Consider the following 72,089-nt stretch of genomic DNA (forward strand, 5'->3'; position numbering starts at 1 on the left):
TTGCGATGGGAGCAGCCTGCGCTCCCACCTGTGCCAACCTTGTTCTAGCCAAATGAGAAGAGAAATATGTTTTGGGATCCCAATATACAGTGCGCTGGATGTTTTATAGGAGATTTTTAGATGATATAGTAATTTTATGGATTGAGACTATGCACAAGTTGGAAGAATTCATGTATTACATAAACAACACTTCTAATTTTTTAAGATTGACCCACAAATACTCCAGAGAGAAACTTGAATACCTTGACGTAGAAATATATAAGAGCCAGGGCAGATTTGAGTCAAGGGTCTATAGAAAGTCTACATTCTGTAATTCTTTTCTACACTATAATAGTGCCCACCCACCCCATTATAAAAGGAATATAGTGAAAGGCCAGTATGTATGAGGAAGCAGAATGACCTCCTCAGAAATGGATTTTCAGCATGAAAGTGAAATATGAGAACATTTTTTTTCTGAATAGGGGGTATCCCACTGAGTTGATAAGAGGGGTAAAGGCAGAAATAAATGAGGGCAGAAAAGGAAAATTTAAGCCCATACTAGGAGAGAATACTAATGAAGTTGATACATACACCGTTACCTCTGAGCAAACCTTTGGAAAAGCATTAGTATTGGAATTTAATGCCTTCTGCGGTTTAGCTAGAAAGGTTGTAAAAACTGAATGGGAAGGGTTTGTTAATTTTACTGACCTGGAAGGAGTGTCTAGGGAACCCATCAAAATTATATATAAAAATTCGCTTAACTTTAAGATTATTTTAGAAAATGACTGGAAAAGGAAGGAAGGGAATAGGAGAAGAAGAGGGACCTATAAATGTGGTCGCTGCTCTCAATGTGGAAATATAGCAAATACTGATCAGGTATTTACAGAAAGTAGGGACAGATTGATTGAGGGCAAATACTACTTTAATTGTGAATCATCTGGAATAGTGTACCTGGCTACCTGTGTGGAATGTAGATACTTCTATACAGGAAAAACTGAGCGTAAGTTAAGGAGAAGGATCTATGAGCATAAATATGATATACAAAACAAAAAAGAAACAAATGCTGTATACAAGCACACCAAGGTATGTGATAGAGTGAATTTCTTATTTTTTGTGGTGGAGCAAATAAAAAAGGAAGCAAGGGGTGACTTGTGGGAAGAAAAAATTGAATACAAGGAATTGTGGTGGCAAATCACTTTAGATGCTGGGACACCCCCTGGTTTAAATGATAATGTTTCCATTGCCCCACTACTTAAAAATCAGATCTGCTAAATTATGAATAGCAAATTTATGTGCATTCCCACTAAATGTCACTAGAGAGAGCATTTGACAACGAAATACTAATAAGTTCATAACATTTTAAATGCAAGCTTTAAACTTTTATATGTCTTTTAAAATTGTATTGTGTGAAGTTGAATAGTTAGTTGTATTTATTCATGTTTTATTGATATGCAGATTTATTAACATTTGGAATGCAAATGTTCAAGTCTTTTAAGTGTGTTTTTAACATTTTATTTTACAAATGACAAGACATGGGTTTTAATATTTTTTAATCACATTTATTTATTTAGTGATGCTGATTGGATAGTTTAAATATTAATTGATATAAATATGTGTAGTTTGGTATGAGGCTGCATCTGATGAAGTCTGATTTAACTAAATGAAAATGCTGAGTTGGTGAAGGACGTTTATGTGCATTTATGTGCTTTGAGTTTACACCTTAGAAGCTACCTGTGTGAATTAAACTTGGATTTTTGCATCAAAGAACAATTGACTGCTGTATTTTCCTGTCAAGGGTACTTGTTTGGTGTTTTTACAGTTTTGACTATTGTATTTTTGAAAAAAAAAATTATATCTCCTTGCTCATTTCCTGCATTTCTGTAACTAGAATAGTCTGGATTTCAGATTTGCTGATTTCAGGACTGTATAAAGGTTTCTGTGTTGCCCAGACCTTACTGAGATAGAAGGAAGCTTCTCTGTTTATCAGTGGGAGTGGTAAGCTCTGAGCAGCCTATCTGTCACTAGACGAGTGGGTTCAGCTCAGGAATTGTATTTTTATTGACCATTTTGGGCTATTTCTATCCCATTCATCTTTCTGTTTAAAAAAAGTGTTTGCATGATGCTAAGCTAAGGTAAACCATTGCCGGTGTCTTAAAGTGTGCTTTTCAAATTTTCCCTTAGACCTTGTTAACCTTTATCTCTGAGCACTCAAATTAGACCTTTAAATCCAGCACTTGCTCAGAACATCTTGTAGCATTTATTGCAAGCTTACTCACTGCTACTAGGACTAAACTTCCATAAAGGAAACAAAAAGCTTAAGTAGCTGATCACTTTTCCAGGCATGTCCAAAGGTCAGTTTCCGATGCTTTTTCCCGTTAACCTAGTGAATCTGGGCATCCTGAGGCAATGCAGCAATTGCCTCATGTACACAGACAACCCTCTCCTCCTACCTCCAAACACATCCACTTGTGAGAAATGCAAGTACAAAGTCAAATGTGAGACTTTGCTTTCTCAATCCAAGACTGCATTAGCCAGTCAAGAGGAGAAAGTTAACACACACGTCAGATCACAGACAACACATAGCCCCCCTGTTCGCACACCACCACTATCACATAGTAAGACAAAACACATGACCACTTTTGCGGAGGCTCTCCTAAAAAATCTGCCTAAACAACCGAGACCTCCAAGGCACAAATGCAAGCAACCATCTCATCTAAGCATAACCCACAAGACACATACCTCTCACAAACAGTGTGCCACTCAAGCTAAGCCCCTAAGGCAGAACAGTGTACCAAACACATTAGTTATAGGTGGCTCAATTGTAAGGCTCACTGACATCCCACTCTCTAGGCTAAATAAGGAGAAAGTCACGGTCAGCTGCCTGTCGGGTGCCAGGATTCACCACATAATGCATGCACCTGGGTCTCTCTACAGCAAGTACAAATATGACTCCGTCATTGTACATGTTGGTGTGAATGACCTAAGATGTACCTCCCTGGACTACATGAAAATAAACATGGAGGAGGTCTCTTTTTTTGTAGCCTAGGCAGGTATGACCCCAGTCTTGAGTACTATCCTACCGTCACCAAGAATGATACCACAGTGCAAGCAAAAAATGATTGACTTCAACAATTGGCTAAGTTTCTGGTGTCGTTCAAAGGGGATCCAGTATCTGTCTGCTTGGGATGACATGATAGATGGACCTCGATTCTTTGCCAAAGACAGCTTGCATCTGTCACCCCTGGGGTTCCAGATACTGGCCAAGGCCCTTGCCACCCCTATAGTGCCTTTTTAGGCAATGCCCTGAAGACAAATTTACCACCATAACATCTGCTAGCAAATGTATCCTAAGGGTTATGCTACTCAATGCTAGAAGTCTAAACCTCAAAATGCACTCACTCAATTCAATCCTCAAACTGGAGAACATCAACATCTGTGCAGTAACAGAGACCTGGTTCAAGGCTCCTGAGAGCACACCTGCGCTACCAGGTTACGCTGCATATCACACCTTTTGGCCCCCAAATCTGAACCAAAGCCCTATGGGATGTGAAGACCGAACCCCCAAAGGCGGAGGTGTATCCATCTTTTTAAAAGGTACACACACCTCCAGACTTGTTGCCCAGCATAATGCATCATAAAGAGTTCAGGTACAGTTATCACTGGACAAAACTGCAGTCCATGTTGTAGCCTGCTACTGATCCCCCATAATGTCCCAGGACTCCTACTCTGCTTTCTTGGGCACTCTGGAAAACATAAAGGTCCAGCCTAATACCCTTATACTGAGAGACTTTAACTACCCCTCCATTAGTTGGAACAACTACTTCTGCTCCAACTCTTTTGCCCAACGTTTCCTGGAATTCATCAGCTCCAATGCCTTGGACCAACTCATCCTCACCCCCACTAGGGGAAATAACATTCTTGACCCAGTCATTACAAACATGGGGGACTGTTGCTCTACTCCTATGATAAACCCCTCCCTGGTTACATCCAACCACAAGTTAATCACCAATGATATACAAATCCTGCCCCCACCCCTGGAAAAGGAAACCACAGTGAAAAACTTCTCCAAAGCTAATTTTGAGCTTCTAAGGACAGAAGTGGCAAGCTTCATGTCATCCATAGAAATGGGGAATGGGAGTATGGCTGCTGAATCATACACCAAGGCACTGTATGAGCACTTACACAATTGCATAGATAGGGCCATACCAAACAGAACTAAGATGCTCTCCTCTTAAAAAAAAGGAAGCCAATTTGGTGGACCGCTGCCATTAACAAACTCTACAGCAGAAGAAAAAAACTGTTGCAGAAAAGGGCAAAGTCCGATGACTGGAAAAATTCCCTTAGAAATCTCAGTAAAAAACTGAGATCCCTCATCAAATCCACAAAAGCCAGTTTTGAAATCAAAATTGCTACAGATACTAAGGACAACCACAAGGCTTTCTTTAGTTCTGTCAAGAATCTGCATAATAATATGCAGCTTTGCTCAGAGCTACAGCACAACGGCACCATTTATACTGAACCAACTGATATTGCCAATATCTTGGCAGACAGGTTTAGTACAAACTTTACTCCCCCCTCACCCCCCAAAGGGCCCATCCACATACCTGAGGAATACCAAATCCCTATTATCACGACTGCATAAGTGGAAACCGCACTGACCAAAGCTAAGAAGGGACGAGATAATATACCAGGTTGTGTCCTACACAATTTACAAAAAGAGCTGGCACCACAGCTGAGTGCCCTGTTCAACTACAGCCTCAGTTCTGGCTTTGTTCCCACTGAATGGTGCACTGCTACAGTCATCCCACTCCATAAAGGGGGTGCGACTACTGACCCTGGGAACTACCGTCCCATCAGCTTGATGAGCCTGGTCTGTAAGGCTATGGAATTTATTGTCACAGATCTTATAAATAAGGATATAGAGAACCTTCAAACTCTGGACCCCATGCAGTTTGGGTTTGTGAAAGTCAGATCATGTCTGCACAATCTTTTAGAATTCTTTGAAGCTGTCACCAGAGCAGTGGATGAAGGCAAGGCTGTTCACACAGCTTACCTCAATCTAGCCAAAGCCTTTGACACCATCCCATACTCTGGAATCATTGATAGGCTCACAAATCTGGACATTAACCCTTACATCACTAGATGGGTTGCCAACTGGCTCACTGCTAGAACCCACACAGTGAAAGTAGCTGACTCCAAATCTGACTACCGAGCAGTTACAAGTGGAAACCCACAAGGATCGGTTCTGGGTCCTCACCTGTTTGGTATCTACTTCTCTGAAGTTCAAGCCAACACCAAGGGACTCTGGTTAACCAAATTCATGGATGACTGCAAACTGGGAGCTATTATTGATTCTCAAGTTGATGTGGACATCCTACAAAAAGGCCTAATGGAGACCAATGACTAGTGCCAAAACCATGGCCTTAGGCTCAATGCCAAAAAATGCATCGTCACTCCCTTCGGGTAAAACACGGCCCCCACAAACTACCATATTCAAGGGAACCCACTTAGCTCTGAAGGTGTTATAAGGGATCTAAGGACACAGGTAGATAGTAACCTCTCCTTCGACAACCATGTCACCACTGTAGTTAAGAAGTCCTTCTACGTGGCACATCTCATCACAAAAGGTTTCTCATCCGGGAAAAAAGAAGTCATTATTGCTCTCTACTTGTCCCTTTTCAGACCCATTATAGAGTACAATGCCCATTTGGCATGTATCTCACTAGACACCTCCAACAACTGGAGAGGCCACAGAAGTTCCTCACTAAGAGGATCCTAGGACTCAAACATGTGCCTTATGCAGATAGACTTAAAAAATTTAAACTTTACTCCATCTCATATCACCTACTTAGAGGTGATCTCTGCTTGACATACAGAGCCATGTCTGACCCAGTTTTGCTAGACATGCTTCATCTGAAAAAATCCCAATCCCTCCATGCTACTCACTCCAAAGATCTCAACTTTATCACAACATTAAACAGAATCTGCTGGAGAGATAAGTTCCTAACCCAGAGACTTTCAATACTCTGGAATAAACTCCCCATTCATGTCAAGCAGAGTACCTCACTGGCCGTCTTCAAGAGAAATCTTGATGAGTGGATGGGAAATAGGAAATTCACCCCGGAGATCACTTCAATTGCATTGCTAGATAGGGGCACAGGGAACTAACATCTGGTAAGCCAGATGATTGGGAACACTATTGGGCTAGGCTTGCATTGGCTCCAGGGCATTACCCTAGTACCTATCTATGAACCTATGGTTGTTTAATTTAGTAAGTTACTTGAAGAAAGTTATTGCAGCTATGGATAGCAACCATGGAGTTCCTACAGTCTACTGGGATCTAGCCAAGACCTTTGACTCTATTCACCATGCAGTTATTCCAAGTAAGATTAAATGTCTAATCACAGACCCTTATGTTGTAAGGCAGACAGTAGATGCCACCCCAGAAATCAAAAAGATAGTTGGTGGCATTCCTTAGGGCTCAGTACTGGGATCCTTTCTGTTCAGTAACTTGTTGTTGGATCTCCAAACCACTAACCAAGGCATATTATAAATTAAATTTACTAATGATTGTAAGCTGATGTTGCCATTCACCCAGCAACTGATAACAGCAAGGGCTAAACCATACAAATCAAAGGTGTATTAGGAAATGAGCTTAAGTTAAATGCAGAGGAGTGTAGCATTGACACCTTGGATAAACAAAACATAATAGCAGCGTACATTATAGCTGGCATCCTACTCTAGAATGATATGGTCATCAGAAATCACAACACTACTCCCTATCTTTTGACCATGCAGCAAGGTAGTCAAAAAGTCCATCTGTCTATCCCACTTAGTAATATACAGTATCTCATTCAAGTCAAAAGAAGCTACCTTTTTACTGTACTCTACCATGATCAGATCAATTGCAGAATATAATACTCCTTTTTGTATGTATCTGTTCAAACACATCACATGGTTACAAAGACCCTAGAAGTTCCTAACTAAAAAAGATGACCAGACTAGAGACTCTCATTTACCAAGACAGGCTTGGAACTCTATGCATATATTATTTGTTTGTATAGACTTCTGTGATTTCTGTCTACCATTGTGTGTTATTGATGACTTAACCCTCCTTGATCTCATACACCTCCACAAAACCAATGGTTCCACAAACAGTTAAACTAAAGATTTGAATATCCATCAACATAGAATTAAAACCTGTTGGAGGGACAGATTTATTACTCAATGCTTCCTTCATCTCTGGAATATCTTACACTTATCTTGGGTGCACTCTGCTCCCCTACCCTACCCCAATTTCCACCCACCACCACTATTCTTATATTTATTTTAAACAAGCCAGTCCTGATCTCAATCATCCAACCACAATCCCACTATCTCCCCACTCCACTTACTCACAAATCTACAGCACCCACTAAAATTCAATCTATTAATTATAATACTCTTCAGGTGCTCAGCTTAAACCCCATTGCAAAACTCCCCTTTCTACTTATAACTTTATAAAACACTCCTTCCTCCCATAATTCTACCCTAACTCATTCCAAACTATAAAACATGTCACACATTCCCCCTTCTCAACTGCTCTACAACACCTTACACGGAACAAGCTATGAACTCTACACTGCATAATTATCCTAACTCTTACTTTTGCAGCTTAGTTAACCCCCTACTGTGGTAATCTCAGAATTTTACCACAATCCTATTCTCCACCATTTTCCAACCCTCTCTATCAAAACCCACACTACTTTTCATATCCCAGCTATCTTTAATTGCTCATACATTGATATAGCCACATTGAAATTACTTCCTCAACTTTATTACACACATATATCCATTTAATATTACAAAATTATATCTAAATACATAAAAGTTGTTTTTCTCACAACATCCCAACTTATCATTAGTGGGGACATACAGCCTAACCCTGGCACTGAAAACAACCCTTTTACACCCACCACCCAACTACAAAATATACTAAAGCTCCCCAGGAAAGTAACTGACCTGTTTATAATAAACCAAAATATAATAAGTATCCTGAATAAAAATACAAGTACATGCCATCCTTTCACTATACTGTCCTGACATAGTTCTTATTACCAAGACCTGCCTTAAACCAGAAATCAGCAACAACGAAATAACTCCCCCAGGGTACAACATATATAGGCAAGATAGAAAATCCAAAAAAAAAGGTGGAGGCCTTGCTTTACTATTCAAAAATAACCTTACACTAGAAATCATTGATTACAACCCTCCAACCTTCAATAATGCAGAGATACTGTTCACCAGAATAAAATTAAACCAAAGAAAAACATAAATTTAATCAGAGCCGATATTCCCCCGGTAACAATATCAACACACTAGACTCCATCCTGCAATGGACTGCAAAAACTCCCCTCCAGGAGATTATCATAATGGGTAACTTCAACACTGATTGGTCCTCTTGTAATGCTCTGTACCCCACTGACCATATTAACCTCCATGGCTTCACCCAAGTTATACAAACTACAACTTGGGTAGATAAAGTATCAAAAAAGGAGTCCATCCTTAACTAGATCCTTACCAACCAATCTGTACTGTCACATCACTCTGGTAGCCTACCTGACTCTCGTAGTGACCATCTCTCAAAATTCATTCTCTGGCACCATGCAAATCCAATAAATGCTTCCTCTTTCCATCAAATTTAATATACAAAAGAAAATTTCAGCCCTCAAGACTTTGTGTCTACCTGCAAACTCTGTAATTGGAATCCACTAAAATTCCTCCCCTTAGACAGTGCAGTAGAATATTTCAACACCACTTTTCTAAACATCTTAAATTATATGCCCCCCCACTAGAACAGTAATAATAAAGTCCAACTATTCCCCTTGGCTCACCAAAGAAACAAAATCAATTCTAAAAGAAAGAGATAAAGCTTGAAAAATGTGGGCCCATAATAAAACTGCAACAAATCAACAGAAATATCTTGAACTAAGAAATAAATCTAAAAAGCAAATCAGACTTGACAAAAAAATCACTATACTGATACACAAGCTAAACACAGAAAGAACCCACAAAAATTCTGGTTGGCTATTAATAGAATTTGATAACCAGGTCAAACTAGCACACCCCCCATCCACCAGTTACTCAACTGACAATATTGCCATCCAATGTAACAAATATTTCACTGAATCCATAACCACCCTAACTAACAATAACTGCCCAACACTACCACTAAATCTCTCTTCCTTAGCTCATAAAAGCAACAGCTTTTCCCTACAACCAACCCCAACAAGTACTATGTATAAATATCTTAAAAACTTAAACCCACAACCCTTGCAGCAGACAAACTGTCTACTGATTAACTTAAAATTTCAGCAGAAACCATATTATACCCAGTCTCATTACTAACCAATCATTCCATCTCAAAACAACATATCCCTGCTCTCTGGAAAATATCACACATAACACCATTACACAAAGGTGGCAACTCAACCAAAGTATCAAATTACCAGCACATTGCTATACTATCACCTTTATCAAAAATTCTTAAAAAGTGCATTCATACTCAAATGCTAAACCATCTCTTGTCTGACAAACTTCTAGTAAATACCCAGCATGGATTTTGCCCTAATCACAGCACTACCATGGCCCTTCTCACTGTCACTAACACTATTAATCAACACCAGAATGAAGGCAACCTGGCATCTTCTATCTTTAAAGACCACTCTAAAGCTTTCAACACTGTTTCTCATAACAAACTTTTAACTGTACTATCAGAACTCAATCTAAGGTACTCCACTCTTGCTTGGTTCCAGGACTACTTATTCAACTGCAGGCAAGCTGTAAAATGGCAAAATAACCTATCTCCTCCTCCTCTACATGTTACATTAGTATTCCTCCAGGGGTCTATCCTTAGTTCTTTTCTCTTCAGTTTATTCACAAATAGACTTCATACTGGCACCCTTCATGCTATATTAGTCTAATATGCAGTTGACTCAACCTTAAACTGTTCAACCCCAACCCTCTAAGAACTTCAAAAAATAACACAAGAATCATCTACCATAGTCGAAACATGGCTATCAGATGCACAACTTAAACCAAACAAAACTAAGCTGATGCTATTTCATCCCACAAAAGCCACCCTTCATTCAAAACAATTTCAAGCAAAAAACTGTTATTATATCAGTCCCACAAACCAAGTGTCAATGTGTTATAATAGATCAAAACATGAAGTTTGACCTTCATATTGCCCAAACAATTTTAAAAAGGTCATAAAAACTCAAAACTCTATACAGATGCAAAAAATACCTATCCTATAATACTAAATTATTGTCAGAACCCACCCTGTCTCCACACTTCTGCACATCCCCCATACTCACCAATCTCAACAAATCTGACTTAGTCAAAATAAATACCTGCTACAACAAAATAGCAAAATTTGCAACTGATTCAACCTTTAGGTCTCACCAATATCAGGCCCTTAAACAACTATCTTGGTGAGAACTATCCAACCTGCTCATCCTTAACTAACTTACTATGGCCCATCAAATATTCTACCAATCTGACAAAACAGCTCTACAAAGCCTAATAAATCCACACTCATGTAAATGCATGCTATGATCCAGTAATAAATCACTGATGGATGTTACCAGAAGCAAAAATAGCTCAGGTGGCTCCCTAGCGTTTATGTCATGTTATCGAAAGATGAAAATAGCGAACGCTATTTCATCAGCCCCAGAACATCTAAACATGAAAATATCAAACATTCAGAACAACAAATTTTTTCCCATGGAAAAAATTTGCTGCTCCGAAACAAAACACATACACACAACACAAGCACATCAAACAAACAGCAACCACACACACACTTAAATTCCTACATCTAACACTACACTAAACTAAACATACACTACTATCTACCCACTTACCTTAACCCAAACCCTAACCCTAAGGTCCGTCACTATCGCACACTCACCTAATCCGCGCCCTAACTCACTTAAACCGCCCCTGACCCTAAAGTCTGTCACTATCGCACACATGCCTAACATGCGCCCTAACCCTAACTCACTTAACCCACCCCTAGCCCTAACGTACAAACAATCGCACACTTACCTGAACCCAACCCGTAACTTTTAACCATAGCACAATGAATACTGAAGCCACAGAAACGGCCAACCAAATTCTTTCCCGAGGAAAGAAATAGAAGTTATGTTCTTACCATAACGTTCCATGTTAGTTGTCTTCTTCTCGCCTTCTTCTTGCTGGATGGGTTCGGAGCCGACCTCGGCTCCGACTCGGCCACTCTAAAGCTCGAGAGTTGGTTCCACCGGCTCGAGGCTCCCCTTATATCCCACAATGCTAGGCGATAGTTACCTCAGATCTCGTTTGTAAGCTAACCCCAGCTTATAACAGAAACAGTATAAGTGTAAAAAACAGAATCCACCTCTAACAACAGGAAGAAGAAGGGTGACCTACATTCTGAAACAAGAAATATGCATAATAGCATATAGCTAAGAAAGAGGTGGTAGAAAGAGAGGTCACAATCACAACTCCTCTAGGTCTGTCCAGGCCAGGGGGAAGGAGGGTGGACGAAGAAGAAGGCGAAGAAGACAACTAACATGGAACGTTATGGTAAGAACATAACTTCTATATGTTAAGTTGTCTATCTCGCCTTCATTCTTGCTGGATGGGACCGTGTCCCTAGCACCTTGTCCCGGGTGGCCTAACGGAACAGACTCCTGAGAACAGTGGAACCAAAATTAGCTCTATGCCTAGAAGCTAAATCCAACTTATAATGGGAAATAAAAGTGTGAGGAGTAGCCCAAGTAGCCGCTGCACAAATGGTGTCAATAGGCAGTCTGTCTTGGAAGGCTAGAGAAGTAGCCAAAGCTCTGGTGGAATGGGCTTTAGGCTTATTAGGCAGTTTTTGGTGTCTAATCTCATAAACAAGGGTAATCAGAGATGTTAGCCATCTGGATAAAGATACCTTTGAAACTGGAAGTCCCTTTCTGCTTTCCGCATAGGAGACAAACAGCTGATCAGATTTTCTGAATTGTTTCGTCCTGTCCAAGTAGTACCTTAATTGACGATGAACATCCAGACAGTGTAATTTTTGTTCAGACCTATTTGAATACTCCGGAAAAAGACAGGAGGTCAATGCATTGGTTTAGATTTGATGTTGAAACCACCTTAGGCAAAAGGACGGGTTAGTTCGTAAGGAAACTCTGTCCTTATGGAACACAAGGTAAGGAGAACGACAACTGAGTGCTTGAAGTTCTGAAATTCTTCTAGCTGATGTGATAGCCACCAGAAAGAGAGTTTTCCATGATAATAACTTTAAGGAACATGAAGCTGCAGGTTTGAAAGGGGAAAGAATCAAAGAAGCAAGAACTAAATTTAGGTCCCAAGGAGAAGGAGGATTTCTTACAGGAGGTCTGAGAAGAAAAACTCCTTTCAAAAAGGCTTTGCAGAGTTTGTGGGACATTAGGGCGGATTCAGAAATACCCACATGGAAATTAGAAATAGCTGCCAATTGAACCTTAAGAGTAGATGGAGATGAACCTGCATGGAAGAGTTCAGCAAGAAAATCAAGGACTAGTTGGATGGAAGCGGTGAAAGGATCTATGTCCTTTCCTTGTGCCCAATATGAGAAGCGTTTCCACTTACTCAAATAAATCTTTCGAGTGGAAGATTTATGGGAAGCTATCAAAATATCTCTAACAGAGTGAGATAATTGAGGAAGCCTGGCTACGGTTGGAAGTGGAGGAACCAAGCAGTGAGGTTCAGAGAGGGAGGGAGCAATGAAACTGACCCGACTGATGGATCAAAAGATCTGGAACTAGGTCCAGATTCCACGGTCGCTCAAAAGAAATCGATGTAGAAAGGGGAACCACACTTGTCGAGGCCAGTAAGGAGCAATGAGGATCAATGAGGCCTTCTGAGCGATAGCTTTCTGTATTACTTGAGAGATCAGTGGGAAAGGAGGAAATGCATACAGAAGTCCCGGGGCCAAAGTTGGACTAGCGTCCCTGCTGGGTTGGCCTGGTAAAGGGAATAGAGTGAAGTATTCTCTGCACTTGCTGTTTTGGGGAGTAGCAAAAAGATTGCAGCAAGGCTGACCCCACTTGAGAAATATCTCTCTCACTACAGAGTCTTTCAGAGACCACTCGTGAGGCATGAGAATAGCTCTGCTCAACTTGTCCGCAATGTGATTGGACTTCCCGGGGATGTGCGTTGCTATCAGAAAACGCTGAGAAGAAATCGCCCATTGCCACAGTCTGAGTGCTTCTCGACACAGGGGTATGATCTGGTTCCGCCTTGTTTGTTGATGTACCACACTACAGACATATTGTCTGTCTGGATTGCAATTGTTCCCAAGGGAAGAGAGTCTTGAAGGGCTTGCAACGCTAACAGCACTGCTCTCATCTCCAGAACATTTATGTGCAAGTGGCATTCGTTTGGTTGCCATGTGCCCTGGACTGTCCTGCCCTGATAATGCCCCCACCCGATCAGGGAGGCATCCGTTGTCAGAGTAGCAACCGGAGGAGGTGGAACAAATGGTCTCCCCAACAGGAGCTGGGGGGAAGACATCCACCACATGAGATGCTTTTTGCACGCTTGCGTGATCATAATGGTGTGAGACATTGGAAGTTCCTGGTATGACCATTGAGAAAAGAGCATCCACTGAAGGATCCGCATGTGGTATCTGGCCAATGGGAGGAGAGGTATGGCTGCCATGATTCCCAACACCTTTAGAACTAACCTGGCTTTGGCTCTGTTGTTGTTGAGAAGAAGTGACACCAATTTTTGAATGTCTGATATCCTTTGGTTCGTTAGTGTTGCAGACATGTTTACAGTATCTAAATTTAGCCTTTGTAGGTAATAGTACGACAAGGCGACAAAACAGACTTTTCGCAATTTATTGAGATACCCAGTTTTGACAGACGCGAAAAGTGTAATCTCTGGCCATCAGAAGGAGATGCTTGGTGGGAGCTGTGAGGAGCCAGTCGTCCAAATATGAAAACACCTGGAATCCTTGTCGTCTCAGGTGAGAAGCTACCACTGCCATGCATTTGGTAAACACCGGGGGCAGTGGTGAGACCAGAGGGCAGGGCCCTGAATTGAAAATGACTGGTTCCCAGCCTGAAGCGGAGGAATCTTCTGGAGCGTCTGTTCATTTTATGTGATAGTACGTCCTGAAGGTCTATAGAGCACATCCAGTTTCCTTTTCCCAATAGGGGAAGAATGGATTGCAGCGTGACCATCCGAAATCTTGTTTTCTTGACCGATCTGTTCAAGATACTGAGATCCAAAATTGGTCTCCAGTCCCCTGTTTTCTTTGGAACTAAAAAGAACCTTGAGTAGATTCCGGATCCTTGTTGGTCTGCTGGCACTGGCTGAATAGCTCTTTTGCAAGCAGTTTTGAAATTTCCAAAGCTGCTATATCCCTTTGAGCGGTGGAACATCTGGAAGGGATTTTTGACTGATTTGGAAAGCGAAGAAAGGGGATGGAATAACCTTCGAAATGATGGACTGTACCCATTTGTCTTGTGTCAAGGATAGCCAGGCTTCTGGGTACAGTGACAATCTTCCCCCGACTGCCTCCGAAGATGGGCAGTCGGGCAACACCTCAGGGATGCTGAAAGGGCTTGTCAGGAAAGGCTTCCCGATTGCCCTGGTTCTGCGGACCCCCCCTGCCCCTAGGGCGACGTCTACCATTGTTATTCCCACCTCTGCCTCTGGTAGGAAAACGACTCTGTGCGTCAGGCGAAGTCCCTTGAGATTGTTTATGGAACCACATCTTTCCACCCTTCTGGCCTTTGGGGTAAGGCCTAGAAGGAGTCGAAAAACGGACTCCGACGGCAGAAAGGGTCTTGCCATCAGTCTCGCACCTAGTCAGGGTTTCTTTCACTTGAGGACCAAAAGAGATGATCCATCAAAGGGAGTTCGGGAAAGACGTCTTGAAAGGTTCCGGAAAGTTGCATAGCCGCATCCAGGCGTGCCTACGTAAGGCTACCCCTGTTCCTGCGGCTCTGCTCGCTCCATCGGCCGCATAAGAGAGCGCATGGAGGAGTTGGAAATGGAATTAAGGATAGCCAGCTGCGTGTTCATTTTTCTTGGAACCCCGCAGCTGTAGGGTCCTTCAACATCTCACTCGCTCGCTTCTTGACCAAGTCCCTTTGAAGACGAGTGAAATGGCACAGGTAATTCAGCGACGCATGGTAAAAGTCGCTGAGGAGAACATCCGCTTCCGTACCTATCCATGGACCTAGATTCCTTGTTAGGTGGATGGACAGGCACTGAAGGATCAGCCAGTTCCTTCTTTGTGGCGGCAGCTACCACCATAGCATCTACAGAAACTCCTTTTGATAAAAATTGCTTGTCTGATGGAGCTGTGATGAATTTGGAGGGTCTCCTGGGAGTGGGGTCCACTGAATCAGGAGCCGTCCATGCCTTTTAGCAACCACCTGCATGAGGGGGTCAAGGGGGGACACCCAGGAGGTGGAAGGACGAGAGCCAAACGCCTCAAGATACACAGATTCGTCCTCCGAAGGGTTGAGGGCTGGCCAATTTCCCCTCTGTTTAAGGATCTCCAGAATGTCTGCAAATGAGACATCTTCAGAAGGGGAACGGGGAACCCTCAGAATCATCCAGATCTGTCTCCAGCGTGATAGACTCAGGTGGGTCAATGTGTTTCCTCTTGCTCTTCCTCTTCCGAGGGGGCTCTTCTGCCAAATCAGGAGAGGCCTCGGAAGAGGATGAAATCCCCAAAGGGAGCTCCTGAGGAGTTGGCTCTCTGCGGTCCGGGATGAGGGAGTGAGTCGACTTACCCTGAGGCAGCATAGAGGGAGGGGCTGACGGAGCCGACTGTGGAGTAGAGCCAGGCTCTAACACACTCCGCATGACCTCGAAAGCACCCCCGTCAGGCAGAGCCAGAGGTCCCCGCTCCGAGGAGCTAAGGACCCCCCTCGGCACCGACAGTGATGGCTCTGAGGCCGATGTCGGAGCCGAACTCACCAGCGCCGAAGCACCGAGAGGGAGAGGGGGCTCGGACAAGGGTCCGATGCCACTCACCCCCCCGGAGCCGACGAGGGAAGTCCGGCGCCGAGATTCCTCCATGGAAGAAAACGGAGCCGACGACGGAGCCGAAGACAATTGTCTCGGCTCCGAGGTGACCACAGTCTCGGTTCCGACACGACCCGGCTCCGAACTCAAGAGAGTCGAAGGAGGAAGGAGTTGATGGACCGGGACAGGCACCGACTGATGAGTCGGGCTCTGAAGCATCTGGGCTAGTGCCTCAGACTTGAGTAGTCGACTCACCACCCTCTGAAGGTCATGATCGGACAGCCTCGATGACCTAGAGGAATGAGACCTTTGGCTCCGTTCAGACAGCAGGGGAGATCCTGGAGCCGAATGAACGGAGCCAGGAGAAGGTGACCTAGACCTCTTTCTGGTTGTCGGCTCCGAAGATCTTGTCGGAGCCGACACGGGTACCTCGATAACCTCGGCTCCGGCCGAGCGGAAGCCACAGAAACTGTGGACTGAGTCTTATCGACTCCAGCCGGAGCCGATAAAGGCAAAGGTTGAACAACCTGAGGTCTCGGCTCAGAAGCCGGAGCCGAAGACCTCGATGCCTTGGAGGGCTTCCCTGTTGAAACAGACAGGGAATCCTCAGGCTTCAACAAGCCTCTCAAAATAAGCTTGTTTTTTCTTTCCTGCAGGACCCTGGGGCTGAAGCCATGGCAGACAGCACAGGAGTCCTGCAGGTGCAAAGGCCCCAGACAATAGACACAAGAAGTGTGAGCGTCTGTCAGAGACATCTTCTGACAGCACGCATCACACTTCTTGAATCCGGAGACCTTTGCTTCTTTAGACATAGCCTAACTGGTGAACACAAACACACACTCAAACACACCAGTTATACCCTGTCAGAATAACAAACTTTAGTAAAAATACTAAAACATAAAGTACAATAAACAGTAGTACTCTACACAAACACTCCCTAGGGAAGGGAAGGCCTAAGGCCCAAGGGAAGAACTAAAAGTTCTTTTAACAAGAAACGGAAAAATTAGGTTCGGGGATAAAGTTCAATGAACTACTCTAATTTAAGAATAATTAAACTAAAAAAAGGGGTAAAAAGAGTAACTTTTTATAGAAAAAGCTAAAACTCACCAGGAACCGGTAGAATAACCAACCTCGAAGCTGTAGCGGCAAACGAGATCTGAGGTAACTATCGCCTAGCATTGTGGGATATAAGGGGAGCCTCGAGCCGGTGGAACCAACTCTCGAGCTTTAGAGTGGCCGAGTCGGAGCCGAGGTCGGCTCCGAACCCATCCAGCAAGAATGAAGGCGAGATAGACAACTTAACATTTTGCTGTTCTGCAGCTTCGCTGTTCTTAGCATCACTGAATAGTGTTCGATATCAGAACATTTGAAGTTTTAATATTTCGATGTTCTGATATAGACCCGGCTACCTATACTCCAACTGCATTGCTAAAATCTGGAACGCCATACCCTTGAACATAAGAAATACAGCCAACTTCAAATATCTTATCAAATCCCATTTAGCTACTTCATGGATGTGCACCTGTTCCAACCCAGTCTAAACTACTCACATGATATTTACAGACATTTTGCAACATGTGTCTTAATAAAAGCATATCTAGGATGTTATTCACATAAGGCTAACACTATCACTGATGTTTAATCACACTGTCTTTTTCTGTAGTCTATACTCTTATCTTATTTTAATATACCCATAATTAAATAATGTAACTGCATATGACACCAACCCTACATAGTATTAAGTAAACCTTTTCCCATTTTCACTTACCTGGTTTAAAAACTAAGAGAAGCTACTTAAGATTAATATATACAGGTCTGACTTAGTTTTTTTTTACTTCTATTTTCTATTCTTTCTTATCTCAATGTTTTCTTCTTCTTTCTTATCTCAAAGTGTCTTCGCCATCACCTATCTAATTGAATTATCTTGACCTACTGTATAATGTGCTATATAGTACTATATACAACTACCAATAAAAAACAACCACTTAGAATTGTATATAACAATTTTGAATGTATTAAGACAAATGTTCTGTTGTATGTCTGCCATTAACTTAATTCTTTCTATATTGTAATCTTGTTCTGCTAATGTTGGAGCTTTTCTAGTAGACTCCAAAGAACTTTTCCTCAGGTGGATAGCAAATGTTGGAGGTGTGACAGACAACAAAGAGGTAGCTGGGAACATATTTTTTGGGAGTATGGAGAGATGGCAGGCTTTAGGGATTCCCTGCGGATTGCTCTGTCTGAGATGCTGGGTGGGCAAATTGGACTGACTGGGGAGATGATTTTTTGAGTTATGCTTCAGAATCAGAATTATCTAGACATGGTAAAGCCTTGCTGTGTCTAATTATTGTGACTGCCAGAAAAGCAATTACTAGAAAATGGAAATCAAAGTCTAGACCAATCTTACTAAAAGTGGTGAATATAATAACAGAGATAAAACAACTGGAATTGGGATCTTCAGAACAGGGAAGGAGCAAACTACAAAGGAAAAAAATGGGAATTATGGGAACAATATATGCAGAGCAGGAATGTGGTTTAAGAGGCAGGATTTGAATGAGCCATGTAATGCTTAACTGACAATGACTGACTGGTTTATAAGTGGTGTATGTTTGCAACTACAGTTGTTTCAATGGTGTCTGTGATGTAAACTGTTTGCAACTAAAGTGATATCATTTTGTATGTTTTTCATTTAGATAAATGTAAGATTGCCTTTGTCATATGTGAAAATTTAATAAATATATATAGAGAAAAAAATGTTGGAGCCTTTCTCCTTGGTCCTCTGCTGACAATGAGCAGTCTGTCCAGTTGAACTTTCCTGGTAAACAAATGTAAAATAAAATAAAATAAAATAAAAAGGGGATTTCTTTAAATAAGTAAATAACATATTAGGACAAGTAAATATAGATTTGGCTACAGACCGAGATGGAATAGGGTATGAGATCTGTAAAATTTTAAGGGATTGGCAAAAACATTTAAATATTTTGAATAAATGGTTAAATGGAGGTTTTATGTATAAAGAATGAAGTAGTAGAATACTTAAATTCACATGGAAGATAGAAGAGAATTAAAAAAACTGGAGACCAATAGTATTAAATAATAATGATTATGTGATCTTTATGCAAAGAATACAAAAGAGATTTGAAACTAAAATGGAAAATATTATGGAAGCTAGGATATATATATATATATATATATATATATATATATATATATATATATATATACATATATATGGGTCTACGTCATAAGATTGACAGACCATTTGATCGACATTCATTTGGTCGACAACCAGTATTCAAGGCACTTAACAGGGATTTGCCCCCTCCCCAATGTTGTGTGACCCTGGAGCTGATATATATATATATATATATATATATGTATATATATATATATATATATATATATATATATATATATATATATATGGGTTCCTATGAATTCACTGACAGTCAGAACATCGACACTCACCTCATCGACACCAAAGCATCGACTGTTCATAACATCGACATTTCAGGTAAGCGATCTTCCCCCTCACAGGACCCATGGTAGCACTTGTTTCTCTGTTGCAACGCGTAAGGTTTACATGACTGTTTACAATTTGCGTTGTCATTAACTTCGTAATAGAGAAACAAGTGCTACCATGGATCCTGTAAGGGGGAAGATCGCTTGCCTGAAATGTCGATGTTATGAACAGTCGATGCTTTGGTGTCGATGAGGTGAGTGTTGATGTTCTGACTGTCGATGAATTCATAGGAACCCATATATATATATATATATATATATATATATATATATATATATATATATATATAGTTAGGGGAGGTATGGGGGTGAAGCCCCCCACCTATTTCCATTTAAAACATGAAAATACAACACAAACTACACACACCTCCTAACTATATAACTATATATATATATATATATATATATATATATATATATATATATATATATATATAGGTTCATAGGTTCATAGGTTCATACTAGGCTATCTGCCCGAGGGCATTTACAAGCCTAGCCCATAGTTTTGTGGCTTACGCCACCCCTTTAGTATGGGGAACTATACCCATTATTTTGCTGTGCCTCTGTCGAGCAGTGACACTGAGGTAATCCCTGGGGTATATCTGCGATCTCCCATCCATTGGTCAAGATTTCTCTTGAACAAGGCCAGCGAGGTGCTCTGCCTCACATATACCGGGATTTTATTTCACAGCATAGGGAGTCTTTGGGTGATGAATCTATCCCTCCAGCACGCCCTATTAATAGCCATGTCGAGGTTTAAGTCTCCCGCCCTTGTGGCTCTGACGGATCTAGATTTTTTGAGGTGAAGCATATTCATCAAATCTGGGTTTGACATGGCCTTGTATGTTAGGCAAAGGTCACCTCTGAGCAAGCGGTAAGCGACTGAATAGAGCTGGAGTTCTTTCAGTCGGGCAGTATAAGACAGATGTTTGAGACCCTTTATCCTTTTGGTGAGGAACTTTTGTGGCCTCTCCAGCTGCTGCAAGTGTCGGGTCAGATACATTCGAATGGGGCATTGTACTCAATCATTGGTCTGATGAGTGATGAGTATAGGGAGACTATGACCTCCTTGATCTAGATGAGAATCCCTTCATGATAAGGTGGGCAATGTAGAAGGTCTTCCTAACTACTTTAGCTACATGGGTGTCGAATGACAGACTACTATCAACCTGGGTCCCCAGGTCCCTGATAACTTGTTCTGTGCTCAGTGGATTGCCACCTATTTGGTAGCTAGGGGTAACCTTGTTTTTCCCGAAGGGTATGACTATGCATTTTTGGCATTTAACTTTAGGCCATGGCTCTGGCACCAGTTATCCGTTTCTGTGAGACCCTTCTGAAGGATATCTGTGTCAGATGTGTTTTCTACTATGGCCCAGTTTGCAGTCATCTGCAAACTTTGTCAGCCATAACCCTCCTGTGTTTGCTTGTACTTCGGAAAAGTAGATGCCAAACAAGAGTGGGCCCAGGACTGAGCCCTGTGGTACACCACTTGTGACAGGCTTTGAGTCTGACATGGCGCCAGCAACTCTGACCCTGTGGGTTCTGTCACTCAGCCAGTTTGCAACCCATCTTGTGATGTATGGGTTAACATTTAAGCTGATGAGTTTTTCAATGATACCCGAGTGGGGTATTGTATCGAAGGCCTTCGCCAGATCGAGGTAGGCTGTATGGACTGCCTTTCCCTCATATATATATATGGATCACCTTTAAAACCTCAAAATCGCATTCCGCCGACACACTAATAACCGACACCAAAGGACCGACAACAAAAAACGCAGACAACGCGAAACACCGAAAACCATTACAGCAACACACTACACGTAAACAACACAGTACACTACATAACATATGCACTATCCCTAACCCAAACCCTAACCCTAAGGTCCGACACTACCGCACACTTACCCTACCTGCACCCTAACCCTAACTCACTTACCCACCCGTAACCCCATGATCCGACACTACCGCACACTCACCCTACCTGCACCCTAACCCTAACTCACTTAACCCACCCCCAAACCCACAGTCCCTCACTATCGCACACTTACCTGTCCGCTCCCTAACACTAAATCCCTCACTCGATCGCACACTTACCGAGTCCGTCGGGTTCTCACCTTGTCGGTCATCTGCATTGTCGGTGTTTTCGTCCCGTCGGATTCCGTGTCGGCGGAACACGTTGTCGGGCATCTAAAGGTGACCCATATATATATATATATATATATATATATATATATATATATATATATATATATCAACTCCAGGGTCGCACAACATTGGGGAGGGGTGCAAATCCCTGTTTTTTGCCTTCAATACTGGTTGTCGACCAAATGAGCTGTCGACCAAAATAACATCGATTAAATGGTCTGTCGATCTTATGAAGTAGACCCATATATATATATATATATATATATATATATATATATATATAGTAAAATGAGGAAAGGATGTCAAGAATTATTAATGATAGAGGAATTGTGGATATCATGGACAGAAAAGAAGCAGCAAAATGGCAATAATAAAGTAAAAATATTTGTAAATGGCTGGTTAAGCCAAGAGGCACATATGAAGAGTGGTGTAAGACAGGGATGTTCAATGAGTTATATACAATTTGCATTAGTAAAAAAAACAATCCAAGGTGGAATAGACCAACAAACCAGCCAAATGTATTAAAAACACTTCTTTATTCCAACAAACGATTCAGCCAATAACGGCCCACAGAACAAGATAAAATAAACGTTGAGCGCACTTTCCCTTTGCCAAATACAAAGCTTCCTCAGAACAACCGTTATTCAAACATAAAATGCTTATATACACTGTTAATGCATTAATTCATTGGATAATTGAATCCTTGTGTTCAACAATTATGATGTTAAAGTTGCACTACACAAAATCTCATAATCCAACTATGTTACATCTAAAATATTATAATGCATAACAGTACTCTCCTCTCTTAAAATAATTAATGTTAAACTATATAAATGTAAACTTTTGTCAATCGTAATAATTGTGATCAACCTACACAATCCAACATAACTACCTCAAAACAAAGAAATGGTTGTATTAAAAACACTGACTTTATGTTAACAATCAACATAAATAAATGAATGTGCAAAGTATGTTATAAAAACTGATAAACTCGCATCCCTAGTATAACTATATCGAAATGTGCTAAATATCCACACAAAAAATATGTATTATCTAATTTATAATATTATGTGATATTAATAATATATTATAAAGTTATCCACTCACTGAATGGATTGTAATGAATTCTAAAAAATTATCTATTACAGCTGAAGAGAATTGTTGTTATAAAATGCCTCCTATATCCACTATTCAAAACCCTTTATTAATGGATGTAAAAAATACATATAGAAAATAAATACCTACATTTGTATAACAATACATACACCATGTTTTATGTACCTTACAATTTAGCCTGTCTTAATTTCAGTACACTGCCTATACTAATATAATCATTGTAACCCGGGGGGTCTACTGGCAAGACATCATATATGGTGGTGATTGGAAAACAAGATTAGCCTGTAAGGAAAGCAAATGGCAGATGCTCACTGATTCTACTACGAGTCCAGGTATCAATGAATACATAAGTATCAAACCTTTTTTGGTATTGGGCTCTTAAGTATAAATCAATTAATATATTACCAAAATACGTAATTCAGGTATACAAAAGTTATGTTTTAGCAGTTGCAGTTTTTTATAAAATAAGTCATAGTACACCAAAATCGTTGCAAATATTAATTTTATTTAAATATTTCATACATATGTATTTATATTTTATATTTTATATATTTATATTAATATTTATATTTATATATGTATATATGTTACATTCATATATTTAAGCACCAGTAACATTTTATATTGAGATTTTAAGAATTCAAGTACTATCATTAATTTTAAAGCTTTGTATATTTATGATCAATAGCTGGTGATATTGTTTGAATCTGTTGCAGTGCATAAAGGTACAAGCAGAAAAGAAAGTCAAAAGGTTATTTTAAGCATCCATATTTTAAGTATCCACATTTTTCAGCACTGAGAATAGTATGTTTCCTTTGTTATAGTGAATACTATGTTCCTTTAAGAGATGATTATAGTATTGGCACCAAAAAAGTTTTTTAAATGTTGGTTTTTGTCTTATTCACTAGTTCTGAAGAAGTCTGCGCTGAGCAGATGAAAGCGCTAAACTAGTGGATTATGGTTTATGTCAGTTCAAAGTTTGTTTTATCATCACAATAAAGAAGATTTTAGCAGTTGGCGTTATTTGTGGATACAACGATTGATTTGGAGATACTAGCTTTAACAGGCTGTGCTGTTGTGCTTTGCTGTTCCAGTTACGTGTTTCTGACTCAGCATTTGCCATAAACCGGTGTTTTCATTTTTATAACATACTTTGCACATTCATTTATTTATGTTGATTGTTAACATAAGGTCAGTGTTTTTAATACAACAATTTCTTTGTTTTGAGGTAGTTATGTTGGATTGTGTAGGTTGATCACAATTATTACGATTGACAAAAGTTTACATTTATATATTTTAACATTATTTTAAGAAAGGAGAGTACTGTTATGCATTATAATATTTTAGGTGTAACATAGTTGGATTATGAGATTTTGTGTAGTGCAACTTTAACATCATAATTGTTGAACACAAAGATTCAATTATCCAATGAATTAATGAGTTAACAGTGTATATAAGCATTTTATGTTTGAATAACGGTTGTTCTGAGGAAGCTTTGTATTTGGCAAAGGGAAAGCGTGCTCAACATTTATTTTATCTTGTTCTGTGAGCCGTTATTGGCTGGATCGTTTGTTGGAATAAAGAAGTGTTTTTAATACATCTGGCTGGTTCATTGGTCTATTCCACCTTGGATTGTTTTTTTACTGGTGATACTGTTCTTTTGTGGTTTCTACAATTTGCATTAGTTATGAATGTGATAGTATGTGACATAAGTTATAAAATGAAGGAGGCAGGCTATATAACACCTGAATGGTTAAGAATCCCAGTTCTGTTAACATATGTAGATGACATTATAATATTTGCAAAAAACAAAATTTGGATAAAAGAAGCAATAATTTGTACAAATGAGTGCCTAAGATGATCTGGATGGCTTTAAATAAACATAAAAGTAAATCTTTAGGTGATGTAGTAAAGATTTGGGGTATATACTTTACAATGAATTAAATTTCTGTTGGGTATAAAATCTGGGAATAAAGATGTAAGTAGAATTTAATGGGAAAAGAAATAAAACGAACGTCTTTTCTGGAGAACATAAAAATTATCATTCAGAAAAAAATGCTTATTTGATCAAGTCAGTACTGTCGGGGGAAATGACATACTTAGCAAGTGTATTTATGTCAATAACAGTATTTGAAAAGGAATTATTGCAGATATATATTTTTTTTCATTTATATGGGGTTCTAGATTAAACCCAGTAAAAAAGGAGTTTTAGGGTTAATCAGGGTTAGGGTTAATTAACCCAGTGGTATATCCTGCTTCATTAAATTTGTGCAAAGTGTTAAAGTGGATAAATGAAAAAAGATTACAGATTAGTAGTAAAACTGTATAAATGTAAGTAGGATACATTTGGTGGTATGGTGAAAAAGAGTACATAAATAAGAAATAAATGTTACCAAAAATAATATTTTTGTGGAAAATAAAAACTGATGATATGGAAAAAGATAGAAAAGTATGGTATAAGAATGTAATGATAAAACATTACTATCTAAAACCATGGGAAAATCTAACATATGAAAAATTAAAGCTGTAAAAATAAGACACAAATTGTGTATTTAGAAGGTAGAATGTCAAATAATTAGAATAACATTCACACTTTTACATGTTAAACCTGGATCACACATGACTGTCATTCTTTTATTGCATGTTTATATACTATGTCTCCTTTAAAAAATTACAGTCAAACAAATAGTGCTTACTGAATAATTAAATATTTCTTTAAATACAGTAGCTTTCTAGTGGTTAACATACTTTGAAACATTTTTTGTTGTTTCTTTAGAAGTTTGGAAGGGTTTGGGTGGTTGATATATAAAGTGGAGGTGGCTTGGATTCACTCATGGATGTTTTTGTGTGAATTGTAGCTGATGGACTGTTCATCTGCAAGCCCTTGTCATAAGGACCAGCTTGAAAGCAGATTAATTAGAATCATGACCACTTTTGTGATGCTTCAAGAGTTCTAAAATTCTAAGAACTTTCCAGGTTACTTCTTCCTGCCTAAAATAAATAATCATAATATTTTGAATCATATGCTAAGATGTCAATGAACACAAGTTAGATAATATAGATAATATAGGAATAACCCATGGCTGGGTGTGTGGGTAAATCCAGCATTACCCACACCCAGCCGTGGGTTATTGCTATTATACAGTGACATGTCCTTGTATAATGGCACCATGCTCTTCTAGTTTTTTTATTCTCAGTATCCTGGGGATTCCTGATGTACTGCACATGTGTATGGGACTTATGTTCCCATGATAATGCAGTACATTAGAGCAGCAACAGAGAAAGGAGGATCTCTGTTGCTTTTTTATTTAATTAAAACAATGAAATCAAAAGAGTTCAAATGAAGAGACAAGAGAGAGAGAAAAAAATAAAAGAATAATGAGGTACAATGTCAGATGTATCACTAACCCTAACACCTTTAAAATAGCAATAAAAGCCTCCGTATATCATGGTCTTTTTTCTGTAATGGCCCAACATAATCTATCCTCCTGTCTTCCATAATTCCTGCCTTCTTCTCCCCGTCTCTATGCTGCTTCCTCTATATAATAACAAAAAAACCCTCTACTTATAGACTGCTGTTCTCTTTGTTTCTACTACAGCAGTCCTTTCACTGACTTTCCTACCTGGGGTTTTCCATCTGTATACACCAATATTTATTTTCTCCACTTCTCTTTACATTTTGCTAGTTTGTGCATATACTTCAATACTTGTTTTCTTTGCTTCTCTTTCTTTTTGCTGTTTTGTGATCTCTTACTGCATTTATCTTCTTATTTATGCTTGTAGCTGTCTGTATTTTATTATCTCTAACATATTGTACATGCTCATTATACTGTTTTTCTCAGATTTTTCTTCTGACATATTTGTACTGTGCACATTTTATATATAGTTTGTTCACCTGTAACAATTGACCTTCTTTACTGTCAGTTCTTATATACTCTTGTTTCTTTTGTAACAATTGCCCATGTTATATACTGTTTATATATTGTACTATTGGAGCTTTTCTCCTCGGGTCTCCGCTGAAAATGGCTTCCGCCTAGTCAGACTAACCTGGTTAACAAATGTCAAACGTTTTTTTCTAGGTTTGCATAACATACTTGATAATCTTTGTATATGTGTCTATCCTGTCTTTCTTGTTGATTTTAAGTCTCTGTTTTTTGTAAGTTTATTTAAAAGAAAAACAAAAAAAAGAAAAAGTAAAATTTTAATAGCATATATTAATAGAAGAAGGTCTGGGTGACCAAATATTTTTTCCATTGGTATACACTCGTTTTGGAATGTTAATGGCCAGTCATTCTATAATAAGCAAAAGACAGTGAATTGCATTCTAAACCACTGTCAAAAATCTAGGATTGTATTTCTCTGTTATTGTCTCTTTTTAATGATAAAAAAACTTAATACCTCAGAACAATTTTTTATGGAAAGTTTGAATCCTAAAAGGGAAGATTTTTCAGATGTTTGTTCCGATACTATTAGACATAACATTTAAGGAAAAATAGGACTGATTCTAACAGTAGTACTAGATTAAAGATTATCAGATGTATAAGAGTAAAACATAAATGTTCTATTATATGATACTCTACACTAGGATTATAGCTAAAATATAAAACCGAGGAAGCTGGTAATAGTACAGGATATAGTCTACAAACAGAAATAGAAAGGGATCGGAATAAGTAAATATGTCTACAAGGGTGGGAGGTTGGTATAGTGGTTAAGATGTTCACGTTATAGGCACAAAGTGCAGGATTTCATTCTCACAAGTTGTAATTGCCTGGTTGACTGGACTTGGAATGGCCCACAAAGACAGTTAGTCTGGTACTAATTTATAAAATTATGATCCTAAGAGCAACTTTACACATAGTGAATAAAATAGAAAAAAATATAAAAATCATCTGACCTATAAATTAATAAATATGAAAATAACAACTGACTTCCTCCCTATAGTAGACCAGGGCTATAATGTGAGGTACAGGGAAAGATGATTGTATAGATAGTTAGCTTGCTCAACTTATAATAAGGATTCTGAACATCTGTTTAAATTTTCTTATTCGTAATAACTCACAATGACAGGATTTTTTAAGATGATGCATACTAAAAAAATGAGACACAATATGAACCAGAAGCATGAGCTAAGCTTTGTTAGTCTAATGGAGAGTTTGAGAGGAAGTTTATCTTTTTTCAACAAACTAGGAATACCTTATTCCATGGTAGATTGTTTTAGGGTTGTATCATTAGGCAATTTTTGTATTTCTTTCAAGAATTTTGTCCATGGTTGAAGATTTCATATTGTTATATATAAAATATGTAAGTTCTGTACATAAATGCATTTTCAATATACTGGTGTTTTTTTTCCCTCTCATATAAATGTCTGATTTTAAATGCATATCTATTAATATTAATGAAGTGAATAATATGGTAAAGAGGGGGAGTCTGTTCAAATACTTGCAATTACATAAAGCTCAGATAGTATTTCTACAGGAAGCAGATTTACTTAATAAAGATGTAAATAAACTTTTACTAAATAATTATTTGGTTTTAGCAGGTTCTGGATTTTTAGCTAAAAGAGACACCTTCATTTTATGGAAGAACTCGCCAGTAATACCTAAAGTAAAAGATACATGTGTTGATAAAAATGGTGTGCTAAGCATTGTTATAATTGAGTGGAACAGAAGACTATATACATCGGTGAACTCTTATTGGATTCCAGGGGTTGGAGCTAAAGATGCAAAAAAATACTTAGACACTATAGCCCATTACATGAAAGGTGAAGTCATAATGGCTGGTGATTTTAATTGTATTTTATCAGACAAAGATTCCACTACATATAGAAAGCTGAGAATCACATATTCAGCTAAACAAACACATTTTGTAAATCTAATGAATTTAAAGGATATATATGAGCTAAGGGAAACAAACTAACTTCAATTTACCCATTATGCATATAGACATGGAATACAAATATTGATAAAATTTTGTTTCAATCTGTTATCACATACCAGAGAAGTAGCAGTAGTTTCATGTCCATTATTGGATCATAATGCCATTATCTTTAATATTATTTTAAAAACTGACAGTCTAAAACATCACAGGAGATTATCAGTGGGCCGGGTCTAAAGTATGATTTCTGACTATAGTCGGAAGAGGAGGAGCCAAGCTGTTAACTTCAAAGAGTGAAGGGACTGATGGAGTTGTCCCGACTGATGAATTAATAGGTCCGGGATCTGATCCAGGAACTATGGACTGTCCAGTGCATACTTCCGAAGATAGGGAAACCATACCTGACGAGGCCAGTAAGGGGCAACTAAAATCATTTTGCTCCCTAAGTAAGCCGCCTTTTGGATCACTCTGGGAAGGAGGGGAACCGGAGGGAAGGCGTATAGTATAGCAAGCCGGTGGGCCAAGGATGGGCTAAGGCGTCCATGGGAATCTCCCCCGGAGCTGGAGTGAGAGAGAAGAATTTTCTGCACTTCGCGTTCAGCGGGGTTGCAAAAAGGTCGCAACAAGGAGTTCCCCATCTGCTGAAGATCTGAGTTGCCACTGCATCATTCAAAGACCACTCATGAGGAGAGAGGATAGTTCTGCTTAGTCTGTCGGCTATCACGTTGGATCTCCCAGGGATATGTGTTGCTACCAGAAAACGTCTGGTCGCCACTGCCCATTCCCAAACTCTCATGGCCTCTCTGCAAAGGGGGTAGGATCTGGTCCCTCCCTGCTTGTTCAGATACCAGACTACTGACATGTTGTCGGACTGAATGGCAATTACGCCCTGAGGGAGGTAATCATGGAGGGCTTGTAGAGATAGAAGCACCGCTCTCATTTCTAGAATGTTGATGTGAAGGAGACTCTCGTCAGAATGCCAATTGCCTTGGACTGACCTGCCCAGGTAATGCCCCCCCACCCCATCTGGGAGGCGTCCGTCGTCAATGTGGCCGTAGGAGGAGGTGGAACAAAGGGTCGTCCCTGATCCAGATTGGAGGACACCAGCCACCAGCGAAGGTCCCGTTTGCAGGTTTCCATGATCCGTATGAGGTGACTGAGAGGGAGATCCTGAAAGGACCACTGGGTCGATAGGAGCCACTGGAGAATTCTCATATGCAATCTTGCTAAGGGGAGTAGGAGAACAGTGGCCGACATGGAGCCTAATAGCTGCAGGACCATCCTGGCTGGGGCTTTGGATTTGAGAAGCAAGGCTCGGAATTGAGCCTGTATAGTCTGTATCCTTTCTGTAGGAAGATAGACCCGCATTTGGTTTGAGTCTATCTCTACTCTGATGAACCTTATTTGCTGAGATGGCAGCAACACAGACTTTGGCCAATTGAAGGTGATTCCAAGGGAAGTGCCTAGTGATATGGTGGCTGCTAGGTTCTGCAATAGTAGACGCCTTGAGGTGGCAGTTAGGAGCCAGTCGTCCAGATACGGAAACACCTGGAATCCTAGACTCCTCAGGTGAGCAGTCACGACCGCCAAACATTTGGTGAACACCCTGGGGGCTGTGGTGAGACCAAGGGGCAGTGCGCAGAACTGAAAATGACTGTCTCCCAGGCTGAAGCGCAAATGTCTCCTGGACGCCTGATCTATCAGGATGTGATAATAGGCGTCCTTGAGATCTATGGAGCACATCCAAACACCTTTCTCCAGCAGTGGGAGAATGGATTGTAAGGTGACCATTCGGAACTTGGACTTCTTGACTGAACGATTTAGGTTGCTGAGATCCAAAATGGGCCTCAAGTCCCCGGTCTTTTTTGGCACCAAAAAGAATCTTGAGTAAGTCCCTAATCTGATCTGGTCTGCGGGGACCGGTTGGATGACTCCTTTTTGAAGCAGCTTTGAGATTTTGAAGGCTGCGATTTCCCGTTGACTGGGTGGCGGGTCCGGGATTTTCCTGGACGGCGAAGGGGGGTGTGAAAAAGGGATGGCGTAACCTCCGGCGATGATTCGAAGCACCCATCGGTCCTGAGTGATACCCTCCCAGGCTTTTAGGTGCCTCAAAAAACGACCCCCGACTGGCTCCGGAGCTGCACAGTCGGGCAATCCTTCAGGGATTGTGGAAGGCTGAAGAGCCACGAAAGGACTCACGGCCTCCAGTGTTGCGGGGGCCTCTGCCGCCTCTGGGATGGCATCTTCCAGAAAAATTTCCCCCTCCTCTGCCTCTAGAAGGGGGATCGTCCTGCTGCGAGGGATAAGACTTCTGGGATTTATAGAACCACATTTTCCCTCCTTTTTTAGCCTTGGGGTAAGGCCGAAAGGGAGTGGAAAACCGTGCCCCTATGGCAGTCAAAGTCTTACCTTCTTGTTCACAGCGGGTCAATGTGTCCTTTACCTTGGGTCCAAACAAAGAGGACCTATCAAAGGGAGCGTCGGCAAAGGAAGACTTAAAGGCTTCCGCAAAATGACACAGGCGGAGCCAGGCTTGCCTCCATAGAGCAACACCGCACTGCTCTACTGCCCCTCGGCTGCATATGAAATGAGCCTCATGGACGAGTTTGATATCGATGACAGAGTAGCCAACTGAGAGCCAACTGTCTGGGCCAGCTGCTCAGGTAGGTTACCCAAGAGGGTATCTGAAAGCTCCTTGATCAGATCCCTCTGAAATCTAGTGAAGTGCGTCAAATAGTTCAGGGACCTTAAGGTAAAGGCCGCTGAACTGAGGGTGCACTTCCCGTACCGGTCCATGCTCCTAGACTCCTTATTAGGAGGATGGATGGACGTCAAAGCCTCTGCTACATCTTGTTGGGTAGCAGATGCCACCACCAGAGCATCTACAGCCACACCTTTGGTCAGAAACTCCTTCTCTGGGGGTGCTGATAAGAATTTATTTGGGCGAGCCAGCACCGGTTCCACAGAGTCTGGATGCTCCCACGCCCTTCGACAGATCAAATCTAGGAGCTCGTCGAAGGGCGGAGACACCCAGGAGGCGGAGGGCTGAGCCCCGAAGGCCTTGAGGAACACCGACTCGTCAGCGGAAGGGGGGTTTGGAATGCCAGCCGCCTCGTTGTTTGAGGACTTCCAAGATGTCTGCAAAGGAGACATCATCCGAGGACGACTTAGGGGACCCCTCCGCATCATCAAGATCGGTGTCCGACGTGAGAGACTCATCGGGGGAGTCGACATGCTTCCTCTTGCACAGTGTTTTCCTTGGGGGTTCCTCCGAAGAAGCTTCAGAGGGACCTCCAGGAGGGGGGGAAACCCCACTGGGGGTGACCTCAGGCCCCGGGGCTCCGCTGTCTAGCGACAGGGGGACTACAAAAGACCCAGTCTCCATGTGTAGGGAAGGTGCCGGTGAGACCGTGGAGGTAGCCAAAGAAGATTTGGCCAAATTACTCCTCATGGCCCTGAAGGCTGGACTGCCAGAGTCCTGGGAAGGTCCAACCCCTGGGGCCACAACAGTAGACGGCACCCCCCGCAGCCGATGCACCGAGAGGAAGGCTCGGAACTGAAAACATCGGTCCCGAAGCGTCCCCCCCGGGGCCGACCGAGGAGGTCCGTGTACCAAACTCCGACTCGAAAGCCGGGGATGGAGTAAGGGTCGGAGCCGATCTGAAAACCTCCATCGGCTCCACCAGCACCGGCTCCAACGGTGCCGAGGCTATTGGAGGAGGAACCAGAACTACAGGGTGGGCTATCGGCTCCGAAGCCGATTGGGCTGGAGCCGAAACTAATTTCTGGAATACAGGAGACTGAAACAGTCTTTGGAGCACCCTGTGGATGTCCGAATCCGACATCTTGGAAGATCGGGAGGAGACCGACCGGGTCCGAGCAGACTTCTCCATCGGCTCCGAAGGACTGGGGGACCGGCTCCAAATAGACTCGATCAATATCGGTGCCGAGGGAGATTCCATAGCAATTTCCCTCGGTGCCAAAGAGGGCTTCGGCGCTGAAGGGGAAGAGTCTGAGCCGGCAACCCTCATCTTCTCCAAAATCAGTGGAGCCGATGAAGGTGACCCGCCTCTTGAAGCCCTAGCCATCGGCTCCGAAACCAGAGGAGTCGAGGCTGGAGGCATCGAGGCAGACCGTTCTGCCCTCGGCTCCAAAGTCCGTGGAGCCAATGGAGAAGCCTGCCTAGATTTCTTAGTGGTCGGTTCCGACGGGCTGGTCGGAGCCGACGATTTATTTTTCTTAGCTGGAGAGGAAGAGGAAGATAAGACCTCTTCAAAGGAGGGTTTGATAAGCCCTTTTAAGATCAATTTATTCTTCCTCTCTTGGAGGACCCTAGAGAAAAAAGCGTGACACACGCTGCAAGACTCCTGAAGGTGTTTGGCGCCTAAACAGTACACGCATAAGGAGTGATCGTCCGTGATGGACATTTTGTAGTTGCATCTCGTGCATTTCTTAAATCCTGAGGGTCTATGCTCCTTAGACATAATGCTTGTAGACTATTCACTATATCAGAGAAAAACACAATGTATGGAACTCAGCACAAAAGATTTACACAACAATAAAAAACTTTTTTTTTTTTTTTTTTTTTTTAACGAGAGGCGAAAGCCCAAGAAACTTAAACAAATAATAAATACACCAAAAGGAGGGCCAAGAACCCTCTAACTAAAACAGGTACTTGACCTCTCTGAAACAACAAGAAGACTCACTAAAGAACGAGGGGAAGGCCCCTCTAACTTAAACGGAAACCTTTCCCTGTCCAGTCACAAAAATTTACCACAAAATATGCACAAAAACACAATTATACACAACGATAGCTGTTAAAACAGCTTTTGGGTAAAGATTAAAGAATTTCCTGACAGAAAAACTCTCAGAAAAAAAGCACTTAGCTCAGCCAAGTTCGAGACCACATCCTAGCTTGTAAGTGGCAAACGAGATCTGGGGAAGTAGTGGTGGTGCATCCTGGGATATAGAATAGCTCAGCCAATAAGAGACTTCGCTCTATAGCATAGCGTGCCAAGTCGGAGCCGAGGATTGGCTCTGAACCCATCAGTACAGAATGTAGGCGAGATAGGATCACATAACATCAATGATATGGTCTCGGCCCTATGATGTTCAAAGTTTTGAAACTTCAGTAATCTAATAGGGACCCATTTGAAGATATATGAAACTTAAGATTTAATCATAATAAAACAAGTACATTATTAATTAATAAAAAATTAAAAAATTCATACAAAAGATATTCTATCTTCAATTGGAATAGCAAGCAAATAAAATACCTTGGTTATAACCATTATATCTAATAGTAAAGAAATGATACAAACAAACTTTCAACAGGTTGTTCAGAAAATGTTATGTTTAGTCACAAATTGGAACAATTTCTTCTTTACCATGGAAGAATGATTAATGCTTATTAAGATAGTAATTCTCTCTAAAATATTGTTTGTCTTACAATATTTAGCACTATTTACACCAAAAACAATTGATGAAGAAGGTAAATAATATTCTACTTAAATTTTTTTGGCATACTAATAAACTTTTAGTTATGTACTCACCATAACTTCAGATGTTTGGGATCCATCTCGCCTACATTCTGAATGATGGGTTCGGAGCCGATCCCTCGGCTCCGACTCGGCACGCTTATGCCAAAGAGCGAAGTCTCTTATTGGCTGAGCTTACTATATCCCAGGATGCACCACCAACAGTCCCCAGATCTAGTTTGTCCAATACATGCACACATGCATACCCTGCTTATATAACATCGTCAGATGAAACAAGATAAAAACAGTGGAGCTCAAATGCGTTCTACCTCTTCTGATCTGCAAGGCAGGGGAAGGAGGGTGGGTATCAGGAATGTGGCGAGATGGATCCCAAACATCTGAAGTTATGGTGAGTACATAACTAAAAGATGTTATGTGATCCTATCTCGCCTACATTCTGAATGAGGGGACAGCGCCCCTAGCACCTGAATCCTGGGTGGCTCACTGGAAAACACTCCTGAGTACCGTGGAACCAAATGAAGCTCGTCCTTTAGATGCCACATCCAATTTGTAGTGGGAAATGAAAGTGTGCGGGTTGGACCAGGTAGCCGCAGCACAAATTTCGGAAATAGCGAGCTTAGAATGAAAAGCTATAGAAGTAGCCATAGCTCTGGTAGAATGAGCTTTGATAGATGATGCGAGTTGCTTATTTGAAGAAGAATAGGCCTGAGTTATGCAATCTCTGATCCATTTTGAGATTGTAGCTTTTGTGATGGTTTGGCCCAATTTATTATCTGAGAAGGACACAAACAACTGGTCTGACTTACGAAGTTGCTGGGTCCTGTCTAAATAGAAGCGTAATTGCCTGTGAACATCCAATTTATGGAGAGTGTATTCTGCCTCATTAGAGAATTTTGGAAAGAAAACTGGTAGTTCTAGAGATTGTTGAAGACAGAAACTAGAGCAGACCTTTGGGACAAAGGATGGATTAGGCCTAAGAGATACTCTATCTTTGTGAAAAATGAGATATGGTGGTTTAATAGACAGGGCTTGAAGCTCTGAGACTCTTCTTGCTGAAGTAATAGCCACTAAGAATGCCGTTTTCCATGACAGATATTTTAATTGTAGCAGCCGGTTCAAAGGGGAGATGTTAATGCACGAAGCACTAAATCAAGATCCCACGGGGTGCAGGATGAAATACTGGTGGTCTTAACAGACTCGCACCTTTAATGAATGTTTTGCATAGCCTGCTGCTCATCAAAGGAGGATCCGTGGATTCATGCAATTTAGAGATAGCAGCTAGTTGAACTTTAATAGTTGAGACAGAAGATCCCTGATTAAATAGGGATGTTAAGAATTTCAAAACCTCTGGGACAGGAGCAGTGATAGGGTCTAAGCCCTTGAGTTGAGCCCAGATAGCAAACCTCTTCCACTTACTGAGGTACAATTTGTTAGTGGTGGGTTTATGGGCCGAAGACAAAATGTGAACAACTTCCGGGTCTAGTGTGTGGCTCCTGACTAAGGTCGGAAGTGGAGGAGCCAAGCTGTCAATTTCAGAGATTGAAGGACTGATGCCAATGTCCCGACTGATGGATTAGCAATCCGGGATCAGGTCTAAGGTCCACGGATCGTCCACCGCATGCTTTTCAGGTAAGGAAACCATATCTGACGAGGCCAGTATGGGGCAATCAGAATCATTGAAGACCTTAGCTGAGAAGCTTTTGAATGACTTTGGGAAGGAGTGGGATTGGAGGAAAAGCATAAAGCAACCCTGTTGGCCAGGGTTGAGCTAGAGCATCCATGGCCGGTACTTCCTGATGTGGAATCAAGGAGAAGAACCTTTGGCACTTGGTGTTTTGTGGAGTCGCAAATAGGTCGCAGCACGGTCCCCATCTCTTGAAAACCTGGGCTGCTACTGTGCGGTTTAGAGACCATTCGTGAGGAGAGAGAATTGTCCTGCTTAATTTGTCCGCCAATACATTTGACTTTCCGGGATGTGGGTCGCTACCAAGAAGCGGTTGGTAGCTACAGCCCATTCCCACACTCTCATGGCCTCTCTGCAAAGGGGATACGATCTGGTCCCTCCTTGTTTGTTCAGATACCAAACCACCGACATGTTGTCTGTGTGGATGGCGATGAAACCCTGAGGAAGGAACTTGTGTAAGGCCTGTAGGGATAGAAGTACAGCCCTCATCTCCAACACGTTGATGTGGAGAAGAGCTTCCGAAGCCAGGAGCCCTGAACTAGCCTGCCCAGACAATGCCCCCACCCTATCTGGGAGGCATCTGTCGTCAGGGTAACTGCTGGAGGGGGGAGAACAAAAGGTTTGCCCTGATCTAAGTTGGAAGTCTGAAGCCACCAGCGCAGGTCCTTTTCCATATTTCCGTAATCATGATCTGATGATTGAGTCGCATATCTTGAAAGGACCATTGAGTTGATAAGAGCCACTGAAGAATCCTCATGTGTAACCTTGCTAGAGGAACTAAAAGTACCGTGGCAGACATTGAGCCTAGAACCTGTAGGACCATCCTGGCTGGGGCTTTGGATCTCGAGATCAGAGCTTGAACTTGGCCCTGTAAGGTTCGGATCCTGTCGGCCGGAAGAAAGACACGCATCAATCTTGAGTCTATCTCTGCTCCTATAAACTTTATGCTGAGAGGGCAGCAAGACAGACTTTGACCAATTGAATGTAATCCCCAGGGAAACACCCAGGAGATGGTGGCTTTGAGGTTGTCCATAAGTAGATGCCTGGTGGTGGCAGTCAGGAGCCAGTCGTCGAGATAGGGAAACACTTGGAATCCAAGGCTCCTCAGGTGAGCCGTCACTACTGCCAAACACTTGGTGAACACCCTGGGGCTGTGGTGAGACCAAAGGGCAGAGCACAAAATTGGTAATGACTGGCTCCCAGGCTGAAGCGCAGATACCTCCTGGACGCCTGATGTATCGGTATGTGATAATAGGCGTCCTTGAGGTCTATGGAGCACATCCAAACATCCTTCTCCAACAACGGGAGAATGGATTGCAACGTGACCATTCGAATTTGGATTTGGATAGGTTCAGTCTGCTGAGATCCAATATTGGTCTCAGGTCCCCTGTCTTTTGGCACTAAAAGAACCTGGAGTAATTTCCTGATCCGATTTGGTCTGTGGGGACCGGTTGGATGACTCCTTTTGTAGCAGCTTTGAAGCTTCTGCGGCTGCTATTTCCCTTTGACTGGGTGGTGGGTCCGGGATTCTCTTGGATGGAGGGTGAGTATTTGAATGGGATGGTGTAACCTCCGGCATTATCCGAAGCACCCATCTGTCCTGAGTGATTGACTCCCAGGCTTTTAGGTGCTTGGCAACGACACCCGACTGGCTCGAGCAGCACAGCCGGGCAATCCCTCATGTCGTGGGAGGCTGAAGAGCCACGAAAGGACTCGGTCTCCAGAATTGCGGGGCCCTCTGCCGCCTCTGGGACGGCGTCTCCCTGAAAAATTTCCCGCCCTCTGCCTCTGGACGGGAATCTTCCTGCTGTTGGGAGAAAAACTTGAGATTTCGAACCACATTTTCCCCTCCTTTGGCCTTGGGGTAAGGCCGAAGGGAGTGGAATAACGGGCCCCTACGGCAGATAACGTTTTCCCTCTTGCTCACAGCGGTAAGGGTGTCTTTCACCTTGGGTCCAAACAATGAGGACCCATCAAAGGAGCGTCGGCGAAGGAAGACTTGAAGGCCTCCAGAACTGACACAAGCGGAGCCAGGCTTGTCTCGTAGAGCCACGCCTGTGCCTGCGCTCTACCCGCCCGGCCGCATAGGATATGAGCCTCATGGACGAGTTAGCAATTGACGTCAGGATAGCCAACTGAGAGCTAACGGACTGGGCTAGCTGCTCAGGTAGGTTACCCGAGAGGAGTCTGACAACTCCTTGACCAGATCCCTCTGAAGCCTAGTAAAATGTGCCAAATAATTCAGAGACCTTAAGGTAAAGGCCGCTGAAGTCAGGGTGCTTCCGCACCTATCCATACTCCTAGACTCCTTATTAGGAGGATGGATGGACGTTGAAGCCTCTGCCACGTCCTGCTGTGTAGCAGATGCCACCACCATGGCATCTACAGCCACGCCTTTAGTAAGGAACTCCTTCTCGGGGAGCAGATAAGAATTTGTTCGACGAGAAGGGACTGGTTCCACAGTATCCGGGTGTTCCCGACAAACTAAATCCAGAAGCTCGTCGAAGGCGGAGACACCCAGGAGGCGGAGGGCTGAGCCCCAAAGGCCTTGAGGAGCACTGATTCGTCCGCAGAGGGGGGTTTGGACATCCAGCCGCCTCGTTGTTTGAGGATCTCTAAGATGTCTGCAAAGGAGACATCATCAGAGGACGACTTAGGGGACCCCTCTGCATCATCCATATCCGTGTGCGATGTGATAGAGTCGGGGGAGTCCACGTGCTTCCTCTTGCACGATCTCTTCCTTGGGGTTCCTCTGAGATGACTCGAAAACCCTCAGGAAGAGGGGAACCCCCAATGGGGGTAACCTCAGGCCTCGGGGCTCCGCTGGCCACAGACAGGGGAACTACCAAAGACCCAGTCTCCATGCCCAGGGAAGGTGCTGGTAAAACCGGAGAGATGGCCGAAGAGGATTTGGCCAAGGCACTCCTCATGGCTCTGAAAGCCGGACCTCCCGAATCCTGGGAGCCTCCAGTCTCGGGGCCATGATAGTAGACGGAAGTCCCAGCCGAAGCACCGAGAGGGAGGCTCGAACCGAAGCATCGGTCCCAAACATCACCCTCGGGTCCAGCCGAAGAAGTCCCGTACCAAACTCGGACCCGAGGCCGGGTTGGAGTAAGGGTCGGAGCCGACCCTGAGATCTCCACCGGCTCCAAGAGCACCTGCTCCACGGAGCCAAGCAGTCGGAGGAGGAATAGCAATGGGATGGGTCATGGCCATCGGCTCCGAAGCCAACTGGGTCGGAGCCGAAACAAATTTTGGAAGACTGGGGACTGGAAAAGTCTTTGGAGCACCCTGTCTATATCAGAATCCGACATTCTCGAAGACCGAGAGGAAACAGAACGGGTTCGAGAAGACCTCTCCGTCGGCCCCAAGGGACTAGGGGACCGGCTCGGCGACTCGATGAGAATCGGCGCCGAGGAAACACACACCAGATTCCATCGGTGCCGAGGTAGACTTCGCCGAGGAGGAAGTGTCTGAGCGGGTGACCCTTGTCGGCTCCGAGAGCAGTGGAGCCGAAGGTGACCCGCCTCGATGCCCCAGCAATCGGCTCCGAAGGAGTCGATGCTGGAGGCATCGAGGCAGACCGTTCGACCTCGGCTCCGAAGTCTTTGGAGCCGAAGGAGAGGCCTGCCTAGGTCTCTTGGCAGTCGGATCCGACGGACTGGTCGGAGCCGAAGCCCTTTTCTTTTTGGCAGGAGTCGGAGCGGAAGACAAGGCTTCTTCAAAAGAGGGTTTAATCAACCCTTTAAGAATTAATTTATTTTTCCTCTCCTGGAGGACCCTAGAGGAAAAAGCGTGACATACGCTACATGACTCCTGCAAGTGCTTAGCCCCTAAACAATAAACACAAAGTAGATGGTCATCAGTAACAGACATCTTAAAAGCACACTTAGTACATTTTTTAAAGCCCGAAGGCCTAGGGGCTTGAGACATAATGTTAGCAATTCCTGACAGGAAATTTAACCACTGTAGAATCGGTTAGAGAAAAAAAACCGAAGGCTTACAGAAACTGTGTAAACACAACCTTAGGTGTACAAACCGGGAACTTTAACACAGTAAAAAGTTCAGTTATAGAGTTTAACCTAAAAGGCCCTGGATTGAAAGGGGCGCCAAAACAAACTCTACCCAATCACACACAATAAGTCCAGTACTCAATCGAACACAGCAATAGCAATAGCAAAAGCAATAGCCGTTAAAACGGCTTTTGTGAGATATAAGCACAAAAACTGACAGAAAAAGTAGTAATAAAAGCTACTCAGCCCAGCCAGCTCGAGACCACGTCCTTGCAGTTAAGCGGCAAACGAGATCTGGGGGACTGTTGGTGGTGCATCCTGGGATATAGTAAGCTCAGCCAATAAGAGACTTCGCTCTTTGGCATAAGCGTGCCGAGTCGGAGCCGAGGGATCGGCTCCGAACCCATCATTCAGAATGTAGGCGAGATAGGATCACATAACATCCAAGAGTTTCCTCTGATTGGCACAGAAAAGGTTGGGAAAATGGTGGAATAGGATTCCCTGATATTCAATTGTATACTACTTCAACAATTATAAAAGCTATATCATGGATAAATTCATCTTATAGTTCAAAATGGAAAAAATACATCAAGAAATATTATTAGTTAATAATAAATGTATCACAACCAGTCTTAAATCATACTTAATAGTTTTATCTGGTTATTAAAATATTTTTGCGTAAATGGTATTACACCCTCCTCCTAAATTCACTACTTAAATAACATCAATTCCTCATTCCAAAAGTTCACATATTTTAACCATTGTGTTAAGACTTAACATTTATATGGTTCTAATTGCATATAAAATTGACTGCTTAGAAACACATAACTTCAACAATATGCTACCACTGAAACAACAACGTAATTTAATTTATTGGCATCAATTCTTAAATGGTAGTGATATATATACTGTTGAAAATTTAAAGTCCAAATACAATAAAAATTCTGAGAATTGGTTAATTTTACAAGTATTTAGAGACTTTGTGAAAACAGAGATAAATAAGATATGTAACCAAGATAAATTGCTCCCCAAATTATTGGAATCCTTAATAAATATCAATAATAATGCAATGAAAAATAAATCAAATTTTTCATATGTTTATAAAATTCTTAAGTTAGATTTCACATATTTAGACAATTCCTGTTGGAACTACTCCTCAAAAATTAATAATGATGACTTATCTGAAGAATATAAGAAAATATTAAAATCTACAGACAAAACTACATCTTTATTATACTGGAAAATTTTCACTTGGAAATTTTTGCACACACCTTTTGTCACTCCTAACAAAATTACAATTATGTATAACTCAAGTAGAATTAAATGCTGGAGATGTGATTCTGAAATAATAGCTGATTAGATGCATATGGTATATGAACGTGATGTCATCTCCCCTTTTTGGAAAAAAATTAATAAATGTATTCAAGCTCTATGGTCAGATAGATGTAATATTTCTAAATCTTTAGTTTTATTTAATGCTCTGATTCCTGAGATAATTCCAAAAGCCCAAGTGCCTTTTCTTTGGTTTATTCCCGCTATAGCCAGAAAAGTAATTACTAAAAACTGGAAAAGTAAAGTTACCACCTCTAGTGTTGAATTTATCAGTATGGCAAAAATTGTTTGCAGTAGTAAATTGCATACTATAAAGATGAGAACTTATAATATTACACAGTCATATAAATATTGGCTTAAACTTAAATTTGCTTGAGAAATATTAATTGTTGATGTATAACTTTGATGTATTGATCAGCTGTGGATGTATGTAAATAGTTGTTTGTTTATTTTACTTACTATTTTAAAACCAAATTAAAAAAATAAAAACAAGAAAGTAGAATGTCAAGATTTTTTTGTAGAGGCTGGTAACAGATAACCTGCCAGTAAAAGGAAGTATGTTATATAAAAACAAAAAATTATTTAATATGTTTACATTGTCAAGAAGAAGAAACTATGGAACATGTGTTTTTGAATTGTAAAGGAGTAAAAAATTTATGGAGAAAACTATCCCCAGGATTCAATAAAATCCATGTAGGCTCTGGGTAGACCCTACATGGAATGTACCCATGTACATGGCCATGGTTCCCCCTCATCAGCGAGCCATGCATATTAATCATGGCGCACTACTGAGGGAGATCACAGTAACATGGATATTAAATCCATTTAGGCAGTAGTGTAGTGTCCCATGGTTGTGGATTGTCCAGGGATTTACTGGACAGACGTTATGTACAAGAGAAGAATCACTGTAATGTATCCTTCTAGTGTAGATATATGTATAAATTTTAATATGTTTTGTTTTATTTTTATATTTTTTTTATTTTTATGCAGTTTGTATGGAGTGGAGTGTAGCAGTGCCGAGCTGCACTTACACATATACAGCTAACACCTGCCAGACATCTAAAAATAGAAACTGGATGTAATTAATTATGCGTTTATGTCTATGTGTTTTTATTTTAGTTTTTTAATGGCCATTTGCTCTGTGCAGTGCTTAGGAGTGCTAACAGATAGCTTAGTTGTACATGTGAAGGTCTACTGTTTTTTTTTACTAACCAAGTAGCTAAACAGGTAGAGCCATGGGCTAAAGTGTTGTAGGTCGTGGGTTTGAGTCCCCATCAGTCTTACCTTTTTACATTCATTGATGTGGAAATGTGGAAGGTGACCTAAAGGGTGGTTTAATTTAAAAACAAAATTGTTACATTTGGAAAAGCTATGCAGTGCTAAGCACTGCTTAAACATGGTTAATGATTACTCCTGTTTGCACATTGCTAAGCTTTACTAAAATACGGCTGTGTGAGTTTACACGATGATTAGCTCCACCAAGCGGGTTTGTGCAAAACTAAGCAATGCGGTGCTTTTTTGAATGTTACAGTATAATGTGTAAGGGTGGGAAAACAGCCAGTATTAAGGCCAATAGGTGGGAATACTGCAGCATTCATTGGAGTTTTATTAACCTGTCAATATGCCTAGCGGTGTTGGTGATGGAACGCGCTTTCGGGTGCAGAGGTGGGGTGTGCAGGAGTCCGAAGTGTTTGTTGGACTCCTGGTCTGAAACTATGAACCCTAGCTGTTGCAGGTCAATTACCAGGGCTCAGAATGTAAATCTGAAGCCTGGGATCAGTTGGCCAGGGAACTTACCAGTGCTACTGGTATTCCCCGCACAAGTGAGCAGTGTCATCACAACTATGATGAGCTGAAGCGAAGGAAGAGAGGAACCTTGGACACCTGGGTCTAAGAGGCTAGGGCTGGGAAGACCCCACAGATATGTAAGTATGTTTGTAACTACTTTACTAAAATACAAGCAGAATAAGTGCAAAACTGGTATGTATAATGGTGTGCTTCTCTCCCAACAGCTACAGTTAAATGGGTTGTCAACATCCAATCTCATGTCGGGTGCCTAGCCAGAATGCACTGTGATTATGGTAAGTATGGATATTTTCTGCTAACTGTAGTGCAATAATAAACAATACCAATAACAAAAAGCAATAAGCTGTAATGCAGGATTGTGGCTTGATAACTAATATGTTGAAATAAATGCAGTAGGGCTGTATTCATTGCATGTCTGTTCTAATGTTGCCACAGTCAACTGTAACTGTAACTGAAATAAATAATGGATACAAAAGTAATTACCTGGTAAATGTATTGCACATACCACAGTACGGTTCAGGGCTGTCTGAAGCCCACTTTCAGTCAAATAATGCTCTGTATTACTCCCACTCCAGGAACATGGTATATGGGTAAGGTAGCCCATGTTCTGGGGAGATATCATGTGCCTACTTCACAGATTTAAAGAAGCAATAACAATAAAGTGTACAGCAGGATTGTGGTTTCATAAGAATATGTTGAAATAAGTGCAGTAGGACTATATTCATTGCATGTCTGTTCTAATGTCACTGCAGTCAGTTGTTACATAATGTGTACATGTCCCCTGCAGTCACAACTTTTGAGTTCTACTCCCATGCCTGACAACTAAGACATGATGGGTGCCTAGTCTACTTAATGTACACAAACATACCTTTCAAGTGTCACAATTTTTCATAATGTAATGACAACTGCCCAATCTGTCTGGTCCATGATTAGGAGATAAATGACCTGGAATGCAATGTATTTGCAAATCCATATACAGAACACCTTGGTAGTTATGTATGTGCACATTATGTGAAACAGTTCTATGTAGTTGTGTACCTGCATTTGTTAATGCTTGGCCCATATTGTCCTATGCTAACAGCTTGAGAGGTATGTAGGTGCTATATGATCTATAGAAGAGTTTGAGTCACTGTACTCACAACTGACACTGCACACCTGTAGAAGTATGTATTATATCAATAACCCATGCCTGGGTGTGGGTAATGCTAGATTTACCCACGGTTGGTGTGGTTTGGTCACGAGGGCAAAGTACTTACTGTTATGTTATTTAATGTTGTGTTCCACATAATATTCCTTAATATTTATTTGGATTAATCAATGTTACATTCCATTATGTTAATACTAACATTGGTTTGGTTATTACTAACCTTAACCTATTGTTATAACTAATTTACTTTAGCACAACAAGGTAAGCCGGTTCACGGTGATTCACCTACCTTCGCTCCTCCAGCCATGGCACCGGGGCTCGGGACATCTGGGACCCAGCCTGGTGGTGCCTTTTCTGCTGCCCCTGCACTACCTGTGGCATCAAGTAGTTCTGCCCCACATGCCGGGGCTCGTCACCCCTCTGGGAGCAGTGGTGGAGGGTGTATTGTCACCCGTGATGAACTGCCAGGATTGTTGTGCAGGATTGTGTTCCATGGTTTTGGACGTTGCCTGCACTGGATGGAGGGCATGCTGGCCACCCTGATGGGGCAGCCTCACCCCAGAGCCCAGTCTCCCCCAATGCCACCCCAGAGGTAGTGAAGGAGCAGTGCTGACATTCCTATGGGTGGGGACTTGAGTCACACTGCTACCTTGTGCAGGTACCTCAGACTGGTATTCCACAACACCCCCCCACCCAAGGTGTTCACTCCATCTTGTGTCACACAGCACCCCTGTTTGCTGTCTTGTCTGTCTCATCTGTATGCAAAAGCTTCTTCATCTTCACAACTTACGTCCCTCACACGTACCTATGTCCCTTCCCCAACATTCCACTCTCACCTTAAAAAATAGGCACCTTTTCCAAACAAATATTATCCTATACATAGCTCTCCAATTCCCACAAATGTCCACCAGACACACATAATTTGGTCCAATTGACTTGACAATGCAGTTATGTTGTCTTCACCCCTCTCTCTGAGGGTGGCAGTCCAAAATCATCTACAAATTCTGTACACGTACACAGTTGCTGCTGTTCAAGAAATGGATAGCTATGGTTCTTCCCTATACCCTTCCTATACATATCTTCCTGCCTTTCACTATGTTTCCCCCTGCTTGCACCCCATTTCACCACTGTCCTATTAACCCATTTTTCTTTTTTTAAAATATTTTTTGTGTGATGCTGTGCATCAAGCAGCGTCGCTAAACTCAGCTAAATGGTGCTGTGTTGTATATATGTGGGTTAAAATGATAATAAACACTTAAAAATGAACACCTGTCTCCTAGTTCAAACCCAAGACCACCGTATTTAAAGACCACTGTATGAACCTGCCATGCCACACAGCTGTTAATTAAAACAGGTGGTTTAAGCAAAACATAGTAATTGCAAGTTACCATCATTAAGCATATTAAAACACAGCTGCACATCATGCTGCATCATGCAAACTTGCTGAAAGAGTAATGGAAAAACTGGGAGTGTAACTTGGAGTCTTGTACAGGACTACACCACTAGAAAACCAGACAAAGACTAATGGATGTAACTGAGGTCTGTAATAGCAGGTAAATGGGCACTTTTAACAGCAACATGTACAAGTACTCCTGCTAAAACATTAATGGCAAAGTACTTGTTTAACTAGGACTCTGGTGGAGAAATACATCCCTATAAAGCCAGGCATATAATAATGGATGCAATGGAGGTATGTCACAGACTGTATGTGTGCAGTTATATCTTCACAAATACATATGCTGTAACAGTGACTGAGTAGCTCAGTCTGTTAAATGGTTTGCAAACAGTAAGTTTTGCCACATATAGTCCTGGGTTCGAATCCAGTGGTGTGTAGCATTTAAATTACATTATTGTGAAGCCATCAATGAATGACTGAGTCATGCGCTCTTTATCCATACAATGTATTTCAAATGAAGTATCTGCTTTTCACTGATGGAAGTCACAGACCTGCAGATAGGAACACACTTGACATATCCCTATAGCAAGACTATAAGTGCATAAAGTGTCAGGTCATGCTTTAATATGGATTCTCAGAGGATTTTAACTTAGGTAATGCAAATGAGGCCCGCTAATATCAAAGTGCAGTACACAATCATTTCATAATGGTATTTCAGATTAGCACAGCTGCACATCTAACATACACATATGGAGGTCCTGCTAGTAACAAGGACTGCCAGCACACACACATTCCAAATGACTACCATAATGTAACACATGGCCTGACAGTTGTCCAAATGGTTGACTTAATAGTATATTTACCCCCTGTGTTCCTCAAGCACACAGCAAACATGTTGCCTAGTACTCTGTTAGTGATACCATTGCCTAACATATTTACCTTAAACACATTCCTTAATTTGCAGTATAATGGGTACCCTCACTCTGGCCCTGCCTCTGCAATAAGGCTGCCACAGCTCCCACAGTTATTCTTACAGCTTGTTGTCCTCCAAAGTGTTCACACTCTCTGTCCATGCCTATTACCTGCAGCATCAGCTGCAGCCTATAGCACTCACATATATATGTAAAAGTAGCTGCTACAGATATACCCCTCTGCAATGACATGCTGTCTTGTTCCAGGAATGTCCAGCACAACATATCAGGAAGGGCTTCTAATCTACATGAAGGCCTTGTATCCTGTTCAGTGGTTGCATGTCATTGGCTGATTACATTGTAAATCAGCTGTGTTGGCTGCAATTAGCATTTCATTACCACAGATTGGTTAAGAGCCAATCACCTGGCAAAGAGAACCATGTTAAAAAGGCAAACAGCTGGCTAGGGGGACCAGTCTGGATGAGACTTCCTTCACACAGTAAATGTATTGCCAAAAACGTTATATATCTGCACATATCAACAGAGAAGTATTGTACTCTATCAGGTATGTAAACTTTTGTTTTCAAAATGATACATATGTGTGAATATACTTAGGGGAATGGGGATTACAGCATTAAGCCTTTCTTAGAACTGTAATGATGACACATCATTGATCTCTATATTTGTTACACCTATGGAGGATGTACAGTATATCAAGGGTGGAATGTGTTTTGTCAATGTGGCACACTGGTCTCATGGGAATGTCCCTTTATAGTGTCTGTAATACCACACTACTATTTGTTTGACACTGTTGTTTTGACATACTATGAGGGAGTTGCCCATAGGGGTCATACTGCAATGGACTTCTGTGTTGGGTGTGTGATCATACAGCAGTATCTGTCATGGCACACATGGGAATAGCTGACTATTGCTAGTATCTTAGTTGCATCCACACACTTAGTATGTTTGCACATTGTGGAATATGACATGTGTGATCAAGCAGTGGATAATGCCAGCCATTCTGTTCTTGCTGTTTCTCTACATACTGTACTTCCATGTATGTGATCCTGACATGTGTTCTCATTTTGTTGTCTTTCAGGAAACATGTATGCCAGACGCCATGCCCCTTTTATGGATACTGAGAATATCATCCTGGAAGGCCTCTGTCAACACCATGAACTCCTACCGTCCAGAGGGGAGACAAAGCAGGGAACAGCAGGCAGGATTGTGGGTTGACCTTGTCCGTGATGTGAATGACATAGGTCACCAGAGCAGGGCATATGAACAGGTTTGACACCATGCCACAGATATGATTAGTGCTGTATACAGAAGAGCAGCAGATGTAGCCAGGGATTGTGGTGTCACCAGTTGAGGGCCTGCAGCAGAACAACCACTATCAGCCACTGAGGAATTCCTGGTGAACCTAAGAACACATGACAGCTCCCAGGCATCCATCACACTGCATGCCATGGATGTGGGTGCCACAGTTTCCATGCCAGAGGAGAGTCCAGGTAAGCTTAGTTTGATCAGCATTGGAATACTGTAGCATTCAGTGTATCAGGGTGTAGATAGTTTTACGTGGGTGTCAGGTGTTTGTTTTTGGGGTTGGGGGGAGTTTAATTGAAGTTTGTATCTCATGCTCAGATTTTGACCAACATAACAATTAAGAAAGTAACTGCTGTAAATGTGACATATATGGATGTATTGCCCTGTTATAATGCAACATGTGGTGGTGTTTGCATTACATCTCCCTCAACTTTTCACAGGTTCCTCAGGAATTGGGCATGGCTGTGGTCCTGCTCCTGGTAAGCACAACACTGTTTTTTTACAGATGTAGATTTACTGCAATGTATTCTCTAAAATGTCATCCCAGGCCTGCTGGCTAGATTGCTGTATTGTTGGCATGATTACCAACTGCACAGATATTTTCTGACTGTACACACTTTAGAGTCATACCTATGCCTTGTAAGTGTGACCACACTGATAGATATGACAGTATTGACAGGACATTACAACTTGCCATATGTGTCAGCTGTGCAGAGTTTACACAAATGTCAACAATGTACCTCATTGTTGCTGATGAGATTGCAGTGTAAGGAGCTTTTATTTACAAGTAACTACAAATGTTTGTGAGAAAAGTAATGTCCTTATGTCCTACTATACGAGGTTTGGGGTTAAACAAGTCTGTAATAGTGACAACAGTGTATACAGCTTTACATATATATTGCAACATAGTTCTGCAGAGCATAATAGTGCAGGTATTAATGTATTGCTTTTCCCTTTCTTAACACAGATGACTGGGCGAGTTGATCTCTTTTCCCTACACAACCTGATGTCAGTGTCTCTTCAGACTCTGATGATGATGGTGGCCAAAGTGAGACACAGGTGGGGGTTTCAGGGGCTGAATCTGTCTCAGAGGTTTACATCCCACGTCTGCCTCATTATCACTGCACACAGTCAGTATGCCTACACATACTCAGTCCCCAGAGGCCACAGATATTGGACATTCAGAGGGTGGGGACATTGAACAGGAAAGTGTGGCAACTATGGCTCCAGTGAGTATAGACACTGGCCATATCCAGAGAACTGGTGAGGTTCCACTCAAGCAGATTGATACAGGTGCTTGTAGGAGGCCTGCTGCCCTTCCACCACCTGTTGCAGGTGTCTCATCACAGGTCACTCTATATATGGTTTGGGCCATCATGGGGGCACAGGCATATTCCAAAAGGAACTTTAGACGAATGCTCAGAGTTATGGATGCAGCACAGTCTGATATCCATTACTTCCTCCACCACATTGGTGACACTCTGGATTGGTTCACTGATGCAGTGGAAAGAAGGTAGTCTGAGACAGATTACAGAATATCTGTCTTAGAACGCTAATTGTCTGTGATGGAACATCTAGTTGGAGTTGAGCATCAGACTCATGGATGTAGGTCAGCAACTCCATCTGCTGAGAATACATGTGGCCGTGCACAATCTTGCTCCCATAGTGGCAGTACATCCAGCACTCTAGAGAGGAGTGTGCTGTCCACTCCAAGACATGGCAGGCCATGGGCTCATGTTCTAGCACTACTTCTGACCTTGGCCATGGCAGTGCCAGTGCAATTCCTGGCAGAGCCAATTTCCCTGATTGGGGGCAGAGACAGTGAATTGTCAGCTCTACCATACATGGTTCAAAGCTGTCCAACATACACACATGTAGGGCTAGTACTGAGCTTGACTGTGTGTTTACTCATACACTCACACACCACTGTCAAATTCAAGTCATCTACAGACACACATGGCACATTTCCATGGTCCAGCTTGCCTGCCTCCCTTCCTGACTCACACACATGCTTTCAACCTATTGAGTCAGATTAGGCCTCCTGCACCCCCACACACAACACCCTGTGCAAGTGATGATATCTGTGCCACATCCCTGTCATCTTCATCATTGATGTAGGGAAATGAAGCTATGTGTCTGATGCACAGGTTGACTGTATAAATTAATATATAATTGTGTAATGCAGTGTTGCTTTGCCATGCCACTTGTACTGGTCACTGATAGATACTGTATGGTGACATTTGTAATGAATAAGCCACATAATTTTATGTACCTTATGTTGTTTGATGCTGTAATGGCTGTATACTTACAGAATGAAAGGTGTATCATGGACCTGTTTATGGTTCAGTTTCAGGAGTCTGTAAGGGGCACCTATGGATATACAGTGGCAATAAATCCACAGACATTACCACACAGGATGGAATGTCAGCACAGAAGACATATGTCTCCAGCAAGGTACAACACTATAGGTGCATGACTCCACAGGTTGTATAGCAGGCTAGCAAGGACAATAGCATCACAAAGCCTACTCATGCATCCCTAATCTATGAAATGGTCTAATATCCTTGATAAGTGTCACCAGGGATTTGGCAGCTAACACATCTACAAGCTATGGAGATGGAGATGACCCATCTACAAATTTCCTGTGTCCATTACAGACATTTGTCCTACACCAGTTATGATTGTCTTGTTCTGTATCTCATTGTGTAACTTGCACATGATGTGGATTACAACAGATGTGTACTTCACATGCATGGGGAGCCTGTTACATATAGGGTGTAGTGTCTGTGTTACATACCTGTTTCTCCAGCATGTACTATTTATACCACAGTGATGATGTAGGTATGTAGAACAGGTAATACATGTGTTAGTTCTATCTTGGATAAGCAGGAGTTACACAGTGGGATATGACAACTCCCTGTATGGCAGCTGTAGACATCCCTTCCAAAGCATGTAGGAGATGGACTACACATGTACTCTGTTGACAAGGACTGCATCAGACATGTTATTTGCAATGTGTATTGGTTTACCATGGAACCTGCATGGCTGCTACAGTTGTAAGATATGCCTGTGTAGTGACATATACCAAAGGTGCCATTGCACCCAATGATAAGTGTAATGAGTGCCACATATGGTATAACAGTGACAGTCTGAGATGTACATGCCATACCTTTTCTGTATACGTTGTACAAAGTTGAATGGATCCCCACATCTTACCGACCAGTGAAAGTCAAAGGCTACATTACTCTCTGTGCATAAGTTCATGAGTAATGGCTCAACTGTGTGCAGTGTGCAGACACCACTATATTTTCCAGGGGTGGATGACTTCCAAAAGGATAGTATTGTGCAGTCCTTGGCATTTACTATTTGTCAGTGGCTTTCACAACAACTGAATGTGTGTCTCAGGCCATCTTGGATAACTTTTAGTTATGTACTCACCATAACTTCAGATTTTTGGGATCCATCTCGCCTACATTCTGACTGATGGGTTCGGAGCCGATCCCTCGGCTCCGACTCGGCCCGCTTATGCCAAAAAGCGAAGTCTCTTATTGGCTGAGCTTACTATATCCCAGGATGCACCAATACCAGTCCCCCAGATCTAGTTTGTCCACATACATGCACACACGCACGCACTGCTTATATAACATCGACAGATGATACAAGATAAAAACAGTAGAACTCAAACCGTTCCATCTCTTCTGATCTCCAAGGCAGGGGGAAGGAGGGTGGGTATTAGGAATGTAGGCGAGATGGATCCCAAACATCTGAAGTTATGGTGAGTACATAACTAAAAGATGTTATGTGATCCTATCTCACCTACATTCTGACTGATGGGACAGCGTCCCTAGCACCTGAATCCTGGGTGGCTCACTGGAAAACACTCCTGAGTACCGTGGAACCAAATGATGCTCGCCCTTTAGATGCCACATCCAATTTATAGTGGGAAATGAAAGTGTGCGGGTTGGACCAAGTAGCCGCAGCACAAATCTCAGAAATAGGGAGCTTGGAATGAAACGCAATAGAGGTAGCCATAGCTCTGTAGAGTGAGCTTTGACAGATGTTGTAAGTTGCTTATTTGAAGAGGAATAAGCCTGAGTTATGCAATCTCTAATCCATTTGGAAATAGTAGCTTTTGTGATGGTTTTACCCAATTTATTATCTGAAAAGGACACAAACAATTGGTCTGTTTTTCGAATTTGTTGAGTCCTGTCTAGATAGAAGCGTAATTGCCTGTGAATATCCAATTTATGCAAGGTGTATTCAGCTTCATTTGAAAATTTTGGAAAGAAAACTGGTAGCTCTAGAGATTGTTGGAGACAGAGACTAGAACAAACTTTTGGAACAAAGGATGGATTAGGCCTCAGTGATACTCTATCCTTGTGAAAAATCAAGTACGGTGGTTTGATAGATAGGGCTTGAAGTTCTGAAACTCTTCTTGCAGAGGTAATTGCAATTAAGAAGGCAGTTTTCCAAGACAGATATTTCAACTCACATGTAGCAGCCGGTTCAAAAGGGGAAGATGTTAAGGCACAAAGTACCAAATCAAGATCCCACGGAGGCACAGGATGCAAAACTGGGGGTCTTAAAAGCACAGCACCTTTCATGAAAGTTTTACATAATCTGCTGCTCATCAACGGTGGGTCTATGGATTCGTGAAATTTGGAGATAGCTGCTAGTTGGACTTTAATAGTAGAGACTGAAGATCCTTGATTAAACAAGGATGTTAAAAATTTCAAGACCTCTGGTATCGGGGCAGTAATAGGGTCTAAGCCTCTGAGTTGAGCCCAGATAGCAAACCTCTTCCACTTACTGAGATACAATTTCTTAGTGGTGGGTTTGTGGGCTGAAGATAAAATGTGAATAACTTCCGGGTCCAAGGTGTGATTTCTGACTAAGGTCGGAAGTGGAGGAGCCAAGCTGTTAATTTCAAAGTGTGAAGGGACTGGTGCTGTTGTCCCGACTGATGAATCAGCAGGTCCGGAGTTAGATCCAAAAACCAAGGACCGTCAGAGCATATTTCTTTAGGTAGGGAACCATACCTGACGAGGCCAGTACGGAGCAATTAGAATCATTGTGGACCCCAATTGGGAAGCTTTCTGGATGACTTTGGGGAGGAGTGGAACCGGAGGAAAAGCATAAAGTAGTCCTGTTGGCCAAGGTTGGACTAGAGCATCCGTGGCTGCCTCCCCCTGACACGGGGTCAAGGAAAAGAACCTTTTGCACTTTGTGTTTTGTGGTGTTGCAAACAGGTCGCAGCACGGGGTCCCCCATCTTTTGAAAACCTGAGCTGCTACTGTTTCGTTCAGGGACCACTCGTGAGGAGAGAGAATTGTCCTGCTTAGTCTGTCTGCCAATACATTGGATTTTCCTGGAATGTGGGTCGCTACCAGGAAGCGGTTGGTAGCTACTGCCCATTCCCACACCCTCATGGCCTCTCTGCAAAGGGGGTAAGATCTGGTCCCTCCTTGTTTGTTTAGATACCAGACCACCGACATGTTGTCTGTGTGAATAGCGATAATGCCTTGAGGGAGAAACTTGTGGAGGGCTTGTAGGGACAAAAGTACGGCCCTCATTTCCAATACATTGATATGGAGAAAAGTTTCGTCTGGAAGCCAAGAACCCTGAACTGACCTGCCCAGACAATGCCCCCCCCACCCCGTCTGGGAGGCATCCGTTGTCAAGGTGGCCACCGGAGGGGGTATAACAAAAGGTCTTCCCTGATTCAGATTGGATGGCTGAAGCCACCAGCGGAGGTCCCGTTTGCACGTTTCTGTAATCAGTATGAGATGATTGAGGGGGAGATCCTGAAAAGACCATTGTGTCGATAACAGCCACTGAAGAATCCTCATGTGCAATCTTGCTAGCGGAACTAGGAGAACCGTGGCAGACATTGAACCTAAAAGTTGCAGGACCAACCTGGCTGGGGCTTTGGATTTTGGAAGCAGGGTTCGGACTTGACCTTGTAATGTTTGAATCCTTTCTGTAGGAAGGAAGATGCGCATCAATTTTGAGTCTATCTCTGCTCCTATGAATCTTATGCGCTGAGAGGGCAGCAAGACAGACTTTGACCAATTGAATGTAATTCCCAGGGAAGCACCCAGGAGATGGTGGCTTGTAGGTTGTCTAGTAGTAGATGCCTGGTGGTGGCAGTCAGGAGCCAGTCGTCCAGATAGGGAAACACTTGGAATCCGAGACTCCTCAGGTGAGCAGTCACTACTGCCAAACACTTGGTGAACACCCTGGGGCTGTGGTGAGACCAAAGGGCAGTGCACAAAATTGGAAATGACTGTCTCCCAGGCTGAAGCGCAGATACCTCCTGGACGCCTGATGTATCGGTATGTGATAATAGGCGTCCTTGAGATCTATGGAGCACATCCAAACATCCTTCTCCAACAATGGGAGAATGGATTGTAAAGTGACCATTCGAATTTGGACTTCATGACGGACTGGTTTAGTTTGCTGAGATCCAAAATGGGTCTCAGGTCCCCTGTCTTTTGGCACTAAAAAGAACCTTGAGTAATTTCGGATCCGATCTGGTCTATGGGGACCGGTTGGATGACTCTTTTCTAGCAGCTTTGAAGCTTCTGCGGCTGCAATTTCCCTTTGACTGGGTGGTGGGTCCGGGATTTTTTGGACGGTGGGGGTGAGTGTGAAGGGAATGGTGTAACCTCCGGCAATAATCCGAAGCACCCATCTGTCCTGAGTAATAGACTCCCAGGCTTTTAGGTGCTTGGCAAAACGGCACCCGACTGGCTCCGGAGCAGCACAGCTGGGCAATCCCTCATGAAGTGTGGGAGGCTGAAGAGCCACGAAAGGATTCGCGGTCTCCAGCGTTGCGGGGCCCTCTGCCGCCTCTGGGACGGCGTCTCCCAGAAAAATTTCCCCGTCCTCTGCCTCTGGAAGGGGAATCTTCCTGCTGTTGAGGAAAGAACTTCTGTGATTTGCGGAACCACATCTTCCCTCCTCCTTTAGCCTTGGGATAAGGCCGAAAGGGAGTGGAATAACGTGCTCCTACGGCAGATAAAGTTTTTCCCTCTTGCTCACAGCGGGTAAGAGTGTCTTTTACCTTGGGTCCAAACAAAGAGGACCCATCAAAGGGAGCGTCGGCGAAGGAAGACTTGAAGGCCTCCGCGAAATGACACAAACGGAGCCAGGCTTGTCTCCGTAGAGCCACGCCTGTGCCTGCCGCTCTGCCTGCCCCTTCGGCTGCATATGAAATGAGCCTCATGGACGAGTTAGAAATCGAGGTAAGGATGGCCAACTGAGAGCTAACCGACTGGGCTAGCTGCTCAGGTAGATTACCTGAGAGGGAGTCTGACAGCTCCTTGACCAGATCCCTCTGCAGTCTGATAAAATGTGCCAAATAATTCAGGGACCTTAGAGTAAAGGCCGCTGAAGTCAGGGTGCGCTTCCCGTACCGGTCCATGCTCCTAGACTCCTTATTAGGAGGATGGACGGACGTTGAAGCCTCTGCCACGTCCTGCTGTGTAGCAGATGCCACCACCATGGCATCTACAGCCACTCCTTTCGTCAAGAACTCCTTCTCGGGTGGGGCAGACAAAAATTTGTTAGGGCGAGAAGGCACTGGTTCCACAGTATCTGGATGTTCCCGCCTTCGACAAACCAAATCCAGGAGCTCGTCAAGGGCGGAGACACCCAGGAGGCGGAGGGCTGAGCCCGAAGGCCTTGAGAAGCACTGACTCATCAGCGGGGGGTTTGGAAATCCAGCCTCGTTGCTTAAGGATCTCTAGAATGTCTGCAAATGAGACATCATCCAAGGATGACTTTGGGGACCCCTCCGCATCATCAAGATCAGTGTCCGATGTAAGAGACTCGGGGGAGTCCACGTGCTTCCTCTTGCACGTTCTCTTCCTTGGGGGCTCCTCCGAAGACAACTCCGAAGAACCCTCAGGAGGAGGGGAACCCCCAGTGGGGGTAACCTCAGGCCCCGGGGCTCCGCTGCCTAGAGACAGGGGAACTGCCAAAGACCCAGTCTCCATGCCCAGGGAAGGTGCCGGTAAAGCCGTAGAGATAGCCGAAGAAGACTTGGCCAAGGCACTCCTCATAGCTCTGAAAGCCAGACCCCCAGAATCCTGGGAGTGTCCGGTCCCCGGAGCCATGATAGCAGACGGAAGTCCCACGGCCGAAGCACCAAGGGGGAGGCTCGGAACCGACAGGATTGGTCCCGAAACGTCACCCCCGGGTCCAGCCAAAGAAGTCCGCGTGCTAAACTCCGACCCGAAGGCCGGGGTTGGAGTAAGGGTCGGAGCCGACCCTAGGGTCTCTACTGGGTCCATCAGCACCTGCTCCAACGGAGCCGAAGCGGTCGGAGGAGGAATGGCAATGGAGTGGGCTATCGGCTCCGAAACCAATTGGGTCGGAGCCGAAACAAATTTTTGAAAGACTGGGGACTGGAACAGTCTTTGGAGCACCCTGTCTATATCCGAATCTGACATCCTTGATGACCTGGAAGAGACCGAACGGGTCCGAGTAGGTCTCTCCAACGGCTCCAAGGGACTAGGGGACCGCCCGGCGACTGGATAACTATCGGCGCCAAGGAGTGTCCAATCAATTTCCATCGGTGCGAAGAGGACTTGCGCCGAGTGTCTGAGCGGATAACCTTCATCGGCTCCGGGATCAGTGGAGCCGATGAAGGTGACCCGCCTCTCGATGCCCCAGCCGTCGGCTCCAAACTCAGAGGAGTCGAGACTGGAGGCATCGAGGCAGACCGTTCCACCCTCGGCTCCGAAGTCCATGGAGCCGAAGGAGAAGCCTGCCTATGTCTTTTGGCGGTCGGGCCCGACGGACTGGTCGGAGCCCTTTCTTTAGCAGGAGAAGGAGAGGATGCTAATGCTTCTTCAAAAGATGGTTTTATAAGGCCTTTTAAAATAAGTTTATTTTTCCTCTCTTGGAGGACCCTTGAGGAAAAAGCGTGGCACACGCTACATGACTCCTGCAAATGTTTTGCACCTAAACAATATACACAGAGAGAGTGGTCATCTGTGATAGACATTTTGAAGTTGCACTTGGTGCACTTCTTAAAACCTGAAGGTCTAGGAGCCTGTGACATTTTGGCAGTCAATCTAGTGAACAGCAAAACACAAACACACACTGACTGTCACAGAAAAACCTTTTGTTCTTCTAATTAAGAACTGCCACAAAGAACAATATATTCAAGAATCCAAGAATTCTAAAGGAAAAAGGGGCTTGAAAGCCAACGGACTGAAAAGGGAAGGCCTTCAACTCAACGGGGCACCTCTAGTCAGACAGACACAATCACTACACAATAAATTTACCACAAAAAATATTCACTCGTACACAGTAAACAGAAGATAGCTGTTAAAACAGCTTTTGTTGAACTTTTAGAAAACTCTGACAGGAAAGTGAGTGAAAATAGCACTACTTAGCTCAGCCAGCTCGAGACCACGTCTTGGTTTGTTAGCGGCAAACGAGATCTGGGGGACTGGTAGTGGTGCATCCTGGGATATAGTAAGCTCAGCCAATAAGAGACTTCGCTCTTTGGCATAAGCGTGCCGAGTCGGAGCCGAGGGATCGGCTCCGAACCCATCAGTCAGAATGTAGGCGAGATAGGATCACATAACATCTGTTGGTTCTGTGTGAGAGTCAGTGACAGCTCCTAATGTGCAATCACCTGCTAATGTAGTGAGTCAGAGGTCACTAACAGTGTTAGTGACTGCAGAGAAGGGAATGGCTACAAGGGGTACTCCATTAATAATGTCTGAGGGAAGTCTATTGGTGACTGGCATCATTGTAGCATAGGTCTACCCAATGCTATCTTCCCAGATTATGACTATCAGACACTTGGCTATCCATCAGCTGACATACCACTCTGTAAATAACCGACACAGTTTTCAGCAAGGCCTGCTGGCCTAATATTGTCAAACACCTTGTTAGGCCCTGGTAGGTGGAGTGAGTCATATTCCCATCATCCGTTGCATAGTGTAACACTCAATGAGGTCCACCAGTTAGGGTAAGTAGGCATGATCTACCCTTGAGCAAAACAAACTGTGTTTGGTCCAGTGTCAGTAAGTGTATGACATTATTACTGATTGTATCCATGCTAACTCCTTTCATGGTTTTACATAGACGACTGAGAGATCTGGGGACACTGCTTGGCACTTCATTGTGCAGCTAAGTACTGCAGTTACTTCCATCATGTTCCAAGAAAAGAGTCATTCAAGATGTCTGTACAGAGCACATACACACAATGGACAGAAGCGTAATATGTATACCCCGTGATGGTAATGTGGGTGGTTTTACACAGGTATACTGCAGTTGGACACTACTCAAGTGGTGTGTATTGAAAGGACACAATTACCTTGTGAAAAATGCGGAAAGTAGGGGAGTCCCCTGAATTGCTGGTGGCTAGCTACTACTACTGCTGCTGGTCTCACCACAACCACTCTGTCATGGGATACCATGCTCCGATACTTGTCATCACATGCAAAATGTTACTACAAATCTCATGATGAGAAGCAGGACACAGCCTGTTTGTTCATCCACATGGTTGTCCCACATCATGAAAGGCTCTGTAGGCTTCACATAACCTCCTCCAGATAGATGCCGTGATTAGCAACCTGAGCAATCAGTTGGCTTTTGCATGTATTATGCTTTCTGCACCAGGGTTGGTGGTATGTCACTAGGGAACTGACCAAATAATGATTAGGAGCAAAGCTACAGCATCACAATATAGTGTGCAATGTCCAGTGACATAACTGTCCAGACTTGCTGAAACAAGCAGCAAAGAGGTGGTGACCCATCTTAGGTGACAATTTCACAGCACTTTGTGCATCCTGCCCTTCAACAGATTAATGGTAGATATCTGCATGATGTGGCTGTGAGGTCTACTGTAGAGAACTGGCCACCTTTGGCTAAAGTGTGTCTACCTGCCACATGTCCTAGGTATGTCATATTGTACAGTTATGTACCCAGAATACATGTCTGTATTCCCACATCATGTCACACAACAACCAGTTTGCTGTGTGGTTGTTTAACCGGCACTGTATGCTTGCGCAAGGACAACTTAATGTCAGCAAAGTTGAATAAGTCCTCTGTGCATACACGGGCATCCACATCTTCAATGCAAGGTGTGCCTACAAGCACTGTGTTTCAGGCTGTCAACCCCAAGGGTGTGTCAGCATGACCCTAACTTTGCAGGACTTGCACAGTGTCACATTTGTATGTATTGCATTGGGACCATGTCTAATGACAGAATTATGGTCAATCCAAGGTTCACATGGCTGGCAAAGCATTGTATAGTGCACTGTCAGGTGCTGTGTTACCTTAGGGGACCTACATAAAGGTGACACGTTACATTTCACCATCTGTCATGACACTGCCTAACGATGGCATCTTGTGACGTACACAGAAGCATGACTGTATTGCTAATGGCACTATCAATGACTGCTAATGAGATGTGGAAAGTGTCCCCACCCCTCTACTCATATGCTACACAAACACAATGTCTGACAAATGTGACTGTACTTCAAACCTTGATTCCATGGTGTCACACACAGCAATCAGTACATATGGCAATAAGCATTTTGCCACTATGCACAGCTCACCTCCTTCACCACCCACACTCACATCACACACATCTGAATGTTTGCAGTTGCTAAACTGACACATTCCCAAACAACAGACATCTCAGAAAATCCTACCTCTGGAGAGCACACTGCACATAATAGTGCTTGTACCACTGTCTCACTGGTCAAACACCTGAGGCAAAACACAAAAGCAAACCTATTATTCATAGGTGATTACATCTTGAGACACATTGATGTCTGTGTCACCACATATGGAAAATGTCACAGTTAGCTGTCTGTGGGCTGACACGGTACACCATACCACACATTGTTGCAACTCAAGGAATATCATGTAACATAATGATGACATCATATTTCCTGCAGGTGTGTATGACTAGGGACATACGTCACCAGACTGTATGCAGACACATGACTGAGTTTAGACACTCTGTGTCTCTTGCAGGTATGCCCATAGCTTTCAGTGGCATGTCACCCTCATCTAGGATTATGTCTCAATACACATGGAAAATGATGGCTGTCAATAATTGCCTTAGTGTATGCTGTCAGTGTACGGGGATCCACTACATGTCTGCCTGGGATGACTTGCTCAACAGATGTCAATGCTTTGCCAGAGATGGTCTTCCTCTCTCACCCCTGGGAATTTGTGCACTGGCCAAGGCTGCTGACATGCCCACAGTGCATCTTATAGGCACTATCTGGAGAGAAAACTTTGCAACGATAACATCATCTTCATACAACATCACAGTTATGCTGCAATACACTAGGAATGGCAACACTAAACGCCACTCTGTGGAAGGTGTCCCCACCTTGGGATATGCAGAAATTTGTGCAAAGACACCTGGTTCAAGGCTGTGGATAGCACCATAGCTGTACCAGACTACACACCCTTCCACATGTTCAGACCTCAAACTGACAGTGTGCAAGGTAATGCTGGTGGTGTATACATATTCATTAAGGATAGATATACATTCAGATTTAGTGAAACACTATGCTTTCCTGGAGACACTGCATGTGTTATTCACTGCTGCAAGGGCACCTAATCAAGCCATTGCCAGCTACAGGAGCAGCTCCATGAATCAAGATACCCATTGTGCTTATTTGAATGTACTTGTATCTATTGAGATACATCAGTACACCATGGTTTGGGGTGGCATTCAGTAACCACCAACTGTGTTGCTTAGTCATGCTGAAGCTTACTTACCCAAAGGTTAGTCCATGTCCTTACGTACAATGCCCTGGACCAGTGGTGTAACATCCCACAAGGGGAGCCAATGTAGTACTTTTTCTGTTTCCCAGTATGGGTGACCACAGCAGCCACCTACTGTAAGGGCCTCCTTGGTGAGATCTGACCACAGATCACTCTCATTAAAACTATCAGACCTAACACCCCCCTTGCAGAAAATACAGAAATATACTTCAACAAAGCAGTGTATTACCTCTTATGGGATGGTTTACATAGCGTGACTGCTACTACCCCCTCAGATGGGACAAGCAAGTATGCAGAGCTCCACACCTATGCATTATTTAAGCAGCAGTACAACTGCATAGACACGTCTGTATCTGACAGGAGGAACACAAACTGCTCATGGCACAGCAAACCTGTGTGGTGGACAACTGCCATTAGCAGACTGTACAGTAAGAGGTGGACATTGCTTTGTGACAGTTGGGGTGAAGACACCCTTAAAATGGAGGCACAACCTCCTCAGCTAAAACAAGCACATAGTGTTGTTGTGACATCATGTAGAAAGAGTATGTGACAAATTTAGCCTTCCCAACAAAGCAGACCCACAATGCACAGTGCAGTTACATGTGTAACCTCAGAGGACAGACCAAGATTGTCTGTGAACTCATACTTAATGATAGCACATATAATGGGTCTGTACTCATTGCTAACCTGTTGTCCCACAGGTTTTGTGTCAATTTCACTCCCCTGTCCCCACTACATGTGCCACATGACAGTCCTACAACCTGTTCCATACCTTCCATATCTACAGAGCAGGTCGTAACTGTCTTCTCTGTGGGGATACACAGCACCTATTGGACATGCTAACATCCTAGGCTGCATTCTACATGGGATCCAACAAGGAATACTAACACCACTGGGAACTCCTTGCAATCATACTGTAACCACTGGTTGCATCCCAGCTGACTGGACAATGGCAGCTGTTATCTCCTTGCACATAGGTGGTGTATCCACTGATCACTGGACCTATAGACCTATTTGCCTGAGTTGCCATATCTGTATGCCCGTAGGGCAAATCATCATGGAGCTGATCAGCAAACTGATATGTGATCTACAAACAGTTGACTGTACACAGTTTGGATTTCTGACAGGGAAATCATATCTGTCAAACATGGTGGACATGTCCAAGCAGTCACCAAGGACCTGGGTGAAGAGACATCAGGGCATACAACCACCTGGACTTAGCCAAGCCATGTGACTCTATCCCCCACTCAGGCATCATTGACAAAAGCACCCACTTAGGCATCAACGGTAATATCATTATATGGGTCACTAAGTGGCTCAATGATGGCACACACATACTCAAAATAGGGAAATCCGCCTCCAATAGTTGATCTGTAAGCAGCAGTGCTCAAAAGGGCTCAGTCCTGGGTCCTGTATTGCTTGGTATCCATTTAACCATGATACAGGCTAATACTGAATGTCTGTGGCTGACAATGTTGGCTGATGCCTGAAAACTGTGAGTGGTCATAGACTCTGTGAGTTATGTCAATATCCTACAAGAGGGTATTGATGAACAAATGCCTGTTGACATACTAATGGCCATAAACTCTGTGCAAATATATATGTAGTGTCATTTCCATTGGTAACACATATGTTCCTGGTAAGCAGCACATCTGTTGCAACATGTGATGTACATAGTCAGGGGTGATAGACCTTGACACACAGGCCTGGCCACACAGGTTTACACCTAATGTACCTGAGATCACCATGTCTCCCTAGTAGTGAGACAGGAATCATATGTAATAACTGAGGGCACAGTCACCTGAAATTGACATAATCATAACCTCCATGTACTCTTCCTTTAGCATGCCGATATTTCAGTGCAATGTCCATTTGGTAATGTACCTTTGCAAGCACTGCTGACAGTTCAACACAACACAATGGTCCCTCACAAGGGAACTTCAAGTCTTCAGTATCTGTTCAATGGGGTTAATCTGAAATCAGTTGTCGAGGTGATCTCTGCCTTGCATATGGGGAATGTGTGACCCTGCTTGATTGTAAATGGTGCATATCTGTAGGTGGCATTGTACATGGATTACTCACTCTAAGGACATTAACCTGGTATGTGATATTAGTAATACATGCTTGTGGGAGAGATCTGTCTAGAAGACTTTAACACACCTTTGAAAGAGAATCCTGCCAAATGGCAAACAGAGCACCTCAGTGGACTTTGTCAGATGCCATCTGCGTGATTGGCTGGGTGACCATCATTTCACTGCAGGGCTTCTGCCTGTGTCCCTCTTGGACAGGGACAATATATTGTGAGGGCTGTAGAGCCATTATGCTACTATAGTTCAAAGATCCTATGATTCCATAAGCTGATGTAAAATGCTCTAACACCCACACACACAAACCTGTCTAGATTGAGGATAGCACCACTTCTAATTACTGTTTACAGGACACAGCACAGCACACATACACTGCAAGTTGGCTGCATGTAGATTAGAACACTTACCTATCTAATGGTACACACTACAGATCACAGTACATGACACATGAGCCACACCCCAAGTCTGCTATTACTATCTCTTTAGGACATCCTATGCTTGATGACATCAGCAGGCCTAGTTGTGGTCAGGCATTTGGAGGCCCACATTACCTGCTACAACCAACTGCAAAACCCTAGCTCTTTCTAAGTTACTGAGGTGATCATACTTGTGTCATATGGAGATACACGCACACACACACACACACACACACACACACACACACACACACACACACACACAAAACACACCCCCAAGTGGCCTGGAGTGAGATTAGTCCCCCCTAGCTAAGGTAGTCTTACACAATATAGATCACAGTATTTATTGCACATGCCATGGCTGATGTCTGTCCTAGATGTGACTGCAGGCAAACTACTTGGGGATTACACAAACTAGGCTTGTGTTGAACAGCATCTGTAGAGTGCAGAGTAAAATTGCTTTGTACTGTTATCTGCATCTAGTAGCCTAGCAGTCAGATAACTATTTCTCCAAGTTATATGGCTACAGTTATCAGTTTGGCTATATGTGGTTCTTGCATTTGGATGGGCAAGCCTGTGGGCAAGAACAGTGTACCATGTCCATGTGTGTGTAGACAACATTATACATTACACCACCTGCTCACTTGTTGCTGTATGTGTGGTGATGTCCAGCAGCCACAGGGGTCTGTAGGTAAGTGCATTAAGTTGAGCCCTTACTTTGGATCATTTGAGCAATGTTATAGATGCGTGATGGTGCAGCTTTACTTGCCATTATCAGGGTATGTAGGACAATACAGACATCCATACACACATTTATGTATATAACAGTGATGTATATAGAAACCCAGCCACTGGGGATGCACAAGCCAGTGCATTTCTTTGTGCCGGTCCCAAGCCCAGATAAATGGGGAGGGTTGCATCAGGAAGGGCATCCAGCGTAAAATTTTGCCAAACCATACATGCAGAAAACAGTACAGAAATTCATACCGGATTGGTCGAGGCTCGGGTTAACAACGACCGCCACCAGTACTGTTGGCCAACAGGGTGCTGGCAGAAATTGGGCTACTGTTGGCCGAAGGAGGAGAAGAGGTGGAAGGCATGCCCGAAGGCAGGTAAAGGCTAGGACTGTGATAGTGAGGGTCGGAACTTTGAATGTTGGCAGTATGACTGGTATAGGGAGAGAGCTATCTGATATAATGGACCGAAGGAAGGTTGGTATATTGTGTGTGCAAGAGACCAGATGGAAGGGAGCAAGGCTAGGTGTATCGGAGGTGGTTTCAAATTGTTTTATCATGATGTGGATGGGAGGAGAAATGGCATAGGCATTATCCTGAAGGAAAAGTATGCTAAGAGTGTTTTGGAGGTGAAAAGAGTGTCGGATAGAGTGATGTTTATGAAGCTGGAAATTGATGGTGTAATGATGCATGTTGTTAGTGCATATTCTCCACAAGTTGGGTATGCGATGGATGAGAAAGAAAATTTTTGGAGTGAGTTAGATGAAGTGGTGATGACTGTACCCAAGGGTGAGAGACTGGTGATTGGAGCAGATTTCAATGGGCATGTTGGTGAAGGGAAGAGAGGGGATGAGGAAGTGATGGGTAGGTATGGTGTTAAGCAAAGGAATGCAGAAGGTCAGATGGTAGTGGATTTTGCGAAAAGGATGGACATGGCTGTGATGAATACGTATTTTAACAAGAGGGACGAGCATAGGGTGACATACAAGAGTGGAGGAAGTTGCACACAGGTGGATTATATCTTATGTAGAAGGGCCAATCTGAAGGAGATTGGAGACTGTAAAGTGGTGGCAGGGGAAAGTGTAGTTAGGCAGCATAGGATGGTGGTTTGTAGGATGACATTGGTGATCAAGAAGAGGAGGATGAGTGTGAGGGCAGCACCAAGGATCAAATGGTGGAAATTGAAAAAGGGTAATTGTGAGGTGATGTTCAGGGAAGAGTTAAGACAGACACTGGGTGGCAGTGAAGAGTTACCGAATAGCTGGGTAACTACAGCAGAGCTAGTAAAAGAGATGGCTAGAAAGGTGCTTGGTGTGACATCTGGAAAGAGAAAGGAGGACAAGGAGACCTGGTGGTGGAATGAAGAAGTACAGGAGAGTATACAGAGAAAGAGGTTGGTGAAGAAGAAGTGGGATTGTCAAAGAGATGAAGAAAGTAGACAAGAGTATAAGGAGATGAGGTGCATGGTAAAGAGAGAGGTGGCAAAGGCTAAGGATAAGGCGTATGAAGAGTTGTATAAAAGGTTGGACACTAAGGAGGGAGAAAAGGACCTGTACCGATTGGCTAGACAGAGGGACCAAGCTAGTAAAGATGTGCAGCAGGTATGGGTGATAAAGGATAATGAGGGAATACTCACAAGCAAGGAGAGTGTGTTGAGCTGATAGAAAGAGTACTTTGAGGGGTTGAGGAATGAAGAGAATGAGAGGGAGAGAAGGTTGGATGATGTGCAGATAGTGAATCATGAAGTGCAGTGGATTAGCAAGGAGAAAGTAAGGATAGCTATGAAGAGGATGAAGAATGGAACGGCTGTTGGTCCCATGATATACCTATAGAAGCATGGAGGTGTTTAGGTGAAATTGCAGTGGAGTTTGTAACTAGATTGTTTAATGAAATCTTGGAAAGTAAGAGGATGCCTGAGGAATGGAGAAAAAGTGTTTTGGTACCAATTTTTAAGAATAAGGGTGATGTGCAGAGCTATAGTAACTACAGAGGGATTAAACTGATCAGTCACAGCATGAAGTTATGGGAAAGAGTAGTGGAAACTAGGTTAAGAAGGGAGGTGATGATTAGTGATCAGCAGTATGGTTTCATGCCAGGAAAGGGCACTATAGATGCAATGTTTGCTCTGAGAGTGTTGATGGAGAAGTACAGAGAAGGTCAGAAGGAGTTGCATTGTGTCTTTGTGGATTTAGAGAAAGCATATGACAGGGTGCCTAGAGAGGAGTTGTAGTATTGTATGAGGAAGTCGGGAGTGTCAGAGAAGTATATAAGAGTGGTACAGGATATGTACGAGGGTAGTGTGACAGTGGTGAGGTCTGTGGTGGGAGTGACAGATGCGTTTAAGGTGGAGGTGGGATTACATCAAGGATCAGCTCTATGCCCGTTCTTATTTGCAATTGTGATGGACAGGTTGACAGATGAGATCAGACAGGAGTCCTCGTGGACTATGATGTTTACAGATGACATTGTGATCTGTAGTGAGAGTAGGGAACAGGTGGAGGAGACCCTGGAGAGGTGGAGATATGCTCCAGAGAGAAGAGGAATGAAGGTCAGCGGGACTAAGACAGAATATATGTGTGTGAATGAGAGGGAGGACAGAGGAATGGTGAGGATGCAGGGAGTAGAGGTGGCGAAGGTGAATGAGTTTAAGTACTTGGGATCAACAGTTCAGAGTAATGGTGAGTGTGGAACAGAGGTGAAGAAGAGAGTACAGGCAAGATGGAGTGGGTGGAGAAGAGTGTCAGGAGTGATTTGTGACAGACGAGTACCAGTAAGAGTGAAAGGGAAGGTCTACAAGAGGGTAGTGAGACCAGCTATGTTATATGGGTTGGAGACAGTGGCACTGACAAAAAGGCAGGAGTCAGAGCTTGACATGGCAGAGTTGAAGATGTTAAGATTTGCACTGGCTGTGACGAGGATGGACAGGATTAGGAATAAGTATATTAGAGGGTCAGCCCAGGTTGGAAGGTTTGGAGACAAAACCAGAGAGGCAAGATTACATTGTTTGGACATGTGCTGAGGAGGGATGCAGAGTATATTGGGAAAAAGATGCTAAGGATGAAGCTGTCAGGTAACAGGAAAAGAGGAAGGCCTAAGAAAAAGTTTATGGATGTGGTGAGAGTGGACATGCAGGTGGTTGGTGTGACAGAGCAAGATGCAGAGGACAGGAAGAAATGGAAACAGTTGATCTGCTGTGGTGACCCCTAATAGGAGCAGCCGAATATATATAGGTATATATGTATTTGTATATACATAAGAGATAGATATACCATGTATGGGAGATATACATAGTGACAGACAGATATGTATACATATATGTATGTATGTATAGACATATCTATACATAACAGGTGATTTTGAGCAAGGGGCAACAGAATTGTGCTCTGTTTAACTAAGCGTATGAGCATGCCCAGTGGGTTTGCCAGAACTTATAAACTGACTCCAGGTCATACCTACCTGTACTCTAGTCCGGGATTTTGTGAGTTACAGACAGTGACATCTGTCCCTGTTTCTGTAGTACTGCACTTCACTCAAATTGTCTGTGGCATTCTTCAGCTTTCTGATATAATTAATATGTGACAGAGGTTAATAATGTTACACCACACACAGACTGAGTCTGTAAAAGAAAAAAAAAACAACATAACAATACCTCACATCCAAAAGATGTGGATACTTCCAGATTAGAACCATCAATGCCATCACCCATGCTAACTTCCCTAGTCCACTGAGCCATACATGCTGCCAAACAGAGAGTAGTCATTCACCACACAATCAACAGCATAAATATGTGCATTGTTATTCCTGCATTGAGACGTACAATGTATGATCAATTTCTATTTTACTGCTCTGAGATTTCCTGGACTGCTGATATAGCATTGATGAGTTACTGTTACAGCAGTTATATGGGAACACTGCTGTGTTGGATGTGGTGGAATAACACTGCATGTTCTGCTGGGATACATAGTAGTCTAAATATTGTGTTTAACATCTCCCTTGACTGATGTAGTGAATATTCCATACATGACACATGATAGTGGACCAGGTATCTGTAGTCCCACGTGGAGGTTACTTCTGTCCAAATATCCCGCTATATTTACTTGCATAAATGTAGCAGATACATACAATACCATATCATACTAATCCTTACAAGTACTGTGTAGGTTAGAGACTTAACTTGCAAATGCATCAGTTGACAGAACTGTAGTTCAGGGCTGACTCTGTCTGATGCTAGTGGTACACAGCCAATACATGGATAGGTACAGGTTGTGTGGGTTGCCTGGCATCAATTTTAATGTATGTATGTGAGTAGGAATTAGGTGTCAGTCCTTAGGTCTCCAGGTTGTCAGTGAATATGCTATGTGTTGTCTCTTAGCCAAAGCCAGGGCCAGTAGTAAGCATGCCTACATCTGCCTACAGGGACATCAGCAGGGGGTTCCTCCTCTGAGTCCTCCTGTGACTGTGGCTGTGGTGACCTGGGCACTGGTGAGGGTCTGTGTATCTCTTCCCTTTGCTGATCCTACTGCAGCTGTTTCCACAGTATCAGATTGTGTAGCATAGCACATACTGTGAACACATGTGCAAATATGGCTGGAGAGTACTGCAGAGCTCCACCAGATATATCAAGACACCAGAACTGTGACTTTAGAAGCCCAAACACACACTCTATGATGTTCCTAGTTTGTGCATGTATCTCATTATGGTGTTCTGCCATTGGTGTGTGTGCATTTCTGATGGGTGTCATCATCCATTTTTCAGTGTGTAGCCAGTATCCCCCAGTAAATGACCATGTGGGATGTCCCCCCAGCAAACATCTGGTACAGCTGTGAAGCATGGCAGATATGGGAGTCATGATAACTGCCAGGCTGCCAGCACACACATTCATAATAATTCCCTGGGCATTGCACATGACCTGGCAATTGATGGAGTGGTACCCCTTGTGGTTAATGTAGATTCTACCCTCTTCAATGGGTGGTGCCTTGGTGTGCACAAGTGCATCTATGGCACCCAGTACTTCAGGGTACCGTGCTACATGGTAGAAGTGTTGCATATTGCTGGCCCTCTCAGCAGTGAGGTGAAAAGATATGTGTTCACTGGCAGGTGGTAGAATAGCATCCAGGAACTGGTGGAGTATTCTGAATGCAGATGCCTGTGAGACCTCCGTCATATCTCCAGCTGGTCTTTGGAAAACACCTGTAGTTACACATACCTTTGTTTCCACTGGGATGGGTTCCCCTCTGTTGGCTCTGGGTCTGAGTTGAGGGCAGCTAGAGCTCAGTGAGTTCTTGTAGTATGTCCGTGTCAACCCTGCAGTACTCTACAATCTCCAGCTCATGTAGCTCCTGGAAGGTTACCCTGGACCTGAACACTCTTCTCCTTCTCTGCCTAGGCCTATTGGCAGCAACACCAGCATCAATGACTTCAGCAGCAACATACAGATGTAGCAGTCCTGTGGCAGCCCCTAGCATTATCTCAGTTAAAAATCCCAAGTCTGTACTCCAGTGGTCCACAGTATTGGGGGAAAATCAGAATGTAGGGTGTATGCATACTTTATACAGCTCTGCTGTAAGTGCAGAATGTGTGATTGGCTAACTATGATGCATTCCTTGCCTTCTACTTACTATTTTTTGTTTTTACCTTGTACCTTACTGATTGTTTTTTCTCACTGCCTTTTCCTTTCTTTGTTGTGCCCCGCTCCATTTGCCCTTCGGGCTCACTCCACTCCCCTACCCTACCCCCAATTCCCATCCACCCGCCCCAGTAGCCCTACACTTATACCTCTGAGACTCCTCCCCCTATCTTTCTCAACCTACCACTAACCTAATCATCACTAAGGCACTCCAAACTCAATCTGTCCTAATTAGCCTTAATTTACTTCTCACATACCACCACTCCCATACCTACCCTATCCATCCTCTAAACTAACTTTTGTCAGGATCTGCTTCCTACACATCCTCTTCTAATTAGTCTTACTGACAACTTTAATCCAGTCCTATCTTGTCTCACAGACACTTTCATTTCTTTCAGCTCTCCTCACTTTCAAAATAATCACAACTTACACTTTACACACTACCATGGCCCCAACGCACAACACTATTTTTGTCCCCACACTACTCTTAACTACAGTTATAGCCTCTCTAACTATACCTTATTCACTCACCTTCTCTGAAAATCTTACTCTATGCAAACAAAACCATCATTTCCAACAAACTTCTTCATTTTCTCTCATCTATACCACTAACCATGGTAACATAACCAGTACCTCAAATTACATTCTACCAAAATATCACAGAACAAGCCACATAACTTACTTAACTATTATATTAAAAAGAACTTCAGTAAGTTCCACAAAATCTTTAAATGCCTATATTTTACCAACACCACCTCCTCCTTCATGGTGATATTCATCCTAACCCTGGCCCCAATAATGACAAGAGTAACAACCTTGACAATTTAACTCCTTTCATAGCTAAAGAACTTAATTCCCTCCTTATAGCACATCTAAATATTAGAAGTATCAACAATAAAATTTCCCACCTACATGCACTACTTGATCTACACTCTTTTGATATTCTATGTCTCACTGAAACCTGGCTTAGACCATCTACTTTAAACCATGAAATTATCCCCTCAGGATATAATATCCTTAGATGTGACCGAATAAACAAAAAAGGTGGAGGTATAGCCATACTTTACAAATCTCATCTCCAACTTTCCCCCTGTAATGTGCTTCCATCATTAGATGCTAAAACTGAAGCACTGTCTATCAAACTCCAAATCAACAACTCCAAATCTATCTACCTAATTTGTATGTATCTACCTTCTGGTAATAATACTAATACTCTTGAAAACATACTTAGTTATCTATCTAACCAACTACCCCAAGAGACCATTGTACTGGGCGACTTCAACATTGACTGGTTCACCTACAATACCCAGAAGCCTACTAACCACATAAATCTGTTTGGGTTCTCCCAATTAATAACCACTCCCACTAGAATCCACAAACCTAGCATGAAAGAAACTACTCTTGACTGGATCCTCATCAAAAACCATCCTAATATCTATACTCCAGGTACCCTCCCCGATAACATCAGCGACCATATGCTTACATATATTACTAGAAAAAAAATAGAAGTTATGTTCTTACCATAACGTTCCATGTTAGTTGTCTTCTTCTCGCCTTCTTCTTGCTGGATGGGTTCGGAGCCGACCTCGGCTCCGACTCGGCCACTCTAAAAGCTCGAGAGTTGGTTCCACCGGCTCGAGGCTCCCCTTATATCCCACAATGCTAGGCGAGAGTTACCTCAGATCTCGTTTGTAAGCTAACCCAGCTTATAACAGTAACAGTATAACTGTAAAACAGAATCCACCTCTAACAACAGGAAGAAAAAGGGTGACCTACATCCTGAACCAAGAAATATGCATAATAGCATATGACTAAGAAAGAGGTGGTAGAAAGAGAGGTCACGATCACAACTCCTCTAGGTCTGTCCAGGCCAGGGGAAGGAGGGTGGGGCCTAAGAAGAAGGCGATGAAGACAACTAACATGGAACGTTATGGTAAGAACATAACTTCTATATGTTAAGTTGTCTATCTCGCCTTCATTCTTGCTGGATGGGACCGCGTCCCTAGCACCTTGTCCCGGGTGGCCTAACGGAACAGACTCCTGAGAACAGTGGAACCAAAATTAGCTCTATGCCTAGAAGCTAAATCCAACTTATAATGAGAAATAAAAGTGTGAGGAGTAGCCCAAGTAGCCGCTGCACAAATGGTGTCAATAGACAGTCTGTCTTGGAAGGCTAAAGAAGTAGCCAAAGCTCTGGTGGAATGGGCTTTAGGTTTATTAGGCAATTTTTGTTGTCTAATTTCATATACCAGGGAAATCAAAGATGTTAGCCATCTGGATAATGATACCTTTGAAACTGAAAGTCCCTTTCTGCTTTCCGCATAGGAGACAAACAGCTGATCAGATTTTCTGAATTGTTTCGTCCTATCCAAGTAGTACCTTAATTGACGATGAACATCCAGGCAGTGTAATTTTTGTTCAGACCTATTTGAATACTCTGGGAAAAAGACAGGGAGGTCAATGGTTTGATTTAGATTTGATGTTGAAACCACCTTAGGCAAAAAGGACAGGTTAGTTCGTAAGGAAACTCTGTCCTTATGGAACACAAGATAAGGAGAACGACAACTGAGTGCTTGAAGTTCTGAAATTCTTCTAGCTGATGTGATAGCCACCAGAAAGAGAGTTTTCCATGATAATAATTTCAAGGAACATGAAGCTG

Source organism: Protopterus annectens, chromosome 1.part0, assembly GCF_019279795.1.
Source record: "Protopterus annectens isolate FY-2018-M chromosome 1.part0, PAN1.0, whole genome shotgun sequence".
Lineage (NCBI taxonomy): Eukaryota > Metazoa > Chordata > Ceratodontiformes > Protopteridae > Protopterus > Protopterus annectens.